At 35.3% G+C, this 72089-nt stretch overlaps 2 protein-coding genes and 1 pseudogene across 2 annotated transcripts; 1 reads left to right on the top strand and 2 right to left on the bottom strand.

The window, feature by feature from the left end:
- Positions 1–18865: 18865 nt before the first annotated feature.
- On the bottom strand, positions 18866–22617 carry LOC102668603 (uncharacterized). The gene is made up of 3 exons (XM_006593107.2): positions 21367–22617; positions 20827–21042; positions 18866–19048 (listed from the first exon to the last, which is right to left on the bottom strand). The coding sequence occupies exons 1-3, from the start codon at positions 22615–22617 to the stop codon at positions 18866–18868; spliced, it is 1650 nt and encodes a 549-aa protein (XP_006593170.2).
- A 347-nt stretch (positions 22618–22964) lies between these two features.
- Positions 22965–23865, bottom strand: LOC112998559 (uncharacterized). The gene is made up of 2 exons (XM_026124674.2): positions 23515–23865; positions 22965–23207 (listed from the first exon to the last, which is right to left on the bottom strand). Exons 1-2 carry the CDS (start codon positions 23863–23865, stop codon positions 22965–22967), a joined length of 594 nt encoding a protein of 197 aa, XP_025980459.2.
- Positions 23866–31351: 7486 nt separating this feature from the next.
- LOC100817011 (AMP deaminase-like) lies at positions 31352–45834 on the top strand (annotated as a pseudogene).
- The last annotated feature ends 26255 nt before the right edge of the window (positions 45835–72089 follow it).

Raw genomic sequence — 72089 nt, 5'->3', positions numbered from 1 at the left:
TGCAATATTTACTTAGGGTATTTTAAGTATAAATCAATGACAACATTAAATATAATTTAAGGATATGAAATTTACTTGTTGTAATTAATGTTTTATATTGTTTTGCTATAATGATTGAGTGTAAATTTAAGAGAACAGATCATTCCCATTTGTTTGTATGTCTAGTATTTTTTTAATTAAATTGATTGACATTATATATTGCAATAGTAATATGTATTGTGAAAATTAATTTAATTAAAATTGCATAAATTTCGTATGAAATTATTTTTGTGAATTGTATTTGGCCCAAAGGAAGACCCAATTTGACCAAATAATATTTTGTATATGTGATGATAAATGTGTGACAATTATAAAGGTATTTTCATGTGAATAATAGTCAGTCCAAAGAAAGACTATTATTTGACATAATTTATTGTCAATATTTGATTATTGTGTTGAAAGTACCCATTACAAATTAATTTCTCTAGGAATTAATGTTCTGCTAGGTATCTTGTGATAGATTTGTTCTACAAAATATTTGCATGTTTTGTTATATATATTTTTTTATATAACTAAATTATATGTGAAAGTTGTAATTTTAAGACCTCTCACTTATTAAAGTTGTGTAACTAAATTAATTTCTCTAGGAATTAATGTTGTTCTATGTATCTTGTGATGGATCTGTTCTGTAAAATATTTGCATGTTCTGTTATATATATTTTTATATAACTAAATTATATGTGAAAGTTGTGTAATTGAAATAACATCTTGTCACTGCTGTGTGAATTGATTTGATTGAATTTATATGGATGTTGCATGGAATTATTTATGTGAATTGTGCTCAACCCAAAGAAAGGCATAATTTGGTAGAATAATTACATGCTTGCGATGGTAAACATGTTGCGATTATAAATAGTGTGATTTTGCATGTGAATAATGAAATGTTCAAAGGCAATCATTATTTGACCAGAGTAATCAGCATATAAATTTTTCATATAAGCAATGGAGTGTCCAAAGACAACCTTTGTTTGACAGGACTTATCACTAATGTTTGATCAATGCATTGAGAGTACCACTTGAAGTTAGTCCTTTTCAATCCAAAGATTGAGGATTAATGGTGCACTAGGTATCTTGTTTGGGTCTTGAAATTTACCATAATGATTATTTGTGCATTGTATGTATATTGTTCTCTTCTTTAATTGTTGTTGTTATTACTACTATGGTTTAAATTACTCATATTATTTAAATCTCAAAGTTGCATGTATAAAATTTAGAGTTTGAGGGGAGTTAGTTGAGAGTTGAAAATATTGCATAATTTGTGTTTTTTTTTCTAGAGAAGAAACAAGATAAAGAAATTCCTTTTTGCTTTTGTAGGATGAGGCATATAAATAAAAGGTCTCAATTACACTATTTAGTGTGTGAAGAATAGTAAACTTCTCATTTTTGTTTGTTTTAAAGTTAATCTAGTTTTGTGCCGAAAGATGTAAGTGGGTAGATTTTGGTTCTACCACTTACATAAGCATGTCAATACGATGTTACCTATGGAGTCATCCGCCAAGTGATAATGAAAGATTCTTCTATGTGGGCGATGACAGACAATTATAGTTGAAGCTATAAGAACTTTTATGTTGCTTTAAAAGACTCAATTTCATTTGAATTTGGTTGAGACATATATTAAGCTATTTATTAAACCAAATTTTATTTCTAATTTGTAAAAATTAAGTTAGTTTTGTTCAATTAGAAATAATAAAGTTAGTCTCACTCTTGTGTGATTCAAATGTTGCAAGTTATGAGTTCTTTTATGGATATTTGAGTGTTCTTAGTGCAAACATTTTTTGGGTGGTTCAAAACTTACAGTTAAATGAGAATTTGATCACTTTATAACATAAGCGCTTAAGTCATATCTCTTAATAGAGAATTTGGATGCTTGTGTGATAGGAAATTTTGGATCCTTTATATTGGTTGGACCTTATAGTCTACATTGAGTATATAAAGGGGAAATAAACAAACAAAAAGGAATTCAAGTGCTCAAAGAACTAAGGATGTGTTAGAACTAATACATACATATATTTGTGTTCTATTCCTTATGGATTCATGGAATGAAAAAATGTATTTTATTATGTTCTTAGATGATTCTTCTTTATTTAAATGAGAAGTTTTGGCCTCTAGACATTTAGTCTTTCAAAGATGAAGTTGAACTTCAACTAAGAAAAAGAAACAAAATTAAGGTTGTCAAATGTGACCATGGGGAATACTATGGTATATATGACATAAGGTACAACTTTTGGAGTCCCCCATGTTTTTTTCTTCAACAATTGTGAAATTTTTTTACAACATGTAATGTTAGGCAAATCTAGCATGAACAAAGTTGCAGAATGATGAAACTAGACTTGTACATATATGGTAAGAAGTTTAATTCGTTTCTACCAAAGTCGCTTTGAGGAAAGACATTGAAGAATGCAATTTATATCCTTTTAGGGTACCAATTAAAGTAGTCACTACCATATAGGTATGAGGCGGGGAAATTCCAACATTTGGCATATACACATTTACGGATGTCCAGTTGAAGCAAAGTCTTATAGGCTACATGAAGGTAAGTTGGTGTTAAAGATAACTAGTTATAATTTTTTTGTTACATTTAAAGCTCTCGCATGTATAAGTATTACAATCCCACTTTAAGTTCATGTTTGAGACAAGTAAGACTCCTTGAAAAAATTGAGTTTGGAGGGGAAGGAAACATAAGGAGTGTTGTCTTTAAAGAATAATATGTTACTGACAATAGATAAGCCTTTGTACTTACCATTGTTCAAGATACGAACATGGAAATTAAATAATGTTGTTACTCCTAACATTATTAAATGACAAGACAACACTAAGATTCCCATTTAAGCACCACCTAAAGTTTAAACTTAATAACCTTAAGAAGTGTCATTAAGAAGATTTACTAGAGAAAGGAAAAATGTAATTTGATATGATTACGTCATATTTCTTTAAGAACATGAATTTGACACTAGGTTGACTGAGAAGGTCTACGTGGCCTTAGTCAAGTCATGTTGTACTCTAACTCTCAAGTGGATTGATGCCATAAATGATGTAATAAAACCGATGGTTAAACATGACATTTGGGATATCGTCAAAATGCTTGAAAGTGTGAAATCCATAATTTGTAGGTAAATATCTATAATTGAAATGGATTTAATGGGTAATTTTGAGATAAATAAAGAATGTCTTGTCACCAAAAGTTTTACAAGAAGGAAGACATTGATCACAAAGAGACTTTCTCTCTTATTTCTTAGAAAGACTTTCTTAGGACTATCATGACACTGTAGATCATTTTAATATTTTTTTTTTGCATAGATGGATGCAAATATTACATTTCTAAATGAAAACATTGATGAAACAATTTATACGGTGTTTAAGATGATTTAAAGTCTATGGTATGCAAACTAAAGAAATCTATTTATGCTTTTAAATAAGTCTTTCATCTATGGTATTACAAAATTCATCAAGATTATCTTTTATGGTGTTGAGGTAAATTTGGTTGACGATTTATTGTTGCAAAATAGTTATATTGTAATTTATCATGTATTCTTAAGTTTATGATGACATCCTACTAGGATCATACGATTTATTGTTGCAAAATAGTTATATTGTAATTTATCATGTATTCTTAAGTTTATTTTAACGCATTATGTGTTAATTGAAAAGAACAAGAAACTACATGTTTTCATATTGATGGTGTAGAAGTTGAGAGATCATTGGGTATTTTAACTTCGATTTTTTCGGAATGTCTTAGTAGCAATCACTCCACATAAGGATCAACATTTAACAATGTCGGTGGAGTTAATATTTTGCTACGAGACATCATACTAGAATTTTTTATTGCTAAATTATTGTAATTGGCTTGTCTATTTGATGCAATCCTACCCCGCAAGGGCATTGGATAGAAGACTCCAAGTAGATTGGGCCAGAGATCCAAGGGAAGGCCCTAGAATTCTCATGAGCCGTAGGGTATATTTTGAGCTCATGGGCTAAGTATGAGCCCGCTTATCTATATTGACCTATGTCATTGAGTGTATTGATGTGATGGTCATTGGGGTCTAGTTACATTTGTTGCAGTGACGAAAGGCGCAACGATTCCATTATTAATACATGAGATGGACCAGGTTGTTAAGGTGGAACTCTAAAGATAAATAGCATATAGATGCACGGTTAAGGATTTTTGATATAATTGTTACAATATGTAGCCCAAGTAGGAGATTGTTGGAATTTTCTATTCCAATAATTAATGTGGGCTAATATTATAAGACAATTATATTAGCTATTTATCATTAGGGGATTTTATTTTATGTGATCAAATTAAGTAAGCTTGTTAGACAACTAAATAAGATGATATGGACTTAAATGGGCAGATGTTAGTGTTAGCCCATTAGGGGATAATGGGAACCCTATTAGGTTAATACGATATAAGAAAGTTATGGTCCCCAATATACCTAGCCATCACACATAATTTCTCTTCTCTCCATCTGAAGAGTTACAAAGGTCCTATTAAGGAATAAAGAGGTTTCGGTTGAGGAAGAACCATGAAGCCACCGGTTATGCTGTTAGCTGATTATCCGTTCCAACACAGATCCTAAGAATAGTACATAGATCAAAAATCATCTACGGATTCAGATTCTGCTGCGTTTGATTGATCAATCACTATGGATCCAGGTATTCCTAAAACTCTTCATGATAATTAGCTTAATGTATTCCTAGTGGTTATATCGATATTTTATAAGGATCCATTAAAATTCCAATAGATCCTCCTTCGCATTGCCATACCTATGACAGGAAAGATCAAAAGACATGTGTCGTTGAAAAGACTTGGTTAGTTAGTATGTTTTCGCGTAAGGCTAGCCAAAAAAAGTGTTTCACTATTTTTAGGAGTTGGCTTTTCCATATCCAGGTCCAGTCTTTCATGGGAACATTATTAGGCTCTGTTGAGATCCAAGAATAGGCCAAGGAGGTAGTGTAGGTGCTTTTAGGAAAAGGGCTCTAAATTATAACAACCTTAAGCTGAGTTGAAGTTCAATATCATCAGTCAAAGGAGAAGCAATTAAATTCCAATGCCAAGTTCCATCAAACAATACGTCATTGACCAACAAACAAGTAATAAAAATGTTGGATCAAGTGGCCTCAGAATAATTAAGAAGGGGGGGGGGGGGGGTTAGTCCTTTGAATCTTTGTAATGGGAAACAAAGAATTTTCAGGCGGTTAGTCCTTTGAATCTTTGTAATGGGAAACAAAAGTTATCTCAGACTGTTAGTCCTTTGAAATCTTTTGCTTAAGGGGAAGGGAAGAATCAAAAGAATTCTCAGACAGTTAGTCCTTTGAATCTTTTGTAAGGGAGAAGAGAGACACAAAAGAACTCAGGCGGTTAGTCCTTCTGTTCTTTTGGCAAGGGAGAAGAGAATGAAAAAGATGAATAGCACAAGCTTTTGATCAAAGAAATTTTCTTGAAAGAGAAAGTATTTGAACAAAAACTTTAAGAAAGATGAAGAGAAATGAATAAGAAAATTTTGTAGAAAGAGTTGAAAGATATTGAATGATGTTGAGAGAAGATTGAAAGATAGATTGCTATATCATCTTTAAATTCATGCCATGGTCACATATTTATAATCTCTTGATGACTCAAGTCAAAGTTTGTGACTCTTGGCAATTTCTTTAAAACTAGTCGCTTAAAAAATTGTGACTTTTGAAAGAATCTTCAGAAACAAGTCACTTGAAGAATTGTGACTTTTGGAAATGTATTTTTCGAAATCAGTCACTGGTAATCGATTACCATTAAGGTGTAATCGATTACACATCAACAAATGTGACTCTTCATTTTGAATTTTGAAAATTAAAATGTTTAGAAGCTCTGGTAATCGATTACAAGTATTGTGTAATCGATTACACAAGTTGAAAATGTTTAAACACAAGTTGTAACTCTTGAAATTTGAAATCTTAACGTTTTAAAACACTGGTAATCGATTACTACCTTCTGGTAATCAATTACCAGAGAGTAAAACTCTTTGATAATGATTTTGTGAAAACTTCTTTTGCTACTCAATGTTTTGAAAAAAAATTTAGTACTTATCTTGATTGAGCCTTCTCTTGATTCTTGAATCTTGAGTCTTGAATCTTGATCTTGATTATTCTTGAATCTTGAAACTTGAAACTTGATTCTTGAATCTTTGCTTGATACTTTGCTTAACTCTTGATTCTTTGACATCATCAAAATAATCTTGGAAGACATTTCTTCCACAAGAAATGTGAACATAGTCAATAAGTTGAGTAATAGGTCCATCATCCATGAATTTATCAAAGAACAAAGAAATCTCCCCGTTTCCAACATTGATACAAAAACCATACACCTTTAAGATTTTGAAGAGCTTTAACTAAAGATGCAAGGTATGGGATGAGCCCTTGGCCTCAGTAACACACATAAAATGAGAATGTTGGAGGTATTTATTAGTTACCATTTGAACCCCAAGATGGTGAGGTTCATGGATGATAGACCAAACTTTTGGGGCCAACATACATTTCTCCTTTTGCAGATACCTAAGCCACCATGAATCATATGCCTAGTTATTGTTTTTTTCCAAACTACCCAATGGCATAAAGTACCTTTCCAAAAATAATTTCCTCACAATAGAATCAATTTCTTCACAAATGCCCTCAGGGAACCACAAATTCTGCATGGTGTAAGTATAACTTGTTGCCAACACAGATTTAGCCAAAGTAACCATACCCGCCTTATTAAGACAATGCCCTTTCCAACCAGCAAGCTTGGAATTAATACGATTCATCACATAGGCAAAGTCTTGACTTGTAACTCTACCAGACAACATAGTGAATCCAATATATTTCCCTATATTTGTGGTGTGGACAAATACAGTAATAAAGGAGAACTTGGTAATCTTCCTATTAGAAATATTCTTTGACCCCCATGAAAAAAGACTTTTGAAGATTGATTTTCAAACCTGAGGCTAGACAGAATTGTTAAATAGTATCCTTCACCAATCTTACTTGGACACAAATAGCTTTCACAGAAAAGAGACAATCATCAATAAAGAAAAGATGACAGATAATTGGACCATGTTTGGAAATTTGAATTGGTTGCCAAGCATCATCACTTTGAATCTTTTCCTAAATCAATAAAGCAAGTTTTCCATGCAAATAAGAGGTAAGGTGATAAAAGATCTCCCTGTCGTGGACCTCTTTGCTGAGTAAAGCCATCTAAAATAGTATTGTTCCACTTCAAAGTGTAAGTTCAGGAAGAAATGCAGTTCAATATTAAACTGATAATCTGATGAGGGAAACCAAAATACTCCAAGGTAAGCTTGAGAAATTCCCAATTCACTCTATCATAAGCCTTTTCAAAATCAATTTTGAAAAGAAGAATCCATTTTACCTTTCTTCTTGTGCATATAATGGGTAATCATAGCATTATCAAATGTTCCTCCATTAGGGATGAAGCTACTTTGAAGAGGGCCAATTATACTGCCAAGGTGAGGTCTCATTCTATTGACAAGAACCTTACAAATAACGTTGAAAATAACATTGCACAAATTAATAGACCTAAAGCCCCTAAAAGATGTAGGATTATCAACTTTAAGTACTGGGACAATGAGAGTCTCATCAAGTTTAGGAGGAATGCTACCTGTATAGAATGCCTTATTCACCAACCTCCAAACACCATCACTAATAATATGCCAATATGATTGATAGAAAATAGGCTGAAAACCATTAACTCCAGGAGCCTTGTAAGGTGCCATGGAAAAGGTTGCAAAACAAACTTCCTCACTGGTAACAAGATTAAGTAGAGAATCATGAAAATCCTGAGATACCTTAGGGATATCATGAAGGACCAAGCTACTAGGGGTGCATCTTTCTATGGATTGGAAGAGACTTTTAAAGATATTTTGAGCCTCCTGTTGCAAAAAGGCCATATCAATGCACCAAGTACCATTAATGAAAATACCTTATTTGCTCTCCTTCTAATAGCAATTTGAATATGAAAAAAAATAGTATTTTTATTACCAATTTTTTATTCAATTCTCATGAGACTTCTGAAACCAATTTTTTATTCAAGCAAGATCGTGTTGGAAGCCGGATAATTGTCTAGCTGCTTGTGGACTCCCCTCAATATAGCCTCCAATTGCCTTCTCCGCTTGAAAATGTTGCCAAAAGTTTCCTTGTTGAAGAGAACGGTTTTCTCCTTAGCGCCCTCCAATTTGGAAATAATGTCACCTACAATAATTTGCCTAAGTTTGAGAAACCAGATTATTATAAGCAGGGTGAGTCATCCAAGCAGCCTGAAAATGAAAGGAAGGAGCACGATTACCGGAGATTTTAAACAATGAAGAAGCAAATGATTATATATGATCAGAATTATCTCCGACAATGTTTTATAATATGTATATAATATTTTTAGTTTTTTACATGCTATATGTACATAATAAAATAATTTAATAGAGTCGCCATAATGTTGATTGCATAGAAATTATTTTAAATATGTATTTAAAATAGTCATTGCAAAATCAATACTTTTTAAAATAGTCATTGCAAAATCAATACTTTTTATTATATATTACAATTTATAATTACGACAATGTTTTAATTAAATGTATAATATATATATATATATATATATATATATATATATATTTACAAATGTATAATACTGTCAAGTAATTAAGTCATTGACGATATGTCAAAACAAAAATTACAATACATAAAAAAATGCTTTATTTAAATTTCTTAAGAGAATTCTAAGGTTGACAATAGAAAATTATTTAAAATTATTTGAATAGAAATTTGTCTTTAATATAACTATCATTATGTTATCGAAGATTTCATATTCATCCTATTTTATGGGTAATTAGTTTAGCAGTGTCAACTCTAAAACTTATATTAGAACTCCCCTCAGTTTATTAGTTTTGTGTCCTTGGGATTCTTCATAGTACACATTTATGGAAAATATATAGTTTTTTTTTTATAAATATGAATGAAGACATGTATTAAGAGATTTATAAAAAATTTATGCATTTTTTTCGATTTACTGAAGTACGACTCTCTTCATATTAGTACTTCCTCTATCACAAAATAGTTATTGTCTTGGATTGTGTTACACAAATTAAGAAAAAAGAAATACTAAATAGATAAAAGAATAGTAATTTTATAAAATTAATTTTATATCATCACTAATTCATTTATAGATTTTGTTGCCCATCATTAATATTATATAAGAGATATAAGTGAATACAAATTAATTAATGTTATATTGAAGAAGCTAAATTAATCATGTTGGGACAAATTTTTTTCTTATAATATAATGCATCAAATTATTACAAGGGCTACTAATATACAGGATTGCGCTAACTTTCTATTATAACTTCACACAAATACTTTTAATTTTTAAACATACAATTTAATTTATTGAGGAAATAGGTGATGCACTAAACTTGTAAAATAGTTTTACATTGTTATTCAATCACTAACTACGAGTTTGTTGATTTTTATAATACCTACCTAAAAAGTCATGTCAATAATGATTTATCATTGGTTGAGAGTACAAAATTATTTTACACTGTCAGTGCATGACCATCAAATTCTAATTTACTTACACTTAATTCTTGCATGTGTATGTTTATTTGCATAATAGTCAGAGATATTTTTAAAATTAAGGAAAGCTTGTGACTCTTTACATGTGTCATAAGATGTGACTTTCCACAAAATTATGAGACTTGTATTTTTAAAAGGCTAAATCTTTTTACTAAAAGATGTGAGATGGTCTACAAACTGAAACAAACTACATGTAGAAAAACACAATAGAAACAAACTACATGCAGAAAAAAATAGAAACAGAGAAATAATCGATTCTTTGTTTCCGTATCATTTCCTTTCTTCTCTTTTGTGTAAAGAGAATTAATGAAATTTTTGTTATGTGTGAACTTCCATTGACGATATGCTTGATTGAGGGTGTGCAAGCCATAACAAAAAACTATTATATCCTAAAGAGGATTTGCCAAGACATTGCATCAAAATTCTATAAAGGTTAGTGGGGCAAATAAAATATCATTAAACTAATTGAATTAGGTTTTGTGGTATTCATGAAAGTCATAGCACAGATGTTATCTAACAAATTCCGTTAGTTTCACCCAATTCGGAGTTGTATAGCCCCATAAAGAGTCAAATTAATGAACAAAGGTCAAGTTGTCAGTATTAAGTAATGATCCAATGTTTACCTTAGGTTTAAAAATAGCCAATGGTCAAACTGGTTTTTGTAATGAGCATAAGAGTTGTAGATAATTGTCTTAGCTCTCAAACAAGATAAGTATCAACTTAATAGGGTTAGTACATCTCATGTACTTTTAATTTTACTATACAAAGGTCATGGTAACTTAGGAGGAAATGTAAGGATATACTTATTTACTATACATGTACGTGTGGTTGCTATTTATTGAATGAATAAGTGAATGATTATATGCCTTAAATGTTGGACGATTGCTATTATATGTGTGTGTGTGTGTGTGTTTTGTGCCATGTAAATATTACTACTTTGTGATGTGTATATGATTCATAAGGTGTAATGAGGTTTTGGGATTATGAAATTGTAATTAAGATTGAGTATAAGTGGCTAGTTGAGCATGTATTAATTTATAAGATATATGTGAATATGTGATGGTGGATTGTGATATTGTGAGATGTTAAATTGTGGACATGGAATTTAGATGTGAAGAAGTGTTTGGTTAACACTTGATGTGATATTACTTGTGTTGTGAATTGTGAATTATACAATAACCCGATTAGTGTTTACCTTGAGAAAAGTTATTATGTGCAAGGTGTTAAAAGGATAGTGTAAGGTTCCAAGTTAGGAACCTGAGGTGTTAAATTGTAGCGCAATGTGTTAAATGTGTTTGAAAACAAACGTGAGGTTGTAGGTATTATATAATTCATAAGCAGTCTATGTGTGCAAAAGTTGTTTTAGGGGTTGGACCTGAATTAGGAAGGTGAGACTCTAATAGATTCTTCGGAGTCTATGCCTTGGGGGTAAATACACTTGATTTGAGTATTCCTTTAAGCCTATGTTGATCCCATATGATTTGAGCATTCTCATAAAACAGAGTGACCCTGACTGGTCACCTTATGATTTCACTTAGTGAGAGAGACCTGACATATCCATTGTGTGGCATGTCTTGTTATGTACTCCTAGGCGCCCTGACGTTGTCTTTCACTGACATGGTACCATATTGCATATTGGATTGAGTCTTAATGTATCTATTGCATAACGCTTGTGTAATGATCATTGTGACTTGTTAAGTGATGAGGGGTAATAAATTGTGTGTGAGATATTGTGTTGTACTTGAGATGTGTTGTTATGAATATGTTATTAATGTGAATGTGTTTAATCTATTTTTGTTATTATATCATTTGGACAAGCGATGTTACCCAATGAGTGGTAAAATGATGCAAATTGTGCTAAGTTGAGCTTGTTATACTTATATTATAGATATATATGCTTTCATTTATCTCTACCTGTTTAGGAATGTGTCGCAACCTACCCTTCAGCGGGAGGACGAGTGAGACTCAAGGGTGCATCTTCCAATAAAGGAAAACACGCGGAAGTCCCCACCAACGTTTATTCGAGGAAAATGTTAGAAAAACCAAAAAGGGGGTTTGCAAATTTTAGTGATAAAGGTTCAGGAGTAGTTTACGTGCGAGGAAGGTATTAGCACCCTACGCATCCGTCACAAGAGACAGTAGCCTTTAATCAAGCGTGCAAAATCATGACTTCAATATTTATTTATTTTTCCCTTTTTTATCTTTTTATCTTTTGGGGTCGACAAGAGCATGACCCTTGCTCCTATGTATCCTCAAGAGCGATGAGGAACTTAGACCTACGTAGTTCTTAAAAAGCAAGAAAGTTATGCGTAGGGTTTATTTTAAACTTTTGAAAGGTTAATTTTAATTGATAAAAGTAAAAGAGACCGTTAAGGCATTAGACCTTTGAATGAATTCAAGTGATTTTTATGGATAAATGCTTGGTTATGTGTTGATTTTAACTTTGGTTTCACTTATTTACTTTCAAAATCATTAAAAGATGACTTGCGAAGTAAATGATCGGTTCAAACTTTATGTTACAGTGATAAAGTGAGGTTACAACACAAATGATTGGTTGAAATTTTATTTTACCATGATAAAGTGAGATTACGGCACAAACGATTGATCACAATTTTATTTTACAATGATAAAGTGAGATTACGACATAAACGATCGGTTGAAACTCACTTTACACAAAGAAATGGGTTCACTGATGGTAGAAGATAGCAGATGAAGATGTACAAAGAAACAAACGGGACTCGTAAGGGTGCATAGAGTGAATTAAAAACTTCAAAATAAAAACTAATCGGTCGATGAACGAAGAACGAACAAAGAACGGTGAAGAGCGATGTAGGAATCAATCACAGAAGTGATTTTGAAGCGCCTCTACCTCATTTTTTCTTCTTCTTTTCACTAGTTTCACCAAAATGCTCTCAATATATCAAGTTGAACCCTTTACTTCAGTCTCATCACGCCTATTTATAGAAAATGCGGGGAGGAGGTTGAACAGCAGCTCTCCCAAGCGAGCTCAACTTGCCCAGGCGAGTTATTGCCTCAACCTGAAATAACCTTGCTCGCCTAGGCGAGCTCAGCTTGCCTAGGTGAGTTGGTTAGTTCACTCCTAAGTTTTCTGGTGGCCCAGGAAAGTCAGGGGTTTGAAAAAGCCCCAAAATGACCATTTTCCCCTCCTTTTTGAGTATTTTTTTGTATTCTTTCCCGAAAGGTCAAAAAATCCTTCGGATTGCAAGGTGCTAAGCAACTCAATTCAGGTGGCAAGAATCTAAATTTTTGCAAATGATCATCCCCGGACGAAACTAGGGTCTGACAGTTGCTCCTCTTTACTTATCTTTTCATTGAAAATAAAAAGATAAGTAAAGATAAGGACAATAATTTCATCCTAGCGATCTTGCCATTCGACTGGCCTCTAGCGGAAACCCTAGTAATGAAACCTTTGAAAAGAAGAAGTGTAAGAAGCATCAGGTATATCAAACAAAAGACCTTGAAGCCTAGAAAAGTAAAGCAGACATTGAAGTCTTAACAGAAGACTCTGATAGTCTTTGAAACAAAAGACTCTAATGGTCATTGAAAATGTAAAGAGCAGATGACTTTGATAGTCTCCGCAAGATAACAGACTTTGATAGTCTTGGAAAAGTAAAGAAGACTGTGATAGTCTTGAAACAAAAGACTCTAATGGTCATTGAAAATGTAAAGAGCATATGACCTTGATTGTCTCTACAAGACAAAAGACTTTGATAGTCTTTGAAAAGTAAAGGCGGATGACATTGATAGTCTTCGCAAGCCAACAAATTTTGATAGTCTTAGAGGCAAAAGACTCTGATAGTCTATGAAAGGTAAAAGAGCATATGACCTCGATTGTCTCTGCAAGACAAAAGACTATGATAGTCTTTGAAAAGCAAAAGGCGGATGACATTGATAGTCTCCACAAGCCAACAGACTTTGATAGTCTTAGAGGCAAAAGACTTTGATAGTCCTTGAAAGATAAAAGAGCAAATGACCTTGATTGTCTCTACAAGACAAAAGACTATGATAGTATTTTAAAAGTAAAGGCGGATGACATTGATAGTCTCTGCAAGCCAACAAACTTTGATAGTCTTAGAGGCAAAAGACTCTGATATAGTCTTTGAAAAGTAAAGGAGCAGATGACATTGATAGTCTCTACAAGACAAAATACTCTAATAGTCTTTGAAAAGTAGAGAAGACTATGACAGTTTGGAAAACCTTTTCACTGAAACGTAAACACACTTAGCAAAGAAACAAACCTCCAATCTAATTAGAACTATAACAGTTGTGCCTTTTGGATTTTCCATTTTAATAAATAAATAAAATTAATTAGGTCTTAAATTTCCCCACTATATAAACTAACTTTTAACCTAGAGGAATTTTTACAAAAACAATATGTTCTTTTTTCTTCTTCTGACGCATAAGAACCCTAATAGAGCAACCCGAGGAGGAGCTCTAGAGAGCACTAGAAATGCCACAATTGCTAATGGAGAACGCTTGAACGACTACATCGAGGTAAAGGATGAGTTACTCATGCTTGGGGATTAGAATGAACATGTGTAGAGATTTCTAGAAGATCAATTTTTGGGTTATTTTGTTATGTTTATGAAGTTCAATTATGTTTTGTTTTGTTTTAATCACGGATTAAGTGTGTTTGATGGACCAATTGGTATTCTGATGTGAATTTGTTGTAAAATTGATGTGTTCTTGTGTTGAGTGTGCACCTTAGGCATTAGGATTCTTTATAAGGAGCATAAAAATTGTGTGGTAGTGATTTTGTTATACTATGTAGGGGTTATTGGATAATTGAATTGACTAAAATAATTTGAAGAAATTAACTAAAGCTTTATTTATATTGTAATTAGGCATTTTCTTGATGTTGGTGACTTAGTTGAAATATGTTTAGAATATAGGTATACATGTTTTTCATATAAAAATCAATATAACTATATAATTTTTTTTATTTGTTATATATATATATATATATATATATATATATATATATATATATATATATATATATATATATATATATATTGTATTTATTTAATGATATGTTGATATTTTTGTGATTATTTTATATTAATATATATATATAATATGTACTTAATTAATGATATGTTTATGATTATTGTTATTATTAATTATATATATATATATAGTATTACATATAATTCTACAGTGATATGTTATATATATTGGTTTATTAGTCTTGAAGTTAGAGGTGTTATGTTATTATTATTATACATTTTATTTAATTGTTAAGTATATTTTGTAATTAGTTAAATTGTGAAATGTTAAATTGTAGACATGAGATATGGTTGTGAATGTGTGTGATTGATATTTGTAGTGATATTACTTGTCTTGTGAGTTATGAGTTATACAGTTACCCGACTAGTGTTTACCTAGAGAAAATTTTTATGCGCAGTGTTAAAGGAAAAGTGTGGGGATTCCTAGTTAGAATCCTGAAATGTTAAAATGTAGCACAACTTGTTAAATATGTTTGAAATATAAATGTGAGGTCGTGGGTATTATATAATTCATGAATAGTGTCTGTGTGCAAAAAAAAATTATTTTAGGGGTTGGACCTGAATCAGGAAAGTGAGGCCCAAACAGATTCTTCAGAGTCTAGGCCTTGGGGGTAAAGATACTTGGTTTGAGTGCTCCTTTAAGCCCATGTTGATCCCATGTGTTTGTAGCATTCTCGCAAAATAAAGTAACCCTGACTAGTCACCTTATGATTTTACTTAGTAAGAGTGACCTAACGTACCCATTGTGTGGTGTGTCTTGTTATGTACTCCTTAGCACCCTAGTATGATTTTTCACTTACATGGTACCACATTGCATATAGGCTTGAGTCTTAGTATAATTGTTGTATAACGCATGTGAATTGTTTATTATCAAATTAGTGAGTGTTGTTATGCCTTGATTGAGTGGGTGATTCATGAATAATGTGTAGGGTGACTGAAATATGAAATTTAAATGATAAAGTGTTGAAATAACGTGAATCAAATTAAGTTGAGTTATATTATAAATAGTTGTATAATGTATTTTTATTATGTTTTATTTATCTGTATTTTATTTAGAAATGTGATAACTCACTCCCGGTGTGTGTTTGTGTTTGGGCTGATTGTCATTTTGTTTCAAGTGAGCCATCATATGATGAGTTCCATGTTGGAGATGGAGAGACTTAGTATGTGATAGGGATATGCTCTGATAAATGTGACATAGGGGCATAGGATTTTACTTCACCTGTTATAATTTCCGTGAATGATATAATTGTGTTATGGTTTCTGTTTTAGTTTTTTTATTTATTCAAAATGAACGTCCTTGTTTTCAGTCGGGATAATTTTATATTTTATTTGAATAATTTCTACTATGTTTTCACTAAGTGGATGTGAACCTTTTATCTTTTTGAATTGGTTTAAAGTAAATGTGTTTTTTTTTAAATCTGCATGATTTTCTTCCCCTTTATTATTATGTGTTTAAAAACTTCTAAATAAATTATGTATGATTTTTTTTCCTTTTGTTCGTTATTTGTGAGGGTAGAGGGTGTCACAAGAACAACATATATTTTTGAAGAAAAATAATATGACTACTGGGGAATGAAAGCATGCAGATAGAATTTCTCATAACCAAAAACTTGATTTAAGACATCAGTATTCCGTTTCTAAAAGAGCATTAGAAGAAACCTGGGTCCAACTGAATAGAGGAAAACCGCTCAAGGTGCATAAAATCTCACATCGGCAAGTGTTTCATCCTAATTCCAATCAAATCAAAGATAATACGTGCAATCATCATGAATCAATAGGGCTTTATGAGGTTGGATTTTGGTAGGAAATTTGGCTTTGGGTGTTCTGGCCTTTCCCTTTTCTGTTTCCTTTTCTCTTTGGTTCGACATGGAACAAAAAAGACATAGATTCGGTTTGTAACTAAAGCAGGTGATTGCTTAACCCCCCCCCCCCCAAGTTTTAACCACGTTATTATTGGTTCTCTTTTATATTTTTCTCTTTTGGCAATTCTAGACATTGTTTGGTCCAAAGAACCCTTTTCCTCTTTTTTTTTCTTTCTATTTTCCTTTGTTTCTCTTCAATCTTTGATTGATACTTTCTTTTTCTTTTATTTTCCTTTTTTTTCTTTTTTCTTTTCTTTTTTCTTTAATGCACATCTCTAACCCAAGGTAAAATAAGCTTCTCTTGGAAGATCTTCCAGTTCTTTCTTCCTAGGGTAAGGTGGGAAATTTACGTCCTAGGTCGAGGTCATGGCCAAAAAGTTGATGTTTGGATTAAAAGGCCCACGAATGGCAGGACATGATTCATGTCGGATATCTGTTTGGAAAATGGCTCTGGAATAAGGGAATGCCCCAATCATTTCCATGAAAATGCATATTATGATAATTAGAAATTTATGCAAAATTAATCATAGCATACATCCATCTGGAGAGTCAAACTTAAGGCTTTTGTGGCCATGTAAACACTAATTAGGGTTTGTTTTTACCCATCCAAATCAAACTAGTGTTTCAAAAATTGCTCTTTTATCAAGCCACACACATATCTGAGTCCATTTCTGCCTTCGGGAAAATCGTTCATTGTGTTCACCCTTTAAGTGCACATTTCCTTTTTCAAAAACCTTTTTGTGTTTTGATCCATGAATTTTCCAAAGAAAACCGGTTGTCATCATATTTTTTTCAAAAGCGTATTGGCTTTTTTAGTTTTCTTTCTTAGTTTTTATATAGAAAAGGTTTATAGCCTAGGCAAAGTTGTTACCTGAGATTACACTTTATCAAAGAAACAAAAGGTGTGTGAATGAAAAGAAACCAATACACAAGGCCCTATACATTTTGTTTTCTTAGTTTCCTTGATTCAGACAAACCATCACAATGCAATAGTACGACAATACACTGGAAGCGGTAAAGTTCATCACAATGAGATAACTAAAAACTGAAAGCAATAACATAGAGTCCAGTTCTATCGAAATGAGATAAAAAAATAAAAATTGAAAGCAATAACATAGAGTCTAGTTCTATTGAAATGAGATAACAAATAAAAACTAAAAGCAATAACAAAATAAAGACGAAATCACAATTTTGCAGGCGACCTTGGCTAGCAACTCTACTTCCTCACATGAAGTACTTAAGCACATTAGTCATATCATCATCCTCCTGAGCTCCATCCTCATCTTCGGAGGCCTCTATGGGTCCTGCCTCTGTTTGAAAATCGGGCTCATCTCCAGGCCATGCCACTGTGGCCCTGAACTGCTCGGGGGTAGGCCATGGGAAGGGACTGGGGTCCTGGCTCTGCTGGTGCAGGGTGTATCGGTAGAAGCTCTCATTCCACTGCACCTGACCCCTGTGATTAGCCGCCTGCTGGCCAGTCACATGCTGCATGTATGTGTGAATCTGGAGCCGTATCCTCTACAGGTGAGTGAAGATGGTCTCCAGGAACGGTGGTTGCCGTAGAGGTGGTGGCAGCGCATCCGCAGATGGCTGCTGCTAGTCCTCCTCCTCCTACTGTTGTGCCTGACCTTCATGCTATTCCTGTCTGCGCATGCAATATTTCTCTATGAAGGCCCTGTTAATGGGAGGTCGGATAAGCTTGGTGGGAGTGACCGACACTCCATAGAATTGGCAAAGGCCTATGATCAAAGCTGGAAACCCAAGTGCCCTATTGGACTTCTCTAAGTCCACTGGGTATCTAGGAGGTGTGATCCTTGAAAATTGATATATAGCGTCTGAGATCAACTGGGCCACATGGACACTCCCCTAGGTCAGGATGGCATGGACTAGCCGGCACATCGGCAGGGGGAGGTCGGAATTATGGTTGCTGGGGAGAATGTTGCTGAGCAACAATGTCATCCAAATCTGCGACAAGGTGGTCATGCTAGTAGGCATGATCCACACCCGTCTCCCTACTACGCTCTGGGCAAAGTCCTGCCCTATGACACACAATTGTTGGCTGATGGCCTCCTTGTCAAATCCCAAGGCCTGGCTCTTTCTCTAACTGAATTCACAATGTTGGTCATCCTCCAAGACCAATGGATGCTCGAAGAATTGATTAATGGCATCCTCATCAAAGGGGATCCATTGGCCCCTCACCCAGGAGCGCTTGTCTCTAACTCCCTCCTTCGTGGGCCACACATTGGCATAGAACTCCATGACTAGTTCTAGATCATACTTAGCCATGGGTGTCGTAAGTTGAGTCCATTGCCTCTTGGAATTCGGCATACTCTCCTTCCCTTAACTAGACCCGTTTTTCCTTGAGGAATGACCAACCCTTAATTGCCTCAAAACGGCACTGGTGTTCCTCACTTCGAATCTATGTCCGCCGAACTCCACGTCCACTTGTGGGGCTGCACTGGAACCTTCTCCAACGACATCTTTCCTTGCCTTCTTAGACAAAAGCTTCTTTGGGGCCATTCCCTGCGAGGACACATTCAAAAAGTTAGTTTTCATGAAATACCAATCATCATTTCATTTATCTCAAACACCACAAAAATCCAAACAAACTTGAATGGCGTATATTTCTTTCCACCCAATGCAAGTGTCAATGTGTAATTAGAAAACAATCATACGTTGGTGCATGCACTATTTTAGGACCTACATTTTTTTAAAAAGCATTTTAACTACCTAGATGCAAGGTGTCTATCCTAGTGTAGCCAGTCCGAATATTAGTCTAAAATCCAAACAAACATGGTCTTATATTCATGTAATTCATGCTTTTTTAGCATCCAAGACAAAACTTAGATTCCTATGCCTACGTCATGCTTGTGGCATTTTATTCTAACAACTAAAACTGCCCACACCTTCCAAATGACAACCATACATGCACCAATTCATTCTGCAACTCAAATTTCACAATATGACATGAAAAGGTCATTGAGGCATTTCACCAAACTGTTGGTGGGCGCATGTACAAGCATGAAAAAAATGAGGAATGGGGACAATGTGACATGGCAATTCATACCAGAATCCAAGACTATAGACATCGCATACAGCCCCCAAATCAAGCAAACAAAGTAGGGATTCACACATAACTTGTCTCACGAAATTTGCAAAAAATAGACAACTAAGGGGATGAACAAAAATGCAAAAATGAAAGCAAAAACGCAAAAATGGTGGCTTGGGGCTGCTGAATTCAAAAATCCCATGAACACTTGGTGTTTTTGAGCTTTGAAGGAGAAATGGGGTGAAAACTGGCTTCACCCGCCTTTTTTTAACTTCTAGCGTCAGACATGCTCGTCCAGGCCAGCTCAGCTCACTTAGGCCAACTAATTTAATTATTTTTTTCTCTTTTTGCAAAAACCCTTTGCAAATTTTTGGACTATTCCTTGTTATGTTTATATTTTTAAACTCCTACAATTGTAAATAAACTTAGGTGAATCCAGATATAATTCAAGAAAACAAACAAATAAATAAAAGCAGGAATTTTAGAGAGCAAAAATTAGAGGTACTAGGCGTCCTCCTAGGTGCGCTTCTTTAACATTTTGAGACGGACGCGGGATGATGATTAATTGATCATGGGCCTGGCACCTACTCGTACCTTCCCCTAAGATTTGAACAAAGGAAATGGTATCATGCAACAAATGTGAAACAACACCGCAAAATGCCTTCATTACCTTTCACTTACCCTTGTCTCAATTTTGGTGTGGTATTGACCTTCACTCAAAATGACCCTTTATTCATCCTCCGATCCACAGGATGACAAGATGCGAATGCATGCATGCTTATGATTTGGATGTTTAAGTGCAACAATTAAACAGGTGTTATCGTGTTCAATTTTACTTAAATGCTTATGGCACCTTGTTGATTGAGCCAAATGGCTCCAGATTCAGTGGGCAACATCGACAATGTATGTTCTTAAGAAGTAAAAGACACAACACAGGAAGTTAAGATGCAAATCATTAATCCAATATTTATTAATGTTGCGATCATGGTTTACAAAGGATTTTAAGACTTTGGAGATCCCAATGGGTCCTTCGAGAGCAATCATGTACTGAACCTTTTAGTTGCCCTAGGTACTATGCATAATATCCTCTAGCAATGTCAGAATTCATGGGTGAAGGCAATTCTTCATCTTCCATGTTGGCAAGCAACAAAGCTCCTCCCGAAAGTGCCTTCTTCATAACAAAAGGTCCCTTATAATTTGGAACCCACTTCCCCCTGTGGTTCTTTTGAGCTTGGGACACTTTCTTCTAGACGAGATCCCCCTCGCTGAACTTGCATGGGTGCATCTTCTTGTCAAAAGCACTCTTTACTCGGTGTTGATACAGTAGTCCATGGCTCATGGCAGCCAACCTCTTACCTTCTATAAGATTCAATTGATCAAAGCGAGTTTGGGCCCATTCCGACTCCTCCAACCCTAATTCGGCTAGAATCCTCAAAGAGGGAACCTCCACTTCAAACGGAAGCACAACCTTCATCCCATATACCAAATAGAAAGGGGTTGCCCCAGTTGATGTGTGCATCGAGGTTCGATAACCATGCAGTGCAAAAGGGAGCATCTCGTGCCAATCCTTGTATGACATGTTCATCTTCTGAACTATTTTCTTGATGTTCTTATTAGCAGCCTCAACTGCCCCATTCATCTTGGGCTTGTAAGGCATAGAATTATGGTGTTGGATTTTGAAATCCTCACACATTTCGTTCATCATTTTATTGTTCAAATTGGTGGCGTTATCAATGATAATCTTCCTGGGCAATCCATACCGGAAAATTATCTCTTTTTTGATAAAGCTAACCACCATACTCCTAGTCACACTGGTGTACGAAGCCATTTCAATGCATTTGGTGAAGTAGTGAATGGCGACCAAAATGAAGCGATGTCCATTCGAAGCTTTGGGGTCAATAGCTCCAATCACGTCTATGCCCCACACAGGGAACGGCCAAGGCGCTGCTAAGACATTCAAAGGTTCAGGTGGAGCATTGACATTATCGGCCAAGACCTGACACTTGTGGCACTTTCTCACATGGATGCAACAATTGTTTTCCATAATGAGCCAGTAATACCCATCTCTCAACATCTTTCGTTCCATGGCATGTCCGTTGGCAGGTGTTCCAAAGGATCCCTCATGCACTTCCACTAGCATCTGCTCAGCCTCCCTGGCATCCACACACCGGAGCAAAACCGTATCATGGTTCCTCTTGTATAGGATATTTCCACTTAGGAAAAAGCCGACTACCAACCTCTGCAACATTCTCTTGTCGTTTTCGGAGACCTCCTGTGGGTATTCCTTGTCTTCAATATATCGCTTGATATCGAAGTACCAAGACTTACCATCTTGCTGCACTTCTACCAAACAGCAATGTGCAAGCTTGCCGCGACATCTAAACTCGATGTACAAAAAATCCCCAGGCAGGGTCAATTGGAACATGGACGCCAGAGTGGCAAGGGCATCGGCCATCTGGTTCTCCTCTCTAGGAATATGGTGAAAGTATACATCCTTGAAGTACTCTATTAGTTTTCTGATGTAAGGCCGGTAAGGTATCAACTTATGATCCCTGGTCTCCCATTCTCCCCTCAACTGGTGGATTACCGAGGATGAGTCCACATATACCTTGAGCGACTTGACCTTGAAGTCAATTGTCGCTTGGATCCCAAGGGTGCACGCCTCGTACTCAATCATCTTGTTCGTGCAGTCAAAACTTAATCTAGCCATGAAGGGTATACATTGATCGTCGGGGGTAACCAAAACTGCCCCAACTCCATGGCCTAGTGTGTTAGACGCGCCGTCAAACCGCACAATCCATTTGTCCCTATCTTTGTTCTCTACCTCCTCCTCAAACAAGGTCATGATGTCTTCATACGGAAATTCTGGATGCATAGGTTGGTAGTCGTTGATAGCCTGTTGAGCCAGGTAATCTGCCAAGACACTCCCCTTTATTGCCTTTTGAGTGACATAAACAATGTCAAATTCTGACAGCAAAACCTGGCACTGAGCGATGCATCTAATGAGAGTGGGTTTTCCAAATATGTACTTAACTGGGTCCATCTTGGACACCAACCAAGTGGTGTAGTTCAGCATGTACTGCCTTAGACGGTGGGCTGCCCACATCAGGGCACAACATGTCCTTTCGAGCAAAGAGAAGTTCATTTCACATGCCGTGAACTTCTTGCTTAAATAATAGATGGCCTGTTCCCTCTTTCCGGACTCGTCATGCTGCCCCAACATACACCCCATCGACTCATGAGGCATTGCTTAATCCTTCCGAATGCCACCTGGCAGTCATCGTCCTATTGGACTGACTGGTTCTTATGCAATAGCTTGAAGAGAGGCTCACAAGTAGCAATTAGTTGTGATATGAACCTCGCTATGTAGTTCAGACGTCCTAGGAAGCCTCAGACCTGCTTCTCGGTACGTGGCTTGGGCATTTCGAGGATGGCTTTCACCTTGTTTGGGTCCACCTCTATCCATTTATGGCTTATGATTAAACCGAGCAAGTTTCCCGACTTGACCCTAAAAGTGCACTTTGCTGGATTCAACCTTAATCGGTACTTACACAACATCTTGAACAACTTCCATAAGTTAACAAGGTGTTCCTCCTCGGTCTTTGACTTGGCCATCATATCATCCACGTAGACCTCAATTTATTTGCGCATCATGTCATGGAATAATGCTACTACCATAGCCCATTGGTAAGTTGCCCCAGCATTCTTAAGCCCAAAGGACATCACTTTGTAGCAGAATGTTCCCCATAAGGTGACAAAGATAATCTTTTTTCATGTCCTCCGGTGCCATCTTTATTTGGTTATAGCCCGAGAACCCGTCCATGAAAGAAAATAGGGCAAAATTAGTCGTGTTATCTACGAGGATATCGATGTGCGGTAAAGGAAAGTTATCCTTTGGACTGGCTCGATTTAGATCTCGGTAGTTCACGCATATTTGCACCTTCCTATCCTTCTTAGGGACTAGCACGATGTTGGCGACCCATTCCGGGTATCGAGCCATAGCCAAGAAGCCAGCGTCAAATTCCTTTTTCACCTCTTTTTTTATCTTTAAGGACATCTCGGGCTTCATCCTCCTCAACCTCTGCTTTACCGAGGAACACCCAGGATTCAAAGGTAATCTATGTTGAACAATATTGGGACTCAAGTAGGGCATATCTTGGTATGACCAAGCAAAAATGTCTTGGTAGTCTTGTAGCAGAGCCACCAATTCATCCCAGATATGTGCGGACATGCTTGTGCCAACCTTGACCTCTTTTCTTTCTTTGACAACACCTAAGTTTATGATCTCCATCTCTTCTTAGTGTGGCTTTACTTCCTTGCCTTCTTGTTCAACCAATCTTTTAGTTGTGGAGGAAGCCCCCAATCATCGTCTTCCCCTTCCTCAACTTGATTTACCAGTTGTTCAAAATCAACGTCTGGGTCCTTGTTATCACTACCTTCATAGGACTCATTGTTAGGTCTATACCATTTAATCGCAACAAACATAAATATGCAGAAGAATGAAAATAGATGAAAGTGCAAGAACAAATGAAGAAGGATTGTATATTTATAATTTCGGGGTAACAAAAGACATGCCCAAACAGGGAGGAAACCTTTAAGCCTAGGCCCAACAGTAGGGTTAGAACTAACGAATTACATGGAGTTTGCCACAAAAATTTTGGGTTGTTTGATGATTTGCCAGTTCCCCAATTAGAACTCTGGAGGACACGACCGTACCCAATTTGGTTGCTCTTGAGGGGTTTCCTTGTGTATAATGGAGACCCATCCCTCACACATCCAACCCATGCTGACAAAGCTTTCATTGATGTGGCACAAGGGAACCCCTTTCATTTGCAGTCCTTGCAGTTGTCCCATACTTCTTCCCCTCCTTTATAAGGAAATCCTCCTCACGTTGGCGTGCGTAGGCTCATATCCCAATCCAAACCTTTCGTGGTTCCCTATGAACTCTACCAAAATCGCCACGCCATTGCTGCTCTGGCCCAAACCCATTCTAGGCTCCTATCTATGTCCCAACATCACCCAAGCTACCACCAATGCAGCCTCAGATGGGCGTGGTTATACCGGGGGAGATTTCATGTAAGCATTGCTCACCACTTCCAATGCTTGAAAGGACATTTCCAAGGACTCCTTCGTGGCCTCCACATAAGGCGTAGAAGAAGGACAACTCACAAGAATGTCTTCTTCTCCTGAGACTATAATTAATTGCCCTTCCACCATAAATTTCAAATTTTGGTGTAATGATGAAGGGACCACCCCAACCGAATGAATCCAAGGCCGACCTAGTAAGCAGTTGTAGGCAAGATTTATGTCCATCACTAGGAAGGTAATTTGGCATAGGTGGGGTCCGATTTGAATTGGGAGATCAATTTCCCCCCTTACGTCTCGGCGATTGCCGTGAAAAGCCCGGCCCGCACCACCATGGAGCTTGGCCTTAGGTGTGAGGCATTAAGAGGAAACTTGTCCAAAGTAGCCTTGGTCATGACATTGAGAGAAGAGTCGTTGTCAATAAGTACTTTGGCCATTATATGGTCCAAACATTTGACGGATATGTGCAAGACTCTGTTGTGCCCCTGGCCCTCAACGGGTATTTCTTCATCGGTGAATGTGAGGTAATTGTTGGTTTTGATATTGTTGATTATGCCCCTAAAAACCTCCATAAATATGTCTTGGGCTACGTGGGCTTCGTTCAAAATCTTGACCAATAACGCCCGATGAAGCTCAGAGTTCATAAGTAGTCCTAATAGGGAGATCCTAGCCGGGGTCTTATTTAGGTGTTCAATTACCTTGAACTCGCTATGCTGGATGATACGCAAGAACTTGGTTACTTTTCTAGTGCATATTCCCTTTTTGTTGAAGTCGTCTTTTTCCTTGCCTTTGCCTTCTCCTTTGGGTCCTTGGATCACACTGGTGGCTCAGGTGCTGCAAAGATCCACCTGCGATGAGTCATGCTGCTCGTGCCAAAGATGTTTGTGACCTTAGCGGAGGATAGGTTATCTTTAACATGCACGACAAATGCATCTTTCCTTTCGTCAGGTCCCTGTGTGGCGTATCTCCATTGCACTGCCTTGTCGCTCTTGTAGGGGAATGACACAGGTTTCTCAATTGGGATAGGTTGGAAACCTCAGGGCTTTTGTGTGGCAACATCCATGGTGAAGTGGATCACTAATGTCTTGGGTTTGCTCAGGCTTTTCTCAACCAAATGCATGCACACATCTCTTACCCAATTTCTTGCACCACAAACCTCAATTAGGCCTTTGTCCATAATTCCATATAGCAGCTCTTCTGCCACCGAGCATGCCTCTACATCCTGCAATGCCCTCGGATGTATCAAACAAGAGTCTCCCTTGTCCCCGTCAAGGCAAATCATGTCTGCTTCTCACAGCGCTTCCAATATGAAACTCCTAGAGGTTAACACATCTTCCATCCGCTTCGACCCCCGAGGTTCATATTCCTCCATTGCATTAACCGTCGATCCCCTATGACTGACAAGAGGATTCATCCTTACATTTAGGTTGTCCTCTTGAAAAGTCAACTGCCTCACATCAATCAAACTCTAAACCTTGTGTTTGATAGCCACACATTGCTCTATTAAATGCCCCGGGACACCCTCATGATAGGTACAAGTTGCATTGGGGTTGTACCATCGAGGGAAGGGAGACTGGTAGAACTTCTAAAGGATTCACCACTGCCATCTGGTTGGTGATCAAGGATGGTAGCAGGTCAGCATATGGCATCGGGATCGAGGTGAATTCCACAAGCTTCTTCACTGGAAAATTCCTTCCCGGATTGGCGCTTGTGCTGGGATTGGAGTTGGCGGCAGGACAAGATTGTACGGGAAATGAGTTTTGTGTGGGAGACCTTTATGGTTGAGCAGGCAACCTTTGTTTGATTGGGAGTGTTTCCAACATTAGCCGAGAAGCTTGGTGGGTGTGGGGAATATTGGTAAGTGGGGTTGTGAGGGGTTTGCTTGGGTTTAGGCCATCTAGGAGTTGAAGTTACAACATAGGTGTCTCCTTCCTTCTTCTTGGCCTCGCTTGCTCCAAATCTTTATTGCTTGTGCTGGCGGGAGCAGCATAATCAAACTTTCCCCTTCTCAAGCCTACCTCAATCCTCTCACCCGCAAATACCAAATCTGCAAAGCCAGAGGGCATGTAACCAACCATTTTTTCATAATAGAAAACTAGCAGTGTGTCCACTATCATGGTTATCATTTCTCTTTCCATCATAGGGCGCCACTTGTGCTGCCAGGTCCCTCCACCTCTAGGCATACTCTTTAAAGAACTCTTGCTCCCTCTTGCTCATATTTTGCAATTGGGTTATGTCAAGAGCCATGTCAATGTTATATTGATACTGCCTAATGAAGACAACCATCAAATCCTTCCAAGAACGGATCCGAGAAGCTTCCAAGTTGGTGTACCAAGTGATCGCCACTCCGACCAAGCTCTCTTGGAAAAAAATGCATTAAGAGATTCTCATCCCTGGAGTATGCCCCCATCTTCCAAAAGTACAATTTTAGGTGGTTCTTAGGACAAGTAGTCCCCTTGTACTTATCAAAATCTGGCACTTTAAACTTCGGGGGGACGACAATGTCAGGCACTAAACATAACTACATCATGTCGGAAAATGTGTAATCACCAATCCCTTCGATGACCCTTAGCCTCTCCTCAATGAGATCCAATTTCTCCTTTCCTTCCATAGCCGGAGGCAGTCTCCCCATTGAGAAGTGTAGAGGTTGCAGAGGTGGTGTTGAGGAGTCCCTATGGCATTGGGCTCAAGTATACCACTACATGTCGGTCCCTCAATAGCGAACATACAGTATGGTTCGAAGTCACCCAGAGCACTATCCCGAGGCTCCTCACGGGCTTCCTCCAAAGGCTGAGCAAAGGGTGTACGCCCCAACTGGGGTTGCTAGCCTTCAATGGGAACGAAGTGGTTAGCATTCTTGTTGGGCATGTACACTACGTTGGGTGGTGTATAGTTGAGGGGTAAGCCATATGGGAAATCCTTCCTATTTTGCCCTATGTGAGGACCGCCCGTGCTGCCTAACACCTTTCCTCCCTTACCTACCATGTCCGAGATTAGTTGTTTCGCTTGGTTTATGGCGGATGGGTGGGTCAGATCCGCCTCAACAGCGACGCTGGTGGTGGCAACTGTGGCCACATTGTTCTCCATCATTTGTTTCATACTTAATCATGGAGGTCATTTGATCCTTCATGGCCTTCATATCGGCCTTTATTTTCTCTTGCACTTCTTCTATCTCATCCATGATTTTAGTTTTGGAACGGGTTCGATAGGGGTGTCGTAAAGTGTGTTTGTCTTTTTTGGTTATGGTGTTTACTCGACTATAACTGCTAAAAGAACAAAATGCAATGAGTAATGCGACAATGAAATAAACATGAATGCATGACAATGACAAGTTGTCAAAGTATTGGACCCATACAAAAATTTTAGCAAAGACATAGGTTTGAATCAAATCTCATTTTCCTTAAGAGACAATATTGTTTATCTTGTCAAAGTCAAAGCCTAAATACAAATGCATCAGCAGTTCCTAATTATATGGGACATCAACTCGATCATATGCTGACAATAATCGAAAAGCCCATGAACTTCCTCAGGAGCTGAGTACACGTCCGCCATTGCCTTTGCTTTGGCTAACAGTCTTGGAAGCTCTTGACTTCCATTCAAAGTGAAAGTGAACCTATCCATCCACATCAAAGCTTCTATATGTAATGAATCTATCACTCTCTCACTTACTTCCTTTTTTGCTTGCAGAGGCGATACTTTTGCATGCTCATCCTCTAGTCTTTGCTCGTCGCTAGCAGTTAGATTTAGCTTCTCTTTATACTAATCGATGATTGTCCACATGTTTTCTTCCGTCCTACTCATTTGTTCGGTCAAGCTCCTCTTCAACCTTTGACAAGCCTTCAACTTGTCATCTAATATCATACTTTTCACCCTCGACTCGTCCCTTTCGGCCCTCCGAAGCTTGAGTTTGCTGTTGCTGCCTCATAAAGCCCCTCATAACTTGTTTCGGCCCTATTCTCCTTTTCAAGCCCTCTTTATTTCTCATTTTAATGCTTCGGCTATGGCCACGTTGACGTCCCTCAGCTTGTCATACTCTTTCCTGGCCCTGATGGCTGTCGTCTTGAACTTTTCCTTGACCATTCATGTTCTTTCATGTTCCACTTTCAAGGCTTGCACTTCTTTGCTCTCCTCTAGGACTTCGGCTTCTTTACCACTTGAAATCTTTAGCTTCGGGAGCAAAGTTAGCCTTTGCGTCTGAGCCTTCAACCATTGATGATATCCACCAATAACACTATTGCCGCTTCCTCTAAGCTCTTTATCCTTTCTTTGCACCGCATTCCATGCTTTTCAAATATTTTCAAGCATTTTTTCATTGGGGTCACTAAAGCCTCATGCATTGAAAGGCGCGATACTCTCTTTCAATGGTGCCCCTCTCATAGGATAGCCTAGTTGTCTTGTGGCAAGTACATGATTATAACTAATACAATCCCTCATTCCCATCAAGGGAATGTTTGGGAACCCTTCACATGAAGACAAAACTCTAGCCCTTCCTTCCTTCCATCGGGGGAACCAATTAACGGATGCCCCTACCATGCCAGCCAAGAGCTTCTCCCAATTTGCTTTCCCTTTCTCGGCACACATGTGGTGACCTTGTAGGTGACAAACGAGACTACTTTCATGACGGAAAGAGTGGGAGACCAGCCATACATAAAGTGAGAGCGTGCAACAAACAATTCTCGCGCTACTCTTCTTGCATCTCTAGTCAAACCTATCATAAGCATCGGCCAAAACAGTGACGACCGAACTTTCCTTGCTATGGTGTTAAGCAAGAAAAGCATCGATTGCTGCTAGGTCCACTAGCCCATCTGCATTTGGAAAGAGGACGATCCCAAACACCAAAAGTGCCAAAACGTCAATGAATGAAGTCCACTATCCTTGATCCACCAAAGCTTTCGCTTTCTCTTCTAAGTGCTTCTTTGGTATCCCAACCACCCCATTTCTATTTTGTTTCACTCGGTCCAATTCTTGCGCCGAGATTTTGACCACCTTTGCTACTCTTTTCATGGAGGGGTATAACCCAGAAAACAAATACGGCTTCTTTCCTCCTAGTGGGCATCCCAAGATCCCTTCAAACTCTTCTAAGATTGGTACTAACTGAAAGTCCCCAAACGTGAAGCACCTTAGCGACCGGTCATAATATTGAGCGAGGGATGCAATGGCTTTAACAAACACTTCTATCATAGCAAAATCCCAGATCTTTTCATATGTCTTGCGAAAGGTTTGACGTTGAAGTAGATTCATTCGCTGCCCTAGCTCTTGCAAACTAGCTACTTCTAGGCTCTTGATTATGACATGATAGAACCTTTTCTTAAAAGAGAGTGCTTGGTTCAATCCCATGTTTGCTAGAATGAAAAAAAAAAAACTTCGTTGAGCAATACTTCGACACCCTATCATGGAGGAAATATGATGAATGCATGAGGGAATGTTTATGCTATGCATGACAAAAAATGAAATTTATTTACAGACACAGAAGCCCGAAAGACCATCTCTTTTTACCCACAATGCATTGGGCATCTGATATAAGCTCCATTAGAGCTTGTAGGCCTAGGATCTTCTTCATTAATGGATTCCTTTGCTTAATGGAAGATGGATGGTAGCGGAATGGAGAAGGAAGAGAGAGAGGAGACGCCACTTCAAGGAGAAGATGAGTCTAGAAGAAGCTCACCACCATAGAAGGCCATGGATAAGAGCTTGGAGGAAGAAGGAGATGAATGAAGGGAGAGGAATAGAAGAGCATGAAATTTTGTGCTCTAAAAGAGCTCTGAAATCTGAAGTTTAATTTTCAAATGATCAAAGTTCCAAAAAAATGCACACACAAGGCCTCTATTTATAGCCTAAGTGTCACACAAAATTGGAGAGAAATTTGAATTTCTATTCAAATTTCACTTGAATTTGAAATTGAATTTGTGGAGCCAAATTTTGGAGCCAAAATTTCACTAATTAATATTAGTGAATTTTAGCTATGGTTCAGCCCACTAAAAATTCTCCACTAAGTATGCTTAGGTGGCATGAGGCATGTAAAGCATGAAGGACATGCACAAAGTGTGACTATATGATGTGGCAATGGGGTGTAGCAAGCAAATGCTCACCTCCCCCTCTAAAATTTAATTGGATTGGGCTTCTCCCAATTCAATTAAATTTATTTTCCAACACACACATCAAATATTCACTTAATGCATGTGAAATTACAAAACTACCCCTAATACAAAAACTAGTCTAGGTGCCCTAAAATACAAGGGCTAAAAAATCCTACATTTCTAGGGTACCTTACCTACATTATGGAGCCCTAAATACAAGGCCCAAAAATAATGAAACCTTAATCTAATATGTATAATGATAAGTTGGCTCATACTTAGCCCATGGGCCCGAAATCTACCCTAAGGCTCATGGGAACCCTAGGGTTTTCTCTTGCATCTTTGGCCCAATTTTCTTGGAGTCTTCTATCCAATGCCCTTGGGGGGTAGGATTGCATCAGCATCATGGTTCATTCGCAGTCATTACCATGGTGCCCGATGCATGCATTTAAGAAGGTGATGCCGACCTTTCGACTTCCCGTGACAAAAGGCCGAGACAAATGCAATACACGAGTGACAAAACAGTATGGGTATACATGCATGAGAGCATGTAGTTGATAGCACAAAGAGAAACATACTGGACGAACGAGTATGGTAACGTAATCAATTAATGCCGAAATGACACAACAGCATGGCAAGCACAAGAAAGACGCACACAATCATGATACCATAAAGATATGCATGGCAATATCAAGGAAACAAAACACTGCATGTTTGCTATGTGCCCCTATTTTAGGAACCTAATGGGAGGGGGCTAAAAGTTTTCTACTCAGTGATAACCCTCAAGGTGGTTGCACATAATTTTCAAAGGTTTCTAAAGATATCATCCTCTTTGATATAAAACATTGTGGCAGTAGGGACTACTAGTGACAATGTATCATCAAAGAGAAAAACTCTAGATGAGGTTTCACTATCATCAAGTGAGTCAGAGACTCAATATGACCATAGATCAACCTCCACTTCCTATGTTCCCATGGACCCAAATATAGGGCCCTACAAACTCACTGCGTCTGAAAAAGTGTAGGTGCCATGTGTGCATGAACAAATATTTATAAACATGCATATGATAAGTAAACAACCACACCGAACACAAAAGCATCGAAAGAGTTATATGAATACAAGAACATACAAGAAAGAAGGGGAAACAAAACAAAGAGGAAGTCATGATAAATATTGCACACAAATCAAATGCTTAACTCTCTAAAAATATACCATAGTGGAGTTGCCAACTGTCGCAACCTACCATTCGGCGGGAGGGTGAGTGAAATAAAGGGTGTGTCTTCCAATAAAGGAAAACGCGCGGGAGTCGCCACCAATGTTTATTCAATGAAAACGTTAGAAAAATAAAAAATGGGGTCTGCGAATTTTAAGGATAAAGGTTCAGGAGTTGTTTACATGCGGGGAAGGTATTAGCACCCCACGCGTCCGTCACAAGAGACGGTAGCCTTTAATCAAGTGTACAAAATCATGACTTCAATATTTATTTATTTCCCCCTTTTTTATGTTTTTATCTTTTGGGGTCGACTAGAGTATGGCCCTTTCTCCTACGTATCCTCAAGTGCGATGAGGAACTCAAACCTACGTAGTTCTTAAAAAGCAAGAAAGTTACGCGTATGGTTGATTTAAAACTTTTGAAAGGTTCATTTTAACCGATAAAAGTAAAATAAACCGTTAAGGTGTTGGACCTTTGAATGGATTCAAGCAATTTTTTATGGATAAAAGCTTGGTTATGTGTTGATTTTAACTTTGGTTTCACTTATTTACTTTCAAAATCATCAAAAGATGACTTGCAAAGTAAATGATTGGTTCAAACTTTATGTTACAATGATAAAGTGAGGTTACGACACAAACGATTGGTTGAAATTTTATTTTACCATGATAAAGTGAGATTATCCACAAATGATCGGTCAAAATTTTATTTCACAATGATAAAGTGAGATTACAACACAAACGATCGGTTGAAACTCGCTTTACACGAAGAAATGAGTTCACTGATGGTAGAAGAATGAAGATGAAGATGTACAAAGCAACAAAAAGGACCTCTAAGGGTGCATAGAGTGAATTCAAAACTTCAAAATAAAAACTAATCGGTCGATGAACGAAGAACGAATGAAAAACGGTGAAGAACGATGTAGGAATCGATCATGAAAGCGCGTCGGCTTCATTTTTTCTTCTTCTTTCGCCTTCTTCTCACTAATTTCACCAAAATTCTCTCAATATTTCAAGCTTAGTCCTTTACTTCAACCCCCTCATGCCTATTTATAGAAAATGAGAGGAGGAGGTTGAACAACAGCTCGCCCAGGCGAGTTGTTACTTCAACCTGAAGTAACCTTGCTCTCCCAGGCGAGCTGGTTACTTCACTCCCAAGTTTTCTGGTGGCCCAGGCAAGCTAGAGGCTAGCCTAGGCGAGCCAGGGGTCTGAAAAAGCCCCAAAATGACCATTTTGCCCTCCTTTTTGTGTATTTTTTGTATTCTTTCCTGAAATGTTGAAAAACCCTTCGGATTGCATGGTAACTGGTGTTAAGCAACTTAATTCGAGTGGCAAGAATCCAAATGTTTGCAAATGATCGTCCCCAGACGAAATTCGGGTCTGATAGAATGTGATAACTCACTTCCTGTGTGTTGTTTGTGTTTGGCTCTTGCTATTGTATAATTCACAACTCAAAACACAAGTAATATCATATCAAGTATTAACCACACACTTATTCACAATCATATCCCATGTCCACAATTTAACATCTCCCAACGTCATAATCCACTATCAAATGTTCACGTGTATCTCATAAATTAACACGTGCTCAACTTGCCACTTATACTTAATCTCAATCACAATTCATAATGTACAAATAGTATTACATATATAAACACACACAATATATAAATAATTAAATACATAAATATTCTAATCGTGAATTTACAAAGTAAAATATAATCAAACAAAACTACACCAATGACTCACTAAAACTTTCAAAGAATCTTATAGTTAAATAGACTTAAACCAATTTTTAAGAATAACAATATGAAACAATATATAAACTCATACTGAATATTAAAACTAAAACAATAATCGAGAATATCATTTTGTTAGCCTATTCTAATTCCAAATTATAATATTAATTCCAAACAATATATAAAAAATCCTAAAAAACACGAAAAAAGGAAAAATACAAAAGCAATATCTCAGTCCCTCTTACGATAAATCTCTCCTTACTTAATTTCATCAATTCATACTAATTAGAAAAAAAATCATTTTCTAGGGTTCACACTCAACAAAAGAACACATTAATTTCACAACTATTTCACATCAAGACATCAATTGGTTTGTCAATTATATACAATTCAAAGTTATAGTTGTAAAGATAGAATCAAAATTTCAAAAATACCCAAAAACTCATCTCAATTGATCCTCTAAGGATCCCTACACATGTTCACACTACTCCCCAACCATGAATAATTCATCTCTTACCTCTAAGCAGGATCATGTGCATGTGGTCCGGTAGTGACAACGGTGTCTCTAGTGGTTCCCTAAGATTCCTCAAGCTTTTCCTTTGGTTGCTTTGCTAGAGTTCCAACCATTAGAGTGAAGGACAAAAGATTGAAGCCTCAATTTCACTATCTTCATGCGAGGGGATTTTCTCTCTCTACAGATATTGTTTACAAATCCCAACGGTGAGAATGTGTGAAAATGAGATTTGAACCTGATATTCAAATTTTAGGACAATCCAATAGTTAATGAGTCCAAGATCATAGTTTTACAGGGACAAGTTTGAAGTCTATGTGGAAAAAAAGATGGTTTTGGAAGAGGAAGAAGAGAGAAGGAATTTGGGAGGAAGAGGGAGCATAGAAACATATATTAATATCTTAATGTAAAAACTAATCTAATATATCTTTATTTATATTTAGGGTACATTGAGCCTATTATTTACTCTATTTTTCTTTATTTTATTGTTTTATAAAAATGAACTCTATTTTCTCCCTATCAAATGAATAAATATCGACATCCTTTTTATTTTCTAAAACCACATATTTATTTTATTTACCTTAAAATAATAATTTTAATTAATAAAACTATTTCTTCTTATTTATTTAATTACAAAAACCTCATTACTTTTCTAAAATTCTATATATTTTTAATTAAAATAGTTTTTAATATATTTTACGAAAAACAAGGTGTTACACACTTCACATTCTGCACTACAGATGATTTATCCTAAGTTTTTAAAGTGTGTTTTACTATTTGAGTCTCAAAACTCATTTACAAAAACTACATTTCGAGTTTAAGAGATAATCATCCTTATTTTAAAACACATGCACAACCCCCCTCCCCCCATTATTTCCTTAATATTTTCATTAGTTTGTTTGAAATCATTATTTATTTAGAAATAGGTGGATTCTAGTTCCGATTCGGTGAGTCCCTACAATATCCAAAATTAATGTAATCATATATATTTTATTTTATATTTTAGAAGTTACATATTGTTTTAGTTTAGCTCAATTGACAACACATCTAGGAAGAGGTGTGGAGCTTTAATTTAAGTGCGACTAAGCCCTAAACTAAAGAATAGTCCCATAGCCAGCCCTAAGGGTCAATGTTGTAGGGATACCTCGGGGTTCCACTGGAAAGTTGAAGGCCTTAATTATGATGATTATAAAAAATATACATGTTTGATTGATACAAAATAAGATAAAAGACCATTTTGGTCTCTGAAAGGGTAAACTGGTGACAATTTACACTACTACAAAAGCGGTTTTCTACGACGTGTGTTCTAAGACAATTGTCAATAACCGTCTTAGAATATGGAGCGGTGGCAATTTTGTAATAAATGGAATAACTTTTGTATTTAACGTTGCACATTCTAAGGCGGTTGTAGACAACCGTCTTAGAATGTCCTTCGGTGGCAATATTGTAATTACGAGGAACTAAGACAACGACGGGTTTTACTAATGATCGTCTTTGTATATCCTTTTCAATTTCTACCCTAGCCCAGGAAGAACGTGTTCTTTCTTTCTCCTCCCTCTCCTCCGTTGTCTTACGAGTCTTCGCTAGGTTTGTCTCTGTAAACCTCACAGTCTCATAGAAACATTCTAACCCCCTCAAACATTGTCTCCCTCATACCCGTTTGCAAGCTCAGGAGGCATCGATTGTCTATGTTAGTGCTTTTCATACGTCTTAGGTCGTGATACAGGTAATGTGATGAAAGCCTCTGTGTATTCAGGTTTTAATTTAGTACCATGAACAAGTTATGAAACAAGGGTTTTGAATGGCTTTTACTTTTCAAACTCCTGCAGCTCATTTGTTTTCGTGAAGGCACAAATGATTTTAGTTAAAGAGAGAAAGCTGTTGGAGTTCATGTGTATGGTCAAGAGGGAGGCTGGCACCGACAGCTTCAATGCTGAATTTCCACCGACGCATGCAAAGAAGGGTCGGGGCAGCTCCAGGAAGCGTCGCAACGGTGGATACCGCCGGGGCTCCACGTCACTGTCGGACGTCACGACGATCTCTGGCGGGTTCGACGGGATGGTTTGCAGCCTGATCCAATAGCAGATGACATTCTGAGGAAAGATCCAAAGCATGAAACTACACAAGATTGAGAATAGCTCTGTAGACGCAAGCTTCATGATGATGAACCAAGCAATTTTTTATGATGCCAAAAGCCCAAGTAATTGATTCAAGACTTCAAGATCAAGCATAAAGAATCCAATCAAAGATTCAAGATTCAAGAGAAGAAATCAAGAAGCAACAAGTCAAGACTTCATATAGGATAAGTATTAAAATTTTTTTTCAAAAACCAAATAGCACAGTTTTGTTTTACAAAAGAATTTTTTCAAAAACCAAATAGCACAGTTTTGTTTTACAAAAGAATTTTTTCAAATTTTCTAAGTTACCAGAGTGATTACTCTCTAGTAATTGATTACCAGTTGGCAGTAATCGATTACTAGTGACCAGTTTGGTTTTCAAAATGTTTTCAAATGGTTTACAATGTTCCAAAATGATTTTCAAATTTAAACATGAAAAGTCACATCTATTGATGTGTAATCGACTACACTATGATGGTAATCGATTACCTGTGACTTGTTTTGAAAAATAAATTACCAAAAGTCACAATTCTTAAGATGACTTGTTTCTGAAGATTTTTTGAAAGTCACAACCTTTAAGTGACTAGTTTTCAAAAAGAGTCACAACTTTTAAAGTGACTAGTTTTTCACAAAATTCACAACTCTTAAAGAGACTAGTTTTAAAGAAATTGTCAAGAGTCACAAACTTTAACTTGAATCATCAAATGATTATAAATATGTGACCATGGCACGAATTTCAAATATTGATTCCTTCCATGCATAACAAGATTTCTTTCATTCATTTCTCTTCATCTTTCTAAAAAATTTTGTTTAATACTTTCTCTTTCATGAAAAGTTCATTGACCGAAAACTTGTGCTATTCTTTTTCTTCATTCCTTTTCTCTTGTCAAAAGATTCAAAGGACTAACCACGTGAGAATTCTTTTGTTTCTTCCCTTCTCCCTCTTGACAAAAGATTTCAAAGGATTAACCACCTGAGGTATCTTCTGTTTCTTACAGAAGATTTCAAAGAACTAACCGCCTGAGATATCTTTTGTTTCCCCTTACAAAGATTCAAGGGACTAACCGCCTAAAAATTTTTTGTCTTAACACATTGGAGCGTACATCCTTTGTGGTTCAAGTAGAGCATACATCTACTTGGGTTGTGATACTAAGAACAAGAGAGGGTACATCTCTTGTGGATCAGTTCAAGTGAAGCGTACATTCACTTGGTTGTTCAAAGAGAACAAGGGAGGGTACATCCCTTGTGGATCTTTGTTTGTAAAGGATTTTACAAGGTTATTAGAAATCTCAAGAACCGGTGGTTGCTTGGGGACTGGACGTAGACACGGGTTGTGGCCGAACCAGTATAAATCTTGTGTTTGTCTTCTTCTTTCATATACTCTTTACTTTTCCGTTGTGCACTTTTTACTTTCGCTTTATTTTTGTCTAAGTTATTATTACTGTTCTTTACTTTTTCATAACTTAGTTGTAAAACCTAATTGAATCTAGTAATATTAAGAAGGATAATTTTTTTAATTAGTAAAGACACGTTCATAATTAATTCAACCCCTCATTCTTAATTATTCCGAGGCCACTTGATCCAACAAACTCCTCTTGGTATGAAATCTGACATGTTACTCTTCCTCATTCTCTTGAGTGCAAAGAAATTGCTTTGAATGGGTTTTTTCATGGGATGTATAGAATCCCCCTCCTTTAAACACTTGTTAGATTACAATATTTGCATATCTGGAAAATTTATAGTAAACTATAATTGTTATATTTTTTGTTTAGAGGCTCTGTCACCTGATGAAGTTGAAGCTTATGTGTTTCTGCAAGAATGCCTTGAAATGAGAAAAAGATATGTTTTTAGAGAAGCTGTTGCTCCATGGGATAAAGAAGTTATATCCGACCCCAGCACACCCAAGCCTAACCCAGATCCATTTTTATACATTCCTGAAGGAAAGTCTGATGTGAGTTTTTTTCTCCCACCATTGAAAACTTGGATCTCCCTATGTTATATGCTGTGATTAAATTAGTTGTATTTCTCTTGTGCTACAGCATTATTTTGAAATGCAAGATGGGGTTATTCGTGTATATCCAGATAGAGATGGTAAGTAACAGGAATTTGTTATTGACAAACTTGGTAATTTTATCACCACTCAAGGTGGGATCTTATGCATGCTTGTCTATTACTTGCAGAAAAAGAAGAGCTTTTTCCTGTAGCTGATGCAACTACATTTTTCACTGATCTTCATCACTTACTTCGAGTCATAGCAGCAGGGAATATAAGAACTTTATGCCATCATAGGCTCAATCTTCTAGAACAAGTACATCTCTAATTTACTGAAACAAACTGCAGCCTATGCTTGTATTTTAATTACATACAAGAATCAATTGTTGTTTGACAATTTCTGTATTTTTCAGAAATTCAATCTTCATTTGATGCTAAATGCGGATAGAGAATTTCTTGCTCAGAAGAGTGCTCCACATCGAGACTTCTATAATGTTAGAAAAGTTGATACTCATGTCCACCACTCAGCATGCATGAATCAGAAACATCTTTTAAGGTTCATAAAGTCAAAGCTGAGAAAAGAGCCTGATGAGGTGATATTCTGGATCTTGCTGTGATGTAACATACTCTGCAGTAGCCCCCTTTTTTTCCCCTCTCAGATGAACTGTATGACATAAGTGATAGAGCACAAATTGGATTTTTTTTAAGAGTGTAAATATAAATTTGTGCATTTTCTTGTGAGTATTTAATGTAATAATATATTAATATAATTTAGTGTATCTATTAGCTTGATGGATTATGAAATGTTATTGATATGCCTGAAATGATTGGCTTATTGTCATCCCTTGCAGAAGTATGTAGCATGATGAATTATGTTATTTTTTAATCTCTGATACATGTGAATTATATATTTTACGAAGCTGATGTGCACTGTATATACTTTTAACATTCTCAGGTTGTAATATTTTGAGATGGGACATATCTAACATTGGAAGAGGTTTTCAAGAGTTTAGATTTGTCTGGGTAATGAGCTTTTGTAATTATTATAGTTATAATTCGGTAGCTGTATGTTTTAGGAATTAATCCTGTGATGTCCTTTTTTAACATATATGACCTCAATGTTGACCTTTTGGACGTTCACGCAGACAAGAGTACTTTTCATGGCTTTGATAAGTTCAATCTTAAATACAATCCTTGCGGTCAAAGTAGGCTCAGGGAGATATTTCTTAAGCAGGATAATCTCATTCAAGGTAACATTTTTTTTTGGGTATATCAGTCCTATCACCTGTGTTTACTTTAATCAAATTCAAAGTGGCTGAAATATCCCATGGTTTTGTGCAGTATTTTTACTTAATAAAATCTACTTAAAAGTTTCAAATGAGGTTTTTCTATCACAGATTAACATCATCCAAACTATGGATCACGTGCAGAAACTCAGCGTGCTTTTAAACCTATCAATATGACTCCCTAAACACCTGAAAGCACTCATTCAATGCAGGGAAGTTTTCTGCACATGCCTGAGTGGGTCAATATACACTGGTTTGTGCATTTTGGTAGTGCAGAAGTTGTGTTGGCGTAGTTGGGTATTTTTGCTTATGACCCAAAGTTGGAGGGCTTTCTTGAAGCCTATGTCAATATTGTAGAATCCTGTATTGCACTAATTTATTGATTGTTGTATATACAATCTTTTAGGTGGATGCATCTCAATGCTTGTTATGCAGTATTATATCATCAATTTATTTAGGAAATCCAGTGCAGTATAAATAAAATCCTCTCTTCTAAGGAGTAGTATATATTTATCAAGGTTTGAAATTTGAATTTCAAACAGCCATGGTCATCCTTGGAAGAACTTTTATATTGCTTTTGTGAAAGCATTTGCTAATGCCACCTGTGGGTTCATAAAGAGTGAAAAGACTATAAATGAATGGCTTCCAATTATTATTTGGTGTTTATGATTTGTTATCTGTCTTCAATATTTTAGCATCTTTACTTCTATGTTCTAATACTTTTTTCTTGCATTGAATAGGTCGTTTTCTTGGTGAGTTAACTAAGCAAGTGTTTTCAGATCTTGCTGCCAGTAAATATCAGGTGCTTTCTTGAGTCTTTGTGTGTAAACACACATATATGTCCTTTTTTATCATGTCTGTGATGTAAGACAGTCTGACAGTGCTTCTTGGCTGGGTATCGTGATGAAAAATATTTCTCTAGGGCTGGAGTTCTCTTTTCACTTAAATATCATAAACTGTTTGATTGTAGGAATTCAATATTGTACCATAACAATCATTTTCATACCTTAAACATAAATAAGACTGATCCCAACAATGTACATCTACCACTACCCAATGATGCAATAATGTTCATAAGTATGAGAACCTATGTTGGCCAATGTGTTTGGACTTGTTGACAATAATTTACCATTTCTTGACTGTAGTTTATATATGCTCATCCCATCTAGATGTTAACTTATTTCTGTGCCTTATTTATTCACAGATGGCTGAATATAGAATATCAATATATGGTAGGAAGCAAAGTGAGTGGGACCAACTAGCCAGTTGGATAGTGAATAATGATTTGTACAGCGAGAATGTCGTTTGGTTGATTCAGGCATTCTTTAATTATTTGTTTAGGGCACAGATTGGTTTTATTTCTCATAATGATATGGCAACAATTTATTATTCCTCCCAATCTACAAATTATTTTGGACGGCTAAATAATAAGAATTTGGGGAGCTTTTCCTGCTTATCATTTATTGCCTTAATTTGCTCAGCCAATTATATAGTGTTAGCAATTGATGGTAGTTCTTATAAATGTCTTGCAGCTTCCACGGTTGTACAATATGTACAAAGAAATGGGAATTGTGACATCATTCCTGAACATGCTCGACAATATTTTCATTCCACTTTTTGAGGTCACTGTCAACCCAGATTCACATCCTCAGCTGCATGTTTTCCTGAAACAGGTGTGTTATTCATCTATGTTGACCTTTTAGAGTAAGCAGCCAATTTTAGTCCTCCAAAGATGAAGTGTCTTTAGATTTGTCCTCATCATAATGTTTGGTTCAGCTGAATCCTAGATTTGTACTGACAGTGTAAAAATAAAAATATTGTAATAAAAAAATATATGTTGAATACGTATATGTTTTCATTTATGTACTTTTAAAACTTGATTTTAATCTTCGGATTTTAATTAATTTGATTCCAGCTGGCTTTTTTCAAAAAGCAGTATTTTTTTTTATCCTTACTTACAGTAAAAACTGTATGTGATGAGAGAATCACTATTTTTCCAAAATTCGGGGTCAAATTAATCGAAGTAAAAATATGAGAACTAATGCCAATTTTTAACCAAATCAAAGTGACTAAACATATTTTACCCAAGAAATGATGTATGTACTCTAAAAGTATATTATTTTTTTTATATTATCACTATATCATAAACTATCCTATAAGATGAATTTATTAACTTTTTATAACGAATCATTTTATTTAAACTTAAATAAAATAATTTTCCAAAAAAATAAATTTTTAACAAACATACATGGTTCGTGAATAATAAATTTGTTAACTTTTATAATTAAGGATTTTTTTTTAATCTAAAAAGATAATTTAAAAATACTTTTCTAAGAAAAATGATTTTTAAGAAACATACATGATTTGCTTCTTAAAAAATTATAAAAAAATACTGTTATTTTAAGATTAAATAATTTAGATCAATACATATAAAATATTTTTTATCAGAAACATTTTTTAAAATATAAGCTTAAACATATGGATCCAATAACTATCTTATAACTCATATTAAAGATCATTTAATTGATCGATAACAGTTAAATTTATTAAAAATCATAAAATGCGGGATAGAAAAACTCGTTAATTGATAACTAAATGTGTTTAAAAAAGTGAGTCAATAGTACGTACGTTACGTTACTAGCATTTCTCTAAACTCAAATATCTTTATAACTTTATATAATTTTTTTGTAGGAAGTGGCATATATATGTCACTGAGAAATAGAAATAAAATTAAACAAAAGAGTAAATTACATTTCACTACCTTAAGATTTATCTAAATGACATTATGCAAACTTACTCAAATAATACACTTCACTTCACTCCATTTATATATATATATATATATATATAAAGTTGGATACAGTAAGTTTTAGACTTTTCTAAAATGATTAATGTTCAAATTTAATTCCTCTAGAAAATTTCATATTATTTTCGTCTATCTAATTTTAAAACGTAATTTTTTATCCTTACGAAAAAAATACATCCTACATAATTGTAGCACCAATGTCATGAGAACCTAAGCTCTTGATAACCTGAATTATTAATTTTTCTCATAATATAGCGCCTTGCATCGCACCCCGACTGTTTAAGACGATTATGCGAATAACCGTCTTAGATTCTCATCTAAACAAATGAGATACTAAGATGATTATTCTAATAATCATCTTAGATTCTAAAGACATATACTAAGACGGTTATCGAAACCGTCGTTATATTTTTTTTGCCATTTTATGACACCACTTTTTACGACGGTTCAAAATCGTCGTAAAATGTCCAATTTAACCGACTTAAAAAAATATTATTTCTAATAGTGTTAGTTCGTAAACGTATAAAAATGAAACAATTACTTACTCATACAACTTAATGACAAATTGGTCATTGAAGTTTATAACTTGGTATTAAATTGATCTTCGAAAAATACAACTTACTGTCAAATTGGTCTTTGAATGTTATAACTTAATGATAAAATGGTTCCACAAACATATTGACAAAATAAAACTATCACACTTTTTACACATTCAAAGACTGAATTAAAAATTTTATTCTTTCAATAATTAAATTATCAACAGTTTACACATTCAAAGCATAAAATAATCATTTGTCCTACATAATATATTTAAGTTTCTATATATAGTTAAGATATTATAAATTATAGGATTATATATTAAGATATTATAAGTCTTTTGACTCACACCTCATGTTAATGAATCCAACCTTATTTATAGGAAAAAATCCACTTCGTTTAATGGATGATCCAGTAAGAGAAAGACAAACACATACCCACATACCCCTTTGTATGTCTCTATTCTATTGGACTCCTCTAGTAATTAAAGATATGCTTTGTTCTAGTTCGTAATGCAAAAGGAAAACCTTACACTTAAGCAAAATCTGAATTGAAGAGTACACGATTGCATAATGGAAACAAAAAGAAAAAAAAAGTAAAATATCATTACGTATATCTTTTTTGCCCCATAGACAAAAAAATTGGTCAAACATGCCAACATGGAAATATTTTTTATAACAAAATCAGATTTTTTTTTTTCTAGCGAATCAAGGAACGCATTAAAGAGAGATGGATCACAATGTTAATTTTTCATTCATGGAATCATTAATCCACTTCAAAAAGATTTTTCTTATTGGGTAGATTCTCTTTACATGTATATGCCAAATTAACAAGGAACTTTATTGTTGAAATTATTTTCAAACTAACTATTTTGTTTATATAAACGCTTGACTTCACTTCCAACTATGATACACTACAAACAACAAGGCTAAATTTTATTGTTATTGACATATATTGTTTTGGAGATGACTAAGATTTCTTTTACAATAATTTTCGCTCTTGCCCTTTTCTTCACAGGTTTAGTAATTTCTCACAATTTCTTACAATCTATCTATTTTCTTTTTATTTATCTCTACTGGGGTTGTTTGTTTTTATGTGGCATTGATGCAATTAGCTAAATATTCTGTCAAGGTGTGGTATTGCATGGAAGATCATTTATTGAGAGAAATCAAACTACAATAAATCTCACTATCTCAAGATATTAATCTCTAGCTTTTGCGTAGAGAATAACTCATGCTGACCCATAAATGAAATAGATATTCCTAATTAAATTATTTAATTTCGTTCAAATTTTAGTTTGGGTGAATCGTTCATTTTGCAAATATCAAAATAAATTACTATTGGTTTAATTATTAGATTCCTGATTTTCCAAGATGGTATCTTAACCCCTAATTCAATCGTCCTATCAAATTTTTATTTATTTCTTTATTTGTATGTTTTCAAAGTTATGTATTGGTCTACTATATTTTAATAATTAGATCTCTGTTTCTCACCCTTCTTATTTTATCTCTTCCATTTTTTTACACTCCAAACCCCTTGCCAAAATTCTTATCAAGCATCTTTGCATGGTTACATTCATTATCCAATTTTGTTATCATTTTTTTTTAGGTAAAACCCTTATTGGAAATACAAAAGTGTCGAAACTAAAACTAAGCGCTAAATTAATTTTAGTGAAATATAAATCAGTATTTCAAATTCCTTTGATTATATTATCTTGCAATAATCACAGAAGATTAAGAAGAAATGTTAAAAAGACGATTACATAGGTAAGGATAAAATCTTAAAAAATATAACCATTTTTGTCATTATATAATCTCGGCGATCAGATTGAGTGAATAAGATTTTAGCTAGTCTAAAGGGTTTTGTTCCACTTGCTACAAAACTAGTTCACAAATCAAAATAAAACTACATAATTGAATTTAATTTGTATAGTTTTATAGACATCTCAAACTAAACTGATATATGATTTTAATGAGAAATTGTTTTTTCTAATGTTGTTTTGGCAATTATGTAGTTATTTCAAAGACGAGTGAAACAATGATAGAGAACCAATGTTCGACAGTGTTGGATCCAAATGATTGCAACCTCAGCTGGTGTCAAAGCAATTGTCGTCAACAATATCAAGGATTTGGATCTTGCGTTGACGTAAATCCTCACAAATGTGTTTGCATCTATGATTGTTCCCCTAAAATGATCTATTGAATGTTCCAATTTAAATACAAAAGAATAAGAAAATAAGACTAATGTATTTATGGACAATGTTATATATTTTATTATTAGAAAAGTGTGATCAAATACATTTCTAATATTTCTTTGCAGATCTATTTATAATCTATTTTTCCCAAGATTCGCAACAATACACTTAATTACACATCAATACTATATTTTTGGACACATCATATGTTTTGCTGACATATGAGCCTTCTCAGATTCCTCACCTTTCCTTTTCCATGTTCATAGAAACTACTATTAACAAGCCAAATGAAGTCTTATACCACATCATTACTAAAAAGAGTAGTTTTTTACAACGCACTTGTTAAGAATGTTTCAAAAAACCGTCTTAAAATGTGAGACCGTGGTTATTTCGTAAATAATAGAAGATGTATGACAATGGTTTTATAAACACCATCTTAAAAATTGAGTGTTCAAGGAGAGTTTTAAGATGATTTTCTTAAAACCTTCTTTGAAATTATTTTCCTCAACCTTACTCTGATGCTCAATCTACCCTTCTACCAAACAAAACAAAACCTATTGTGTCCGTTCTTACTTATCTCTCTCTCTCTCTCTCATTCTTGTGTTCACCAATGGTGTCGTCATCACCATCGCCTTCTCTATTTTTCGTCTCCCTCCTCATTCTCTTTGCTGCCATGGCCTCCTGCCTGACACCTGCACTGGACCCATGACCCCGTCAATGCCCCAGCCAGGGAAGACATTGTAATAGTTATGAGTCAACAAGATGCAATTCAGGCAGTGGAAGATCTCTGCGTTGGGGTTTCTCTCCACAACAACGTTGGACATCGTCACCTGCACTGCTCCCCTGAAGCGGCTCAGCCTGCCCTTAACTATGGCCACTATGTCAAGCTTGACGAGTGAGGCGAAGCGCATGGCGTGGTCGTGGTGATGACGGCAGGCGACGGAGGAGGAATTGGCATCGTTGAGCGAGAGCAAAAGGATGCAGTTGGTGCCATCGTCCACGGCGAAGCAGAGGAACTGATCATGCTTCAGGTTCCACAACATGATACTTCCCACTATTTCCATGAACGAGATTGGGATTCCTTTGCAGTATAACAATGTCATGACATCTGAAGATGGGAAATGGTGATTGGCTTAGAGAGAGAAGATCGAAGTCGAGGAGTTGTAACTGCATGATGTGTAGTGACTTGGGTTAAAGAATTTTGATTTTTTTTCTTCTTAAAATCCTTTTTTATAATTTTCTTCTTTTATTTAAACAATAATATTCTTTTAGACAAATGTAATTCATCTGGTGCCTTACTATGGTCAGGAGCTTCTTTCTACTGGAAGGTATAATGTGCCGAGAATAGTGCATGAAGTTATAACACTACTTGCCTGTTGTCTCTCACGATGGGATGATAGGTAATGGTAGCATTTCCTTCATATTTGATGCCAGTAATAGTTAATTTTGGAAAAGAAATAGTCAAAAGTAAGTTAGGTGTTGCTTCTAGTTATATAACTTCAGAATTTAGATGTCTGAGGGTGACTTAAGTGTGTAAATATTAAAACATTACATGTTCTTAAAGAAAAAGCTAAAAATCATATGAAAATGTAAGGTAAGGAGGAAACTTCCAATAAAAATATAAGGTGTTTGTGAATATGCTATAGGAGAAAACTTCTGAAAACTCTTTGAATAAGATATATTCCTTTATTTTAAACTCTATTGTTAATTACGAGTTTAATTAGTGATTATTATTCATATGTGTCCTTAATTTGTATCATAAGTTGTTAACGCTGAATTAGTGACAAAATATGGTGAGTTGTTGTTCATATCACTAGCTGTTGTGGTCTCATTCCAATGTTGTTTATCCCACTATTTATATGTTCATCGTAGGTATTCAAAAGGAAGACATAAGAAGCTTCCCTGGCCACAGAAAAGCTGAAATCTTGATTTAGATGAAATGGCAGTATTTTTGTCACGTGAAATGGCAGTATATGGTTTTAGATGAAGCCCAGGCTAACAAAAGTGCAACCAGGTTCGCTGAAATCTTATTTTTGAGGTGCATAAGTGAATGACATCTATTATTAATTGATAATTGTTCCCGCCCTTGTTTTTTTTTTTAAAAAAAATCAGATTAATTATTTTATATTGTGCGTTTCTTTAGGATTGTGTTTTCTACAATTTTGTATGTATTTTCTTAATTGTGTTGTTAATCAAGAAATTATATTACTATTAACACTTTTTTGTGATTTCCCTTTTTAAATTTTTTTATTTGACAATATAGGATGGAAGACACTCCTCAGTTTTAATTGTCAGAATCGCCAACTGCTGATTGGTACACCCATTTAGAATAATATGGCTGAGTTATGGGCTCTTCTTGACTTCATCATGCCATCTTTATTTGACAGTCATGAGCAGTTTAACAAATGGTTTTCTAAAGGTTATATATTCCGCCTTAAATTGCTTGGACATATTAGCTATTTAAATTTAAATATGGTCTAGCAATCTTTTATGTCAGAATTGAGAACCATGCAAAACATGGGGTACTTTAAATGAGCACCAACTTAATTGATTGGTAAGTTTCTTTTCTTGTTGATACTCACAGTGATGAGATGGTTAGGATGTGTTATTATATTATATTGGATTTTATTGTAAAATTGTAAATTTTATGTGCTTATAAATAGCCTATGTTGTGGAATGAAAGGTAATTTCTTGGTGTTTGGCAATAGGGGAAGTTAGTAGTGTCATTCATTGAGTTCTTGCCTTTATCATGTCTTAAATTTTTTTAGGAATTTTCATAAGCACAATACAATTACAAATAAAACACTACTAGAAAATGTAGATTTAACATCGATTTTTGATAAAAAAAGCGATCTTAAAAAAAACACGGTTGCATAATGATAAATAGCGTGACTTTCTTAACATCAGTTTTTCAAATAATCGATGTTAATGTAGTAGGTTAACATCGATTTTTAAAAAATCGATGTTAATATCACTTCGATAACCTCGGTTTTTCGATGTTGAGAAATGATAAGTTATAAAAATCAATGTTAATGTTCACATCACTTCCTTAACATCAATTTTTTTTTACAAACCGATGTTGGTAAATGATAAGTTAACATCATTTTTTTTTAAAAAAAAATTGATGTTAATGTTAACATCACTTCGTTAACATCGGTTTTTTGTGAAAAGTGATGTTAATGATCTTGATTTTTAAAAATATTATTGGCTCCACACCCTAATTGACTCACATCTATTGCGTATCTTCGCCTCTACCATAACTCTAGTGTCCCCCGCATTATCCTCTTCACCGCAACTCCTTCAGTCACGGTTCATAACATCCGAGTTTTGCGCCTTCACGTACATGTTCCTCTCTGTCACAAACTCTCCACATCGTGACTCTTCTTTCTCACTACCACTCGTGGCCAATCTCACTGCCACTGTCACTGTTGGAGTCGAGGTAAGCTTCATGTATTGTTTCTATTTTAAATGGAATGGTTTTCTTCATGGGCTTTGTGTGTCTATTCCATGTGTCAAACAAAATCGGTTATCTGTTGTTTTTTTTTTGTTATCTGGCTGTTTTGCTATTTTTGTGTTTCTTTTGTCTTTATGGTTCCTCTATTCAGTAGCTTGTTTGATTTCTATTTTGTCAATGACAATGAAATGAAGCCATGCATGGCTAAAGTTGTTGAGTAGAAAAGTAAAGTTGTTGAGTTTTACTTAATGTTATGCATGTCTAATGTCTTGTGGGACAACTAGTATGTCGAGGAGTTTTTTTCGATCAACATTTTTTTAACAATAATATGTAGTCTTTCCTTTTGTTCAACTTGGTTTGTTATGTCAAGGGTAAAAAAAAATACGTAGTTATGTAACAAATCATGCAAATATACTTGGACAAAATCTTTAATAAATGAATACGAAAATCAACTGCATTTTGAATTTGAAGTTTTTCTACACGGAGTTGACAATTTTAAATATCTCAAGCTCTTGACTCATGAGCTACGACAATGAAATTTCACGTAAAGGAATGGCTAAATGAGTTGGTTGAGTTAGAAAACACTGAGACACGTGTTTACATTGTTGGTCGAGAACAAGGGTTGGGATTCAAGCATGAAAATGCTATTATGGCAATACGAACTATGTCTAATGAAATTTCCATATTTGGCTCTAGGAGTCGTTGGTCCAATACTTCATATAAAGTGATGCTATGAGTAGATTTTGATTGGAGTGATGATAATATTTCCTTAGGATGTTTTCCCACCAAAGTTTCAAGTGCCACTACTCTTAAGCCATAAACATCACATTTTTCATTAACACCCATTGTAAAGGCAAGTTTTGCATTAATCAGATCAAAATCGATCAACAAAAAATTTAATGATAAAAAAATTAAAATATTAGACAAAATCTACAATTCATATTAACTATGCATTACAAACAAGTCCAGTTGCATATTAAATTAAGAGGATATAGTGAAAAAGGATAGGAACCGAAAAAGAAAGGAAGCCTAAGAATAATCTTCTACATTGTTTCTTGTTCTTATTCATGGTCTTATATACTTTTTCCAAATAGGTAATCAAACCATGACTTTTGTGTTTGCAGAGAAAGAGTGGTGTCTCTCTCAAGGACTCCACTTTGTTCTATCTTTTATTGTTAGAACCTATCAAAGCTAATTTCAGGTCTTTGACATTGAGGTGCAAGGTAAGTTAAACTAAAGCTTTTTGTCTTCTTCTGAATTCATCATTAATTTGTTTCTTAGTTATCTCTGAGTATATTAAGGTATTTTACTTTATTTCCTTTTAGAAGGACTTTATGTTTAGCAAATTATACTAATCAATGTGAGGTTTTTTATATTGATACTAACCTTTCAGAAGGAATACATGATGTAATGTGTTTCTTGGATAACAGGGGCTATCATTGTAATATATAAATATAAGTATATAAGGAGTAGCAGTGTAACGATTTTCAAACAATTAAAGGGGTTAATGTAAAAATAAAAAAATATATAAGGGTATTAGAGCAAATATAATGAAACCTTAGTAGGTGTTTAGTATAATTCATATTTGCCTTTTGTGGGTCTTCACTCTTCACTTCTAGCATTTCTCTAGCTATGTTGTCATTGTTATGGTTGAGTTTGTTGTGTTGTGGATATGGCACGACCAATTTTCTGGGTCTCGAGAAGAATTATATTCATGGAATTTAATGTCCACATTGTTGTTGTGTTGAGTTTGTTTATGGTTGAAACTGTTATGATTAATATCTTCTACACTTGGATGGCTGAAACTGATAGATATTACTATCTATTTTTTAGTTCTTTTAATTGTTAATTCTGAGTTATGATCAAAGTTGTTGATTTCACTATTTCTAGCATATTGGGGTGTCTTGACTTGCTGTGTTTTCTGTTGAGCCTTGACTTCCTTGCTCCCACTCTAACCCAACTTCACACTAGTTTATTTCTTGAAATGTTGGTAAGTTTGTCAATCAACTTTTGTATGTCACATTTTATAAATATGGTTGATGATTGATGTAGGTGGGGAAGTTTTATATCTAATGTTTTTGGGAATGATGATTCATGTAGGTGGTGATTGAGTTCTTTATTGGATTGTTGCTATATTTTTTTATCGTGCTGCTCATCATCACAAGTACAAATGTTTTTTTGTAAACTTTTGATGTTTTTGTTTGTTACCAATGTTTTATTACTTGTTCACTGTCATTAATGAGAATTGATATATGCTATACATGAGTGAACCTTAGATTCCCGTTTGAGATTGAATATAATGATTCTTGTAGACAGTTTGCACTAATCGTTGTATTGAATCTTGAATTGTCCGTTTGGATAGTTTGGGGAGAGTTGTATTTTTATGGTAGATTCATGCGCATTAGGGTTAAGATTATTTTTTTGAATTTGATGAAATTTCGGTACAATGCATTTCTAGTTGTCCTTTGAGTGCATATTTTATTGTGAGGGAATTAATGTCTTCGCTTTCATTTCATGTACTTGGAGATGAATGTGAAATTCTGCCGAAATTTCATCAAATTTAACAAAATAGACTTAATATTGACGTATGAAGCTTCCATAAAAAAATGCCTTCTTGAATGGGATAGGGCCACACCTTTATTGAAAAAGTGAGATTTTCATGCATCGAATCACTTTTTGAGTATCATGGAGTTATTATTTAGATGGATCAAAGTTGGATGAACGAAAATTGCATGAGCCCTACACATGAGGAAGGTATGGAAGAGTTCTTGCAATTTGCTTCTGAAAGAAGTCGACCAGATGGGACCAAACTTTTTTTTGTCCTTGTATAAATTGTTTGAGCGAGAGAATTATACAAACATGGTGAATTGGCAGACATGCAGAGGGGGATCTATTATGTGATGGGATTAAGAAGAATTATACAACATGGATATGACATGGTGAATTCGCAGACATGCAGAGGGGGTCCCAATCTGAACCATTTGATATAGAAATTGGAGATCGCTTAGAGAATATGATTTGTGATCTTGGACAAAAGTCTTTTTAGCAAGTACATGCCCTTATGTATGATACATTGTAAACTGATTCAACGAAGCCTTTGTATCTGGGGTGCAACAATTCCTTGACGTTGTGTTAAGTCTGGTTAATGTGAAGGCCAGATTGGGTGGAGTGACAAAAGCTTTAGTTCACTGCTTCAAGTAGTGCATGATATGCTTCTAGAGAAAAACACATTGTCAAAAATTTACTATTAGGCCATGAAGATATTGTTTCCGATGGGTATGGAGTATCAGAAAATTCATGCTTGCCCTAATGATTGCATACTGTACAGACATGAGTTTGAAGAAATGCACAAATGCCCTAGGTGTGGGGTATCACAGTACAAAGTGAAGGATGATGACGAGTATAGTAGTGATAAAAACTCAAAGAAGGACCCCTCAGCGAAGGTGTTATGGTATCTTCTGATCATTCCAAGGTTTAAGTGTTTGTTTGCTAATGGAAACGATGGAAAAGACCTTACATGGAAACCAAGAGCATGAAAGTGCGCTGACACCGTTAGCTAGTGACCAGGTCCTTCAATGGGTTCAACACCTGAATACTATCTTTGGAAAGACCCAAAAGAAGGAAAGAAGTAAGACTTGCATATGGAAGAAAAGGTCAATTTTGTTTGATCTTTCGTACTGGTCCGATCTAGATGTTAGACATTGTATTAATATTATGCATGTAGAGAAAAATGTTTGTGATGGTGTCATTGGAACGCTCCTTAACATTCAAGGAAAGATGAAAGATGGTTTGAATACTCGTCAAATCTAGCTGAGATGGGTATACAAGAGCAGTTACATCCAAGGTCTGATGTTAAAAAAATATACTTGCCTCCAGCTTGTCATACTTTGTCCAAAAAGGAGATGAGTTTTTTCAGTGTTTGCGTCGTGTCAAAGTCCCACAAGGATACTTTTCAAATATTAAGAGCCTTGTGCAGTTGAAAGATCTTAAGTTGGTAGGCTTAAAGTCTCACGATTGTCACGTCTTGATGCAATAATTGTTAGCCATGGCCATACCAGACATTTTTCCTAACAAAGTTAGGCTTTCCATAACTCGATTGTGCTTATTCTTCAATGCCATATGTAGACAAGTCCTTGATCCTATCAAGTCAAATAAGCTGGAAAATGAGGCTGCCATTATATTGTGTCCATTGGAGATGTATTTTCCTCCTACTTTCTTCGAAATCATGGTTCACTTAATTGTTCATCTGGTCAAAGAATTAAAATGTTGTGGTCCTGTTTATTTGCAGTGGATGTACTCGGTTGAGCGATACATGGAGATCTAAAAAGGGTATACAAAGAATCTACACTGTCCGGAAGCATCTATTGTGGAATGGAAAATTGCAGAAGAAACTATTGAATTTTGTTCAGAGTACATTGAGAAAGCAAAACTTGTTGGGCTTCCCAAGTCTTAGCATGACGAAAGAGTGGGAGGTGAGGGTTCAAGAGGGCTGCATGTTATCACTCCAAGTGTAGAAGATTTGCAACAAGCCCATTTGTATGTATTGAATGACAGTAATGAAGTTTTGCCATTTATATTTCGCCACAAATGTTTAGTGAAGGAAAGTAATCCAAAAATTTTGAAGAACAGGGTGTTGAAAAAGCATAACAAGACTTTCCTAAATTTGTTTAAAGATATAATCTTTGTTGATGATAATGCTTCTGAAACATTAAGAAAGCTAGCAGATGGGCCTAAAAGAAATGTTATAACTTGGAAAGGATACAATATAAACAAGTATTCCTTCTATACAAAAGCACAAGACGAGAAAAGTACAATGCAAATTAGTGGTGTTACCCTAAGGATTGAATCTCAACACTTTGCTAGTGTACATGATGACAATCCACGTGTAGCTTTCATCCATTACTTTGGTTTCGTTAAATAAATCTAGGAGCTTAACTATGCCAAATTAATTGTGTGTGTTTTCAAATGTAAGTGGGTAGACAAAATATCGGTGTGCAGATCGATGATGTAGGGTTTACGTTGGTAGATCTTAAGAAACTCACTTAACAGGATGGCCCATTCATTATGGCAGAACAAGCTAAACAAGTATTTTATGTTCAAGACCCTTGTGATGAAAGGAGGTTAGTGGTTCTATAAGGAAAACAATTGGTCTTAATGTTGAAGATGATGATTCACTCATTGATACCTATGTTAGTTCTTTGTCCACGCAAATCTCACCTAACATCGTTAGAGAAAAAGAAGCTAACGATGTTCATGCAAATCGTAATGATCATGATGAAGGAGAATTAATTAAGATCATATATTGTAATTTTTTTATATGTACTTCATTTCAATTTATTCAGTTACATAACATAAAATACTTTTATGATCATTTTAAAAATTAATGTTTTTTTCTTAACAGGAAAATAGTTACACCACCCAGCTCCCCTCCTCCTCCTCCTTTTCTTGATTCAACATCACATTCACCTTCTACCATGAAGAGGACAAGAAAAGCGACCCAACTGAGATCATTGGCTACTATACCCATTGGGGCAGAGAGACCCCTGGTCCATGAGGATCCTGCAATTGGGAAAGCCGATGGTCCCCACAAAAAGAAGTTAAGAACATATTTGGGGATCTTCGCTCGTGAAAAGGTAGATGTAACATATGAGAATTAGAAACAAGTCTTTGCAGCCCAAAAGGATTTGATATGGAAGGATATTCACGTATTTGACTTAAATGTTGCATTTTGTTAATTAACAATAAAATTGTAATTTACTAACAATAAAATGTAATTTTCATTTGTTAGGCTGAATTTGATATCCGTGAAGCATCTGATATGAGGACGAAAAAAAATACTTCGGACCATGGGGGAGCAATGGACACAGTTCAAGTTTGATTTAACATCAAAATGGGCACTTGCGACCGACAAGGACGGTGTCGATGACATTATTTGCGAAAAGCACAACATTAGCAAGGAGAACTGGACCCAATTTTGTCTGAGCCGTAGGGACCCTTCGTAGGAGGTAACTTTGTGATTTTCATTGTTTAAACATTAAATTTATTTATAATTGTTAGTAATAATGTGGATCATGCATTGTTTTGATGATGTCTAAAAGAAATCACTTGATTGTCATCATCAAAAAGGGGGAGAATCTGAATGTATAAATACATGAATTTTGATGATGCCAAAGAAGAATCTAACAAGGCCGCTTCAAAGGATAAGCATTTGCTTCAAGATTAATTCAAGATTGCTTCAAAAAATGGAGCCTTGTTTCAAGATTCACTAAAGATCAAGCCTTGCCTCAAAACAAAGGGTTTCAAAGTCATGCAAGACTCTGGTAATTGATTACTAGGAAGTGTAATTGATTACCAGAAGGAAAGAATGAAAGAACTGTTGAAAAGGGTTTTGAATTTGAATTTTGAACATGTAATCGATTACCATATGTCTGTAATTGGTTACTAGCAATGGAACTTTGGAAATTCAAATTCAAATGTCATAACCCTTCAAAACATAACTGTGTAATCGATTATACAAACATTGTAATCGATTACCAATGGAGAGTTATTAGAAAATCTGCCAACAGTCACATCTTTTGATTGGATTTGTGAATGGCCATCAAGGGCTTATAAATAGGTGACTTGGGCATGAATTTGGAAGAGAGAGTTTTGTTTGTTCAAAATGTCTTATCCTCTCAAAAGAAAATGAGAGAGATTCCAAGAGAACTTCATTTCCAAATGCTCTCTCCAAAGAAACTCTTGGGCAAACACTTGCAAATCCATTAAGAGTTTCTCCATGGAATTCAATTCTAATATCCTTCTCTTCAAGAGAGAATTCTTCTTTCTTTCTTCTCATTCAAAGAGATTGATTAAGGGACTGAAGGTCTCTTAAGTTGTAAGGATTCTTGAGCACAAGGGATGGGTTGTCCTTGTGTGGTTCAGACTTTGTAAATAGATTTTTATAAAGGGAGTGAAAAATCTCAAGTGGGTTTCTTGAGAACTAGACGTAGGCACAGACTTTGCCGAACTAGTATAAAAACTATGTTTGCATTCTCTCTTCCCTTATCTCATTTATTTTGTTGCAATCAGTTTTGTCTTTCATGTTTAAAGAACATTATTAAATTGATTGCTGCTTCTTCTGCATTCTAAGCCTATCCCTCTTAAGTTATTGAGGCCGCTGGTCCAACAAATAATAACTTTGGATAATGTTTAATTTTTAAAGGATGTGTGAAAGAAGGCACAAGCCATACATAAACAAAACACTAACCTTCACGTGTTGTCTCGTAGGGGTTATGACTTTCTAGAAAACAAGTTAATGAATGAGAAGAAAAAAAAAAACAACTGGAGGAAGCTACTAAATCCAGAAGCACTGACATCGTGATTGATCCTCCATCTCCTATTAGACGACATGTGAAGTGGAAGATGACCGCACCAAGAAAACTGGCCAAATTACGTCTGAGACAACAAAGGAAATTGCTGACAAGATTAAGTCACTTTCAATTGTCAATTTCAATTTTTTATGTTTATTGTGTGATTATGTAAACCAATAACACCTTAGTCATTGGGATGTACTGACTGCTGTCATTGAGCAACTAGAACACCCTAGTCGTGTGCATGCTGCTGGAGTCGGTGTCACAATCAAATAATGCTTGCCGACACATCTTATCAAGCATTTATCAGAACATGTATTTCACTGTCATTAAATTTTTTTTTTCAATTAAAGTGTTCACTGTAAAAAAAACTATGTTAATTAATTTTGTTCGATAAACAGGGAGCTGTGGGACTGACGAAACCTACAGATAGGTCGGATCATGATGTCGATGGTCCCCTATATCTGATGACATTGATCATCCCACAACTTTTTCTTAACCCCTTGCAGGTTATGTGGGATGCTACCGTATTATGGGTGTTTAATGACAACTTCCCCTTGTACATAAAGCATGAAGATCTATCTAAAATAGCACACGGTGGTCAATGTCTCAACATGTCTGTTATACAATTATGGATTTTGTAAGTCATTTTACATTACTATTTATAACCTAAATTATTGTTTTAAATTCATACATAATTTACTTTATTTTAACAACAATAGGCATATGACTGAGTTAAGTATGCGAGCGGGGAATGTTGATGTGTATGGATTCCTCGAGCCATAGTCCATACAGAGTTATGGGCAATCACAATTTGAATTAGAAAGTTATATTAAGAATTGAATGCAAAATTCAAAGATGGATGTGTACCTAGGAGCCTATTTGAATGGGTAAGTTAAACTGAACAAATGAATTTAAATAACATATACTAGTATAATAACTCATATTGTTCACCACTGCAGTGCACATTAGCAAATGATCATCATTTTGTCTAAGGAAAATGTTGTCATCTGGTTTTGTTCGTTGCATAATAGGCCAGACAACTACCTCAAAGGAATTATTAACAGGCTAGTTCTATTTTTCAATACATTTTCATTAGCATTTGTCGGGAACATCAATATTTTAAATGTACAATACGCATCCATGTTTGTATTTAACAGTGCTTTGAAAGGATTTGATCGATGATACTCCACAAAGTAAATCCAAGGTTGCTGCTAGGTGGATTGTTGTTAAAGTAAATCATTTAAACAATGCTTCTAGTTATATTTTAATATTGTGTAGACTAATTTGTAATTAACATTGAATATCTAAATTTCGTAATGTATTTAGTGTAATAGACAAATAGGAAGCACTAAGTTAGGTAATACATCATGCACTGGATGTCAACTATAATCTTAGAAAGTTTAAAGTATAAGCGGGAAATGATAATTGTTTAATTCAAACGTATTTCATTTTATTATAATTGGAATTATATATTATTAACTTATGTTTTATCATATCATGCAGTATTTCAATGATGCTAGACCATTGGAACCAGAGAGATTGAAGGTGCTTCACATCCAATGGTCAACTTATTATTTGAAAGTTAAAAATGAAACAATTAATGTTTAAGCAATTTTGGAATTGTAGTTTAGTTAATTTAAATTTTTTACAATTCATGTTATATGCACATTAAATATTTATAAAAAATATTCAAAAAACAACATTAATTGATGTTGTATGTATATATTAACATTGGTTTTGAAAAAACTGATGTTAAACTTCATTCATAACATCGGTTTCTATAAAAACCGATGTTATTGTTGAAACAACATCGGTTTATGGTAAAAACTTATGTCGGTTATTAGAAAACAACATCAATTTTTACTAAAAATTGATGTTGTTTGTTGACTACCAACATTGGTTGTTAGAAAAACCGATGTTAATATGTACATACAACATCAATTTTTAGTAAAAACCAATGTTGTATGTATAAGTTAACATCGGTTTTGGTAAAAACCGATGTTGATATCAAGATATATGTCTTTTTTATATAATTCTTATTATATAACATTATTTAAAAAACCTACATTGTCATTTTTATGTTAACATTCAAAAAATCATAGCAATATAGAAACATGTGACACATCTCATGGTTCCTACTATGAAAGTATTTTAACTGAAACAAAGTTACAATATGAGTTATTTGTAGCAGAATCTGATTATAAATCTGTCAAAATTAATAAAATTATAACCTTTGATAATATACAACAAATTATAGACGGATTAAATAAAACTAGCATAATAGGAGAAGACCCTACAAAATATTGGGAAAAAGACCCAGTCATATGAAAACTAGAAATCATAAACCCAGATGTAATAATTAAAACTAAAGATATTCAGTATGGGAATTTCGAACAAGAGGAATGCAAAAGCCACATAAAAATCCTATTAGATCTAAAAGTTATATCACCCAGCACTAGTCCCCATAGAAGCCCCGCTTTCATTGTTAATAAACACTCAGAACAAAAAAGAGGAAAGACTAGAATGGTCTATAATTACAAAAGGCTTAATGATAACACTCACATAGATGGATATACTATCCCCTCTAAAGATGTGTTAATAAATAGGATACAAAAAGCTAAATGGTTTTCAAAATTTGACTTAAAATCAGGATTTCACCAAGTAAAAATGCATCCTGACTCAATAAAATGGACTGCATTTTCTTGTTCAGAAGGATTATTTGAATGAAAAATAATGCCGTTTGGATTTAAAATGCGCCACAAATTTTTCAACGAAAAATGGATAATATTTTTGGAAATTACAAAGAATTCACTTGTACGTATATAGATGACGTACTTGTCTTTTCAAAAACTAAAGAAGAACACTATTTGCATCTCAAACAAGTTCTTCATTTATTTGAAAAATTTGGGTTGATTATTTCAAAATCAAAAATGGAAATTTGTAAAACCCATATTTCCTTTTTAGGAATAGAAATAGGAAACGGAAAAATAAGGCTACAGCCTCATATATCTCAAAAAATCCTTAGTTTCCCAGACAAAATGGAAGACATAAAAACTTTAAGAGCTTTTTTAGGTCTGCTTAATTATGCAAGAAATTTTATCAAAGACCTGGGAAAATATACAGCCCCTCTTTATAACAAAACATCTTTGACTGGACAAAGAAAATTCAATACTGAGGATATAAAGTTAGTTCAAAAGATTAAAGAAATGGTTAATAACTTGCCATATCTGTCTTTACCATTAGATTCTGATTATTTAGTTATAGAATGTGATGGTTGTGAACAAGGATGGGGAGCCATCCTAAAGAAAAAGAAAAATAAATATGAAAAGATTCATGATGAAGAAATTTGCAGATATGCCTCAGGAAAATATCATACAAAACCTCAGGTATACTCAACATCTACAGACTACGAAGTAAATGCTGTAATAAATGCTTTAGAAGGATTTAAAATCTTCTTAATCAATAAAAGCGAAATCACCATAAGAACGGATTGTGAAGCAATAGTAGCTTATGGTAGTCAACAAATAAATACTGATAAAAAACCCCACAAAAGATGGCTTTTATTCCAAGAATATGTATATCATAATGGAATAAAAATAAATTTTGAACACATAAAAGGAGTAAAAAATGTTGCGGCTGATATGCTTTCTCGTTTTGCAGGAATACAACAAAATGAAACCTTGTAAGGTTTCCTATCAAAACATAAAGCAGAAGATGAAGTTCGGTAACCAAGAATTGCCGGTACTTACAAATGAGTTTCACTACCCTGGTAGAGAAGCTGTAAATGATAAATTCAATTGTCTCATTGATAATATTTGGAATATTCCCAAAAATACAAATAATAATGAGCAATTTGTTTGTTCAGTAAAAAAGGGTATCATCTGTGCTCTATACAATTTCTGCATTGCAGATAACCAAGGAGTTCCTCTTCTTACAAAAGCCTCTCCTTCTGGAAAAGGCTATACAGCTTTTGTCCTGTTATCAAGACCACATAAAGGTGTTTATACCAATTTCAAAGACCTTTGCCTTGCAAAGGAGGGTATTCAAAGCCCAATCTATAAAGGTTTCTATTCAAGGGAAGAAGCAGAAAAAGCCCTTGAATTAAATACCACAGACATTAACAAAATAAAAAGGTCTCTTGAACCAGAAAACCCAACCATAATCATAAACGCTGGCCAAACCAAGACCAGCCAAAAGACCTACAAAGACACAGTCAGCCCAAATACCCCAGGCTCAACAAATGACCTAAACTTAGACAATTTTAAGAAAATACAAAGTTTATTGTTTAAGGTACACAATAATCAAACCCAAATTACGGGACTATACATAGGTGTACATGCTTATTTTAATCAAAAATTTGTATGTATTAATAAAACTCCATATTGCCAAGACAAAACCAATTGTCCTTGCAAAATAAAATTCCTCTTCAGGAAAGCCAGGCTAGACATGGACCAGTTTAAATCTTTCGGATATGAAGACTTGGCAATTTCTGCAAAAAGTCTATTGGACTATGGATGTTTGGAATCAATCCTGATTCCTCCATCTGATAGATTCGAAGGATTTAATCCCTCAATCAATGAGGCCATAAACTTAATCCAGGTAGAAATGATGGACTACATTGCCATCAAGATAACTACTTGCCCGAGCAACTTCACCGCTCAGAATTATCCTTGCCATGTTATGAAACTCTTACCAGAGGATCATAGAGATTATCCCTGCTTATTCAATGATGAATATGAGAGCTGGGATGTACAAGGCAATACACAATACCAGTACAGCCTTATGAGGGCACAAGTTCAGGGCTACCAATGGTTCTTCTCCGAAGAAGACAAACGTGAGTTTGATCTGATAAAAGAAACTCATGATACAAAACTCTTCCTGCCCTTATACAATGGAAAATTTTTCATTCCCTTTCCGGTGGATCTCAACAACAAACTAGTTCAGTTCTTCCAGAAAGAGAAAAAAGACAAGGAGATTTATGAAGCCAGTGGGTGCCATGGTCAACAAACTCCTCCTTTCCCTTCTACTGATCTTTCAATGGAAGATTCGTCTGACATTTTCTGTTCTGGAAATATCCAAGATGAAGAAGATGTTACGATTACAAAAGCAAGCAAGAGTTGATGACAAATGTATCCTGCCCAAAGAAAAAAGTTAAAAAAAAAGGGGCAAGAATCTTTACTATTGCACAAGATTAGACATTAAGCTTATCTGTAATAAAAGTATCTGTAAAGGACAACCCTGTGACAGAGTAAAGGAACGGTAATGTTACTGTTCTTGACTTAAGGGGTTTTGTCTTGTTATGTAAAATTTCTCTATATAAAGGGTGCTAAGGTTCAGTTGAACATACGCTGAACAAGACCATACCCAAATAGTGAGAGAGAAAGAAACCTAGAAAGAGAAGCTTCTAATAGTTGTCTGTGCAATAATATCAAGTTCTTTTCTGCATCTGTTCCCTTACCCCAAAAGTTTTCTCCGATAAACTGTAAGTACGAATCTCACTATGTCTGGCTAATTCTTGTGAAGGCACCCTCAAGGGGCCATAGTTATCTTCATTTGGAAAATGCGAATATGATTTAGAACCCGACTGCTTGTAAATAGTGCTTTTTTTTCCTTTGCCTGTTTTTCGAAAACATGGGATTGGTAAGCCTGCAAAGGTGTGCCCTTGATGACTGTTTTTGAAAAACTATGAAGGTCCTTTTTGGTTAGGCTGGTGCTTGGAGGAAAATAAGATCTACATAAGATCCAAAAGTAAGTGTGGGCAGTTTGCGATCTTCAGTACTCAGCTTAATATCCAGAAAACTAATAAGGACGTTGTTCTTTTTTTTTTTTAAAAAAAAAAAGAGTTACGGGTTCATCATATTTTATATTTTTCCAAATAAGATAACTTATAGTGTCCACTTGAGGATTGCCCTCTATCCATCTAAATCTGATCTTTTCCTTCCGCATATTGCTTACTCTCAACTGTTGTTTGTTTTAAACTTGCAAATATAATATAAATCTAACTAGGAGGCTTTTCCACCTTTGCTAATCTATATTATACTTTGACTTTGTGCTATATTTTTACTTTTTACTCTGTTATTTTTCTGTACACTTTTGTTTTATACTCTTTCCTTATACGGGTTTTTGGTACCTATATGGTATCAGAGCCGAACATTAGCTCTGGATAGATATCGTGATAATCATAATAATAACGCTAATAACAAAGTTTCGATAAAATCTTTTGAAGATTTATCTAAATCATTAGACAGTATAACAAAAACTCAAAATTTGTTGTTTAATAAAATTCAAACATTAGAAAATAAAATCAACGACATTCTAAATATCATAAAAACTAAGGACCCACAAATTCGTTTGTCTACAACTGAACTCGATAAAATTACTACACAACTTTCCAAACTTGATCTAGGAAAGACAACAAGCCAGACCTCAACAAAATTTGTTTTGACAAAACCTAGAAAATGAGAACAATTCCATTCACAGGAACTTCACAAACAGTCTCAGGACATAATCCTGTTGCAGAATCCATAAACCAATCTCCTGGAATCTTAGATAGATTCTTTAGAAGAACAAATTCTCGAACCAGACAACTTGAACAAATAGTGGATATAGAATCCAATGTTGATATCAGATCAAATTCTAGGATAGACTCTATTAATCCTAGACAATTATATAACTTAAATTGGCTAGCCTCAGATAGAACTAGTCTATATAGATACAGAAGGATTGATGATTTTCATCTTCCTGATGGAAGACACGAAATTATCAGACTAATTTCTGATCAAACAGGACGACAACTCCTAAACACAAACAGAAGATATGTACACTTAGGACTTATCGCCATAGGTGTCAGGTCCTTAACAAGATCTTTTGTAGGAGCCAAAGCCTTCGTAGTACTCTTTGATCAAAGGTTTAGAGACAACAACTCTGAAGCCATCATAGGGATGATAGAGATAGACCTAAACCAAACAGTGTCTTTGATCTATATTGCCCCTAATTACACAATGAACCTTAGTGATTTCATACAAAATATAAACCTAGAAGTCCAAACAATTGGATTTGGAAGAAATTTTGAGGGACATAACTTACACTTAGATATCACTTTTATCGGTAGAATAAGTGATCAAATATCCCCAAGGTATAGAATAAACACAAATCCGCTAGTAACAGCATTATCATCTGGTGGAATTCAATTTTTGCCACCAGAAATTTTTGATTCTTCCAGAAACCAAAATAATCAATGGCAAACACATATTGATGCTGGATCCTCTAGGAGTGCAATAACCACTCCTGCTTCTGCCATAATAACAAACAGGCAAAACAATCTTTCAGTAAGATTTGCTGATTATGAAGACATACAAAATCCCCCAGAAGAAGAAATAGAACCCTCTAGAAGGTCTATGATGAACTTATGGAATTGTTCATATTTTGGGTCGTACATCCCTTACGAGGAACATAAACAAACAAATTTTTTTTTTGAAAAAACTCACCTTTCTCAAAAGCTTCTTACAGCAGTTAAAAAATGGGAAGAAGATAAAAGGTGTCAAGGACAAAGTTTTTTCAAATAAAGTTTGTTAACATTTCCTTTTCAAATAACAAGATTAAACATAATTATATTTATCATCTAAAACTGTCCAAAATATGGGAGTTTGCAAAATAACATAGTGACATCCAGAGCAAAGGTAACAACTGTGGTGGCTTCAGCCACATTATATACAATCATCAAAATTTCTATACAATAGGTCTACCCACCCAAAAATCAAAAGAGTAAACCTAGCAGTCAGAACTAGATACACCTGTGGAAGCAAAGCTTCATGATGAATCAACAATGATTCAGAGGTGTTTTGATGATAACAATGATGACAACAAAATATGATGACAAAAGTGATGAACAAAAAGCTCAAGTGAATCAAAGAACATCCATCTCAAGAATCAAGATTCAAGATTCAAGTTCAAGAATCAAGAAGAATTCAAGACTCAAGAAGAAAGCCTACAAACAAAGATTCAAGATCTCAAGAATCAAGATCAAGATTCAAGATCTCAAGAATCAAGATCAAGATTCAAGATCTCAAGAATCAAGATCAAGATTCAAGAATCAAGAATCAAGAATCAAGACTCAAGATCTCAAGATCTCAAGAATCAAGATCAAGATTCAAGACTCAAGATTCAAGAATGAAGAAAAGACTCAATCAAGATAAGTATTAAAAAGTTTTTTCAAAACTTTGAATAGCACATGAGTTTTTGACAAAACCTTTACCAAAGAGTTTTTACTCTCTGGTAATTGATTACCATATTGTTGTAATCGATTACCAGTAGTAAAATGAGTTTGAAAAAGTTTTCAAACTGAATTTACAACGTTCCAAATATTTTCAAAAGGCTGTAATCGATTACAATGTTTTGGTAATCGATTACCAGTGTCCTTGAACGTTGAAATTCAAATTTAAAAGTGAAGAGTCACATGATTTCACTCAAAAGCTTTGTGTAATCGATTACACTTATTTGGTAATCGATTACCAGTGTTTGTTTCTGAAAAATCTAAAGATGTAACTCTTCAAAAAGGTTTTGACTTTTTCAAATGGGTTTTAAGTTTTTCTAAAAGTTATAACTCTTCTTAATGGCCTTCTTGACCAGACATGAAGAGTTTATAAAAGCAAGGCTTTGTTTTGCATTTTAAATCAATCTTTCTAACAACAATCTCTTACAATCCTTTACAAGCCTTGAATCTCTTGGAACTTCTTCTTCTTCTTTGTACCAAAAGCTTTCTGAAGTTTTCTGGTTTTCTAAACCTTGAAAACTTGTGCTATTCATCCTTTTCATTATCTTCTCCCTTTGCCAAAAAGAATTCGCCAGGGACTAACCGCCTGAATTCTTTTGTGTCTCCCTTCTCCCTTGTCAAAGAATTCAAAATGACACAGACTGAGAATTCTTTTGATTCTTCCCATTCCCTAATACAAAAGCGTTCAAAGGTTTAACCGCCTGAGAATTCTTTTGTATCCCCATTCACAAAGTATCAAAGGTTTAACAGCTTGAGATCTTTGTCTTAACACATTGGAGGGTACATCCTTTGTGGTACAAGTAGAGGGTACATCTACTTGGGTTTGACTGAGAACAAGAGAGGGTACATCTCTTGTGGATCAGTTCTAGTGGAGGGTACATCCACTAGGTTCAAAGAGAACAAAGGAGGGTACATCCCTTGTCGATCTTTGCTTGTAAATGGATTTTTACAAGGTTGAAAGAAATCTCAAGGACCGCAGGTCGCTTGGGTACTGGATGTAGGCACGGGTTATTGCCGAACCAGTATAAAAACTCTTGTGTGTTTGTTTCCTTCTTCCCTACTCTTTTACTTTCCGCTGTGCATTTAATTTCCGCTTTTACTTTTTGTTAAGTTTCTCTTCTACTCCTCATTCTCTTAACAATTTAGTAAAAGCCAAAAAAGAGTAATTTTTTAATTAGTAAAGGTTTAGGAATAATTAATTCAACCCCCCCTTCTTAATTATTCTGAGGCCACTCGATCCAACAACACCCACCCACAAAAAGTATGTACGCCTAGTCTAAGGAGCCGTCTGCTATGATGAAGAGTCATCACTATTCGTTGTCCCTCTAGGGCCACTCTCCTCTGTAGAGTCTGCCTCAGATGCTGACATAATATCCTCTGGGGAATCAACATCAGGGAGTGGGTCTTCATCATCCTCAGGTAAGTCAAGGGCGTCCATAGCAGGTTCAGGAGGTAACTCCTCTGGGTCCTCTTCAAGATCTTCTTCAGAGGATGACAACTCTATCACTTGAACCGGCTCAACTAGTCGATATGGAGTAGGTGTAGGTAGTATCCACTCCACAGGCTGCTGAAGTGTGTGTGCGGGTTCCTCCGGATGTACTAATGAAGTAGCAGTAAGTCGAATTGTGCCACAGAATCCGCACCTCTCATTGCCTTCGAGGGTCTCCCAAACACCCTCTAGGCACTCCATCACCACGCGATCATGGATCAACTGCGCTGCCATCGCGATCTACAAGAGATGAAAGAAAGAGGGTAGACTCTTTCACAAGAAATCTAACTATACAGGTAACAATACAATGCATCCCCTAACGGCTACGCATAGTCAAGATGTCTTGTTCAAGGGATTTCCTCTCTGGTAATCGATTACCAAAGTATGTAATCGATTACCAGTGCCCAAAAATGAATTACTCAGCCTTTGCACATTGGAAACTAAAAATTACATTTTGTAATCGATTACACATAAATGGTAATCGATTACCAGTAGCAGGTAACACTGTGTAATCGATTACACCCAACTGGTAATCAATTACCAGTGCCCTATCACCCTGTGTAATTGATTACCAGAAGCCATTTAACATCCTGTCTCCATTTTTAACCCCTGTAATCGATTACCCACAAATGGTAATCGATTAACAGAGGGTAATTTTCAGATACCACCCAAGATACATAGCTGGCCAGCCGCCACACAAGCTTCCTTGCTTCGTGGACTTTGTTCTTTTATTAGTTGACTGCCAGAAGCTAGCCTGCTTAGGTACGTCACAGGTTCTCACTGACTGACTATGCCCGGGTTGGGTCGGGATTAGTCAAACTTGGTTTTGGGCAATAGCACCCCACCTGACATCCCCAAGGTCTCCTGACCCTCGCGACATATCTCCAGGTACCACTCTGTGGTCAACAAACAAAAGTAGGAAGACTGACTCTTCCATGCTTTCTCACATCAAGATTATTGGATTATGGGGCACCCGTCATATGTGGTACCAGGTGGCGATCGGGCGATGGCGCAATTCAACTCTCCCATTTTCACAAGTCAGGCATAAGCACATTATCCCCAGTTGCCCACCTTTAATTTGAGCTTACGCACTCCTACATAGCCCTTATCCTCGTTCCTCTCAGCACCGGGTCCCCATCAACCCCTCCAAGATTTCACAATATCCAAACAATTCAATTTCATTTGTCATGAAACTACCCTAAACCAAGAAAACAGAGTGGAGGCAGAAAACTCTGCACAAAACTCATTCAAATTCCACAGTTTTCCCTACTCACATACCCCAGTAACATCCTCTTCGTTTCGATTCGTTAAACATTGGATCGCCTTGAAAATTTTTCTGGAGGTTCCTAGTACAGAAATCTACATTTTGACCGTTGGGATCTGCTAGAAAATATCTAGAACACGAGATGTACTACCCTTCCCGTGACTAGCAATGCACAACCATTTTTCTGCACATTTGGTAAAAATCTGCTGCACAATTTAACATCATTTTTCTGCATATTGTGGCAGATTTCGAAATCCAACTTGCATACATCCAATTTTACTCAAATTGGATCCTACAAGTCCTAAATCATGTATAAATCATACTCAAGTCAAAAACAAACTTCAAATCAAGGTAAATCAAATTCTAGGTATCCAAAACCCATCAATTTAGTGAATTTTCAAGGTTTGAAAGGTGAAAATAAAAATTGGGTAACTTTGGGGTAAACTCTCATCTTCATCAAGTCTATAACATTGATGTAGACTTGCTCAAACTGGTTTTAAGGTGAAAACTCCACCTATTCAAAATTTGACCTCTCAACACACAATTTACCCTAGAAATGGCTCTTTCCTTTCACATTTGTCACTCCTTTTTCTCATTTGCTCTGCCCAAGCTTTCCTACAAGTCCTAATTAACATTCTAAACTAGAATCAACTCACCTTAGACTCCAATTTCCATTAACCCCAAATTTGGCTTTTCTAACCCTCAAAATCTCACACTTTTCCACTCACAACACTACCATTCTCACATTTAACCCTAAGCTAACTCTCCACATCATCTCTACCAGTTTTCTATCAACATTTTAAGCATACATATATCACAAAGCATCATTATAAAACCCTAAATCAGCATGGGTAGTTTTGCTCACATCAAACATGTCAAGTTTAGCATGATTTCAACAAATTCCTTCACAAATAACTACCCTAAGGCAATAACCTAGTAGAACTACCCATTATAGATCCCAAAAACCCAACACCCACAAATTTCAAGTGAGAAGAAGTCCACCCTTACCTGAAATTTGAAGCCCCACGAAGTACAGGTGTGCTCCAAGACTCCGAAAATGACTTCTCCTTGCAATTTGGGGTAGAAATGAAGAGGAATTTTGGAGCTTCAATGGAGGCACAATGGAGAAGAAGAAGAAGAGAAAAAAGCAACGTGGGAGGGAGAAAAACTTCTGAAATTTTTCTGAAGGAAGAGAGAGAAGATTTGGGCTTTTTTTTTATAAAAAAAATGATTTTCTTTTCTTTTTCCTTTTCTTTTCTAAAAGCACTTGCCACATGTCCCATTTTAAGTGGAGCAAAAAGGGCCCGCCTTTTTCCTTTGATTTGACTTCATACTCAGCCACAAAGGAGTAAAAATTGGACCTTTATGGATGCTGAAATCCTACCTCGGTTTGCGTGCCGCCTCTCTGGTTCCAATTCCCCGTGTTTCTCTGCACCCGTCGGAGCCCGTTTTCGAAAGTAGGCAATATATATATATCAAAACGCTCAGAATGAGACCCTTAGCGTGGTTCAGAGGTTGGTTTTGTTAAATTTTAAGTTGTACGCAAAACGATAATTTTTAGACTAATTAATTGAGAATTAATTTATAACCGTGCGGTTATGGGTTACTCTTCGTTAATTAGTCTAACCCGCGTATCTTTCCCCCAATGTACATACTTCTACCAAGAATATATATATACACTAAATAATATATATATATATATATATAATTATATATATAATCATTTAAATGTAACACTTACAAAATTCCGGGTAGAAATTCTAGGATGTCACAATCTACAACAAAGTTCAAACTGATTTTTTTTTTGACACAAAGTCTGAAAGACACAAGAAACAAGAACAAGTTCGTGACAAGAACAAGAACAAGAACAAGAACGCAAATAACAGAACAAGAACAAAAACCAGAACGCAACAAGACCCAAACAAGATGTAAACAAGAACAAAACAAGATGCAAACAAGAGCGCAAATAACAGAACAACGAAAAAACATGAACCTGGACAAATAACAAAGAAAAAGAATAGGATAGGATAGAACCTGTATCAAGAGCCGAAGCTCTGATACCAGATGATGTGATCCTAACTAGGAGCAGATCGCTTGATACAGGCTATGGAGATTTGGATGACGCCATTTCCAGTGAAGGAAGATAAGTCCGGGTAGACGCCACAAGGATTACCTTGATAAGTCTGAGATTGATTCAACAAGGAGCCCAGAGAGAAACTCTCACCAAATTTTATGAAAAATGCCAAAAGTTTTTTTTATTGAAAACAAAAACCAATACTTATAGTGTATCTGAAAAAAAAGATAAAAATAGACATAGGCCTTCTAAACAGTTTGGGCCAAAATTACAAAAAATAAAAATTATAACTAAAAATATATTTAACTTGGGCCTTCAAATTAGTTTGGGCCTTCAGCAACAATTAATAGTCTTGATAGTGTCTCTGCCTCTGGGCCTTCATCCTTCTCCACTTGAGCCTTCATCCTTCTCCACTCGGGGGCTTTGTCCTTCTCCACTTGGACCTTCGTCCTTCTCCACTTGGGCCTTTAGCCTGTATTTGGCCAGTTTCAGGATTCTCATCAGATACCACACATCAACATCCATATGTAGGTCATTCAATCTCTCCCTGGCTAGAAGGGTATGCTCGGTTCCTCGTAATGCCTTGCATTTGGTGGCTATCAGTTCCATTACTATATAATCCTCTAGTTCTGAGTAGCGAACACTGGATAGATGCGCAAACACCCATGAATGTAAAAAATATTAATTAAAGTATCAAAAAAATAATTACCATACTAAAATAATTTACTTACCATGAGTAACGTCATATTACTTCTATATTGCTTGCTGGTATACTGGCTCGCATAGGAGAAATGATCATAAAGATATGCCAGTGCAGCTACTCCCTATGAGTACTCTTGGAAAGCATCTAGGTTTCTATTAAACAATTGGCAAGTGAACTAAATTGCGCAAGTAGTAATAAAACAGTAAGACTGAGTGTCGTATCCAAATGGACTTTGCTTCTACTAAGTAGTTCATGTGACCCAAGTTCTAAGCAATGGAATAAAAATAGTTGAATGCTTTTTAAAATAAAGACATATATATTTAAAAATTAAGATTAACAAAGATATAAAAAAATAGTACAAAGTTTAAAAGGACAAAAGCACAAACACTTTGGATTCAAGACAAGATTTAGTACAAATTTTGTAGGAACGTGGGTGCTTGGCTACCAAATGAGATCTTAATGTAATTTAAATGATTTTTCATCAATAAATGTTATTCCAACTATTACCTTAACCAAAAAATCTACTCTAACAATGATCCCTCATGTGAAAGAGCCTAAATCACTTGATTCTATTCCTGATCTCTTAGCAAGTTCAACCAGTTGGTTTGATTAAGAGAAAAGGTTTATGAAAGGCTAATCAACACCATTCCATCACTAAATATGAGTTAACTAGAAGCCCTTTTAGTTCTTAATGTAAAGGCATTGTCTAATAATCATTACACTACATCATACATGCACGTGGGTGTTCATACCATAAACACGGTAATAAGCATAGAAACAGAACAATAATATCAATATAACATTTAATGAATAGTAAAGATAGTTACATCATAGAGTTTTTGGATCCAAGCCACCAGCAACGGTAAATTTAGCCTCTTATAGCCATGAGAGACCTAAAACAACAAGAAGAAGACAATGAAGCATAAGGAGGAACAAAGGCACCCAAGAAGTTTTTTTTGCCAAAAATTCTTTGAATAATAAAGCCCTAAAAACTTCTCTTTTTTAAAAGTTCCGCTACAAAAAGATGCACTGTCCTTTTTCTCATAAAGGCTAACGTGCTTAGCATGGCTTTCGTGTTAAGCACGCATACAAAAGTAGCACTTGGTTAAGTGATTGGGTGCTAAGCCTAAGGTGCACAGTTAGCCTAAATCAGTGGCACTAGGAATAATTAGCTTAGCACGCACCAAATTTTGGATCCCTTCCCAATAACCTCTAGATGCTTGCCAAGCTGCCTTTGACACACAAAGCTCGCACAAGTGGGCTAAGCACGTTGCTTCATTAGCCAAAAGATTCTTCCTTCCTTGTTAATACACCAAAACTCTACAAAACACAACGAAAACTAATAAATTCACTAAAATTAACTTCATTGAGCTAAAAATCTAAAAGAACACTAAATTCTAACGTATTGAAGTCAAACTAAGTGATAAATGAGAAAACTAAGATAATTGTTGTGCAAATTCAGTACAAAAACTAAGTATGCTCAACAATTATCAGTTGGCAAGGTACTAGAGGTAGGCGACATGAATGTGAGTTGAGAGCTTGTCGGCAAATGTCGTACAACTGAACAAGTTGTTTGATCGATTGACCAGTGCACCAAATTGTCCCAAGTAGTAAAGTAAAATAGAAGTCCGAGTGTCGAGTCCACAAGAACTTCATTTGTACTTAGGAAGGTGAATATATAATTTTCAAGCAATAAATAAATTGGTTTAAAAGGTTGTGAAATAAACAATAAAATAAATTAGCAGAAAATTAATTTAAATTAAACAAGAAAGAAAAACAAACATAAAAGAGAATTAATTAATTAAAACAAAAAAAAGATGAAAAAAGCCAATATTAGTGTAGAAGTTAATTCAGAAGATGAGAATGTTGGTGGCTTAGCCTAACGGAGCTACTCTTGATGTATTGTTAATGATTTTTCTTTATTTATGTTTATTCCAATTTTCACCTACATCTACTCATATACTCTAACCATGATCCCTCAAGTGAAAGAGTCCAATTTATCTATTTTCTCTCCCAAATCCCTTTAAGAGGTAAAACGGTTAAATTGCATTAAGAATGAAGATGTATAACAGGCTAAACAAAATCAACCTATCCCTAGTGATGAATTATTTATATACTTTTTCCCAGATCTATTTGAGGATAAAACTTCCCAATGCTACCCCTAAAACTTACCATGCAAATGGGTGATCAAGGAACAAGCAATAAAATTAAGCAAAAAAAAAAAGATAATGAAAAAGTATTATTCATAAATAGATAGGAAGAGAAATTACATTAAGAGTAGTTGGTTGCTAAGCTCCCAACAAAAATGGTTTATCCTTTCATTGTCATAGGAGGTATTATAATTGAAAGAGGATAA

Source organism: Glycine max, chromosome 12 (assembly GCF_000004515.6).
Source record: "Glycine max cultivar Williams 82 chromosome 12, Glycine_max_v4.0, whole genome shotgun sequence".
Classification (NCBI taxonomy): Eukaryota; Viridiplantae; Streptophyta; class Magnoliopsida; order Fabales; family Fabaceae; genus Glycine; species Glycine max.
This window is presented reverse-complemented; position numbering and strand designations above follow the sequence as displayed.

Coding starts and splice junctions, on each gene's coding strand:
- LOC102668603 (XM_006593107.2), bottom strand. CDS start 22,617: ATGGACCCAGTTAAGTACATATTTGGAAAACCCACTCTCATTAGATGC. Junction 21,043..21,366: donor GTGTGACTAGGAGTATGGTG/GTTAGCTTTATC, acceptor TATGGGATGAAG/GTTGTGCTTCCGTTTGAAGT. Junction 19,049..20,826: donor AGTTCAGCGAGGGGGATCTC/GTCTAGAAGAAA, acceptor GTGTCCTCGCAG/GGAATGGCCCCAAAGAAGCT.
- LOC112998559 (XM_026124674.2), bottom strand. CDS start 23,865: ATGGAGATCATAAACTTAGGTGTTGTCAAAGAAAGAAAAGAGGTCAAG. Junction 23,208..23,514: donor TCCCTAAGAAGGATAGGAAG/GTGCAAATATGC, acceptor AAATAAATTGAG/GTCTACGTGGATGATATGAT.